General features: G+C 36.0%; 1 protein-coding gene and 2 long non-coding RNA genes across 5 annotated transcripts; 2 read left to right on the top strand and 1 right to left on the bottom strand.

Moving 5' to 3' along the window:
* Positions 1-26,084: 26,084 nt before the first annotated feature.
* On the bottom strand, positions 26,085-65,910 carry SLITRK6 (SLIT and NTRK like family member 6). 3 transcript variants are annotated; one of them, XM_039366799.1, is made up of 2 exons: positions 65,795-65,910; positions 26,085-30,018 (listed from the first exon to the last, which is right to left on the bottom strand). In XM_039366799.1, exon 2 carries the CDS (start codon positions 30,000-30,002, stop codon positions 27,477-27,479), a length of 2,526 nt encoding a protein of 841 aa, XP_039222733.1. In that variant the 5' UTR covers positions 30,003-30,018; positions 65,795-65,910; the 3' UTR covers positions 26,085-27,476. The 3 variants fall into 3 exon arrangements, with proteins under 3 accessions (XP_039222733.1, XP_039222732.1, XP_039222731.1); XM_039366798.1 differs by lacking the exon at positions 65,795-65,910 and adding an exon at positions 40,065-40,805; XM_039366797.1 differs by lacking the exon at positions 65,795-65,910 and adding an exon at positions 39,693-39,885.
* LOC120318755 lies at positions 39,784-48,217 on the top strand. The gene is made up of 3 exons (XR_005559579.1): positions 39,784-39,911; positions 44,106-44,155; positions 46,874-48,217. It is a non-coding gene; the product is annotated as an uncharacterized LOC120318755 (long non-coding RNA).
* Positions 64,189-66,427, top strand: LOC120318756. The gene is made up of 2 exons (XR_005559580.1): positions 64,189-65,094; positions 65,805-66,427. It is a non-coding gene; the product is annotated as an uncharacterized LOC120318756 (long non-coding RNA).
* The last annotated feature ends 5,662 nt before the right edge of the window (positions 66,428-72,089 follow it).

Genomic DNA, 72,089 nt, shown 5'->3' with positions numbered 1-72,089 from the left:
GGTGTCCAACTGATGGCCCCCAGGCTGGTTTCATCATACCGGAGCTGCGCCTACCCCATTGCCGGCAATAGCGAAAAAGCTCTGATATGTTGTGCAACGTCACGTGACGTCACGAGTTTGACATGTCTGCATTACACAGTGCTGATTACATGTAAAGCTGATGTTGGTCAGGTAATCCTACAATATTGTCTTAGATCTGAAATAAATAAGGCTATTACTTCGATCCTATAGGGTTAAGGTTCCCCCTATCCCAGACATGTCAAACTCGCAACCTCACATGACATCACACAACGTATCGGGAGAGTTTTTCCTTTGCTGGCAATGGGGTGGGTGCGGCTTTCACATGATGCATCCGGCCCGTGGGCCAGCAGTTTGACACCCCTGCCCTATCCAGTTGTGTCCAACACTAGGTGGCAGTGTTCATCTGTTTCTTAGTCGAAGGAGCCAACATTGTCAGAAGACACTTATGTGGTCATGTGGCCAGCATGACTATACATCAAAGTGCACAAAATGCTGTTAGCTTCCCACTGAAGTGGTACCTATTTATCTACTCACATTTGCATGCTTTTGAACTGCTATTTCCTACATGATAAGAGGTGAGCTCCTTTACCCTTCCTTTGAGTTTAATAGTAATTTTACTCGCTATGAAAGAAACAGCAAAGAACATTGTTTTCCCAAGGAATAAAGAATGTTCTGACTAAACCCAATGTCATTAAGCTTGGAAACCACAAGGCATGTGCTAATTGCTTCAAATCAATACATGAAAAGCAAAACTTTCCCTGCAAAGCTATTCCATACAGTTGCTTCAGGAGAGCAAAGTGGGTCAACAAATCTGATGAGGGAAGCGAGCATTTTGGTACACATTAAATACTTGTAAAGCTAAGCTAATTAACTTTTATCATGTTGTTCTCTTATTAGTGAAACTAGGATATATTGTCTGGCATCACATTACATAGCAGAGTAGGGCTAGGATAATTTGTGACTCAATAAGCTGTGGGAATTTGACCACTGGTTTAGCATGTGTTAAGCAGACTGCTAAATTAAGATATAAGCTTGCTTATTTGTTTTAGTTTAATATGAATAATATTTTTTTAAAAAAAGTATGTATGTAAGCTTATGTTTAGAGTTTCACATGTTATAGAAAAGAACATAGGATGCATACATATTCTGTAAGGCCAACCATGTTGTGACAACCAGGACATCAGTCTACAAATTGCCTTTAATTTGGTGGCAAGTAGCTGCATTCACCAGCTCATATTTATATTTGGAGACACCAAGCCCAAATCTTGCTAGGAAACCATTTTCTTGAATCCTGGATAGTTTGAAAAAGCAACAACCTTCAATCTATGTTGCCTACATGGAGTTTTCACATGAACCATTTAAGAACTTGCCTCCAAAATTACTGGATTACCCAATTTTTATTTTCTTTTGCAGTGAGTCCAAGTCCTTCCTATTCCAAGTACACCATATACTATAGATGAGATTTTGCCTCAATCCAATGTTTTGGTCCTTGGCAACTTGGCAACTTCTCTCTGTCCACATAGATGAAGAATGAATTGTTAGGCAGGATGACTAACAATTCTACAATAACTACTTCTGGCAGCAGATGCTAAAAGGCGGAAGCATCAGTCATTTCCTTCAATCATTTATCTTGAACTCTTCAGCAATTTCATCTCTTGTCTTCTCCATCACCCTGTGAATATTTCTGTAACATCACATGCCACTGTATTAATTTTATTCTCAAAAATGGCCCAATGCATTCTCAGTTTTAAGCTCTATTTTTTTTTTAACTTTCTCTTCCCATCTTAAGATTTCCTTAGAAGGTGGTTTGTAAAATGAAAGAAAGAGACAGCAATAAAGTGGGAACAAAAAAGAGGACAAGCCCCCTCTGGAAATGATTTTATCCAGACTTTTGCAATTAACTATTAGATTTTTTTTTCTGCCTCTCTATTTATCCATGGATAACTCATGTTTCCCTCTGGCTATACAGCAAAGTGGTGAAGAATGGTTCTTAAAACAATAATGTAACATTCAGTAAACCATTAGCCTTCACTGATGTATTTTCCTCAGCACAGGTGCCCCCATAATGTTTCTGACTATCTACACTTAATAGATTCTTCTACTGTTTGCTGCCATTACAGTATTTCTTTGTTTAATATAACAATTGATAAGCCCCATTTTTCAAAACTGAGAGTAAGGTGAACTTTCAAAAGCATTTGTTTTATATATATATATATATATATATATATATATATATATATATATATGTGTGTGTGTGTGTGTGTGTGTGTGTGTGTGTGTGTGTGTGTGTGTGTGTTTTCTGAGGTTTTCGCAGGTGTTTGTTTATATATGTAGGTCTTTGGTTATTCGGGTTTTCTCCCGTGTAAAATTGGAAGCTGAAAACACCAGCCTGAAGCTGAAAACACCAGCCTGAAGATGACGAATGGGACTTCGTCAAAACGTCGCCAAGACACTTCCAATTTTACGCGGGAGAAAACCCGAAAAACCAAAGAACTACATACAAACACCCGCGAAAACCTCAGAAAACAAACATACATACATACATGCATGCATACATACATACATACATACATACATACATACATACATACATACATACATATATATATATATATATATATATATATATATATATATATATATATTTACACTTGATCTTAACCAAAAGGCTGGTCTGAGAGTTCAGGGTAATCAAAACAAAAGTTGTGAATTTCTGCATTTTTTAAAATCACAATTAGAAAATGAATTTGGCATGAATGGCTTTGATCTCAACTCTACTTAATCCCCTCAATCTAACATCTGTCTATCTAACATCTGTCTATCTATCTATCTATCTATCTATCATCTCTTGTATATGTGTTCATACACATGCACACACTTATACCTAAATGCCAAGAAAAACTGAAAGTGATGTGAAACAGTACAAATAAATGATTAAGGGTGCTTGGGCAGGAGGTTGGACTAGATGACCTACAAGATTCCTTCCAACTCTGTTATTCTATTCTAATGTAATATGTTAGAATGTGTGTGTGTGTGTGTGTGTGTGTGTGTGTATCTTGAGTGTTTTTTTGATGCACTCTGTCAGCCCAAATATGGGAGGAAGAAATCTTTTTTTTTTTTTTTGTCATCAGAGTTGGAATAAAAGGAGATCTGGGACCCGATTTATGTAACCGCCTGCCTCTGCGCCCAGGCGGTTACAGAAATCGGCTCCCAGATCTCTTTTTATTCCAACTCTGATGACGTCAGCAGTTTGGCCGATGAAAGCTTAGTGACTTTTTATCTACAGGCTTGTTTGCATTAAACGGTCTGGTTATTTTATCCTGGTGTTCGCTTTTCTTTTAATTTGTATTATGATGCCCAGGATTTGCATTTTTAGTATTATTAAGCACACACACACACACACACACACACACACATATATATATATATATATATATATATATATATATATATATATATTCATTTACTAAGTATTCATTAACTGATGTACAGCAACCATTAATCATCCATCCAAGCTCTCTGCATGAAATATGCTTGGCTAAAAGAAACTTTTATAAATGTAATTTTTAATGAATACTTTAGGTTTAGCAAGTAAATTATTAAACAATGACCTTCCCCATATGATACCATTTTTCTCACTTTGGGAAGTTTTTGCTGATTGTACTTAAGTGCATGTATTAAATGGGCATATCTAACTGAAAGACCACAGAATACCAGCAATATCAACAAAGCTTCAGAAAAGTGTATTATAGAATGTGGAATATCAGAAAAACAGAATAACAGAGTTGGAAAGGACCTTGGAGGTCTTCTAGTCCAACTCCCTGTTCAGGCAGGAAACCCCATACCATTTCAGACAAATCGTTGTCCAATCTCTTCTTAAAAATTTCCAGTATTGGAGCATTCGCAGCTTCTGGAAGGAAGTTGTTCCACTAGTTAATTGTTCTAACTGTTAGGAAATTTCTCCTTAGTTCTAGGTTGCTTCTCTCCTTGATTAGTTTCCATCCATTGCTTCTTATCCTGCCTTCGGGTGCTTTGGAGAATAGGTTGATTTCCTCTTCTTTGTGGCAGTCCTTCAAGTATTGGAACACTGCTATCATGTCACCCCTAGTCCTTCTTTTCATTGCTAGACATGCCCAATTCCAGTAACCATTATATATATATATATATATATATATATATATATATATATATATATATATATATATATATTTGTTTTCTGAGGTTTTTGCGGGTGTTTGTATGTAGGTCTTTGGTTATTCGGGTTTTCTCCCGTGTCAAATTGGAAGTGTCTTAGCGACATTTCGACAAAGGATTGCTCCTAGAAGCATGAAGCCAAAAACACCAGCCTGAAGATGATGAATGAGACTTCATCAAAACATCGCCAAGACACTTCCAATTTGACGCGGGAGAAAACCCGAATAACCAAAGACCTCCATATATATATAATATTTTATTGTCTCATTTTACAACTGAGTATTTAAAAAGCAACATAATGACTGGGTTAATCAATAGCTCAATACATACATAAATCTTTAGTATAAACCTCATGTTACAACATCAGATATTTCCTCTCTCTTTCCCTTAATATCTACTTTCTCATATTAGGCTAATACAGTTCTTATTATTATCAAATAAATAAAAACATCTTTGTTACAATTATCAATAGTGTTTAGCTTATACATATCTTAATTGTGTTTGCATTTGATCCTTATATATAATCCAAATCCTGTTATTGCTTTTTTTTTCAAGCTTTAATTTCCCATCAATAGTCAAATTAACATTTGTTATTTATGATTTCCAAGTGTTTTATATTTAGGTGATCAACTTCTTCCTTTTTCTCTTTTCATAACAAAGTCTAATATTCTAAATATACATCTTATCTATTTGATTATAGTCTTGTTCTGTTTTCTAAAAGTTATCTATTTCCCCCCATGTTAAACCATCTAATTAATAATGCCATATCCCCTCTAATAAGTCAAAAACATTATATGTGTTATCTGGGTTAACTAATAATTCAGTAATATACATAAATATCTCATATTAGGCAAACAAAATTCTTATTTTCAATTAAGTAAAAACATTCTTGTTACATTTATCTATACATTTTAGCCTATACATAAACTTTAATTTCCCATCAATATTCAAAGAAAAGAAAAAAAAACCCATAGTTATTTATGATTTCCAAATATTTTTATGTTAGGTGATCAAAATTTCCCTTATCTCAACTTCTCCCTTTTTGCCTTTTCATACCAAAGCCTAATAGTCTTGTTACACATCTTAGCTATTCAATTATAATGTTCCAATAACCATTATTTACTGTTTTAGCCTCCAATTCCCTAATCATCTTTATTGCTCTTCTCTACATTCTTTCTAGAGTCTCAACATATTTTTTACATTGTGGCAGCCAAAGCTGGATGCAGTATTTCAAGTGTGGCCTTACCGAGGCATTATAAAATGATATTAATACTTCACATGATCTTGATTCTATCCTTTTGTTAATGCAGCCTAGCACTGTGTTGGCTTTTTTGGCAGCTGCAGCACACTGCTGGCTCATATCTAAATGATTGTCCACTAGGACTCCAAGATCCTTTTCACAATTACTACTATTGAGCCAGGTACCATCTTTACTATATATATTTTAATATGTGGACACATTTTCATAGGATAATTTTTAATATTGAAAAAATGTTTAATATCTGATAAAAGCAGGATGAAATGATGGAACATTTCAGTGTGCTCCACTCTGAAATTTTCATTTTTTTAAGGTGCTTCCTGGAATGACCACATATGACTTAAACATATTGTATATTTAACACCCACCCACCATGAGTGTTCACAGTTATTCTACAATGGGCTGTGATTTACATCAGATGTTATGATGCAAGAATATAATTTGTATGATGACACTATAAGTGTCTTGTCATTTTCATGACATTGCAGTTTGTTATAAACATTTGGTTCTCAGTATTCTGGGAATTTAGGAACAGAAAACAATAACAGGGCCACAAAAATAGTGCTTAAAAATAAATAAATGTATTTGTTTATTTGTTCATTTATTTATTACATTCCTGGGCAATGTAAGATTTAAGGTGTCCAAAAAAGATCATTTTGTCATCCTTGCCCCAAGTAAAATAGTGTATTTTCCACTTGAGCTTTCATTCTTTGGTTCCTTATAAATTATTTGCTATAATTTGAAGGTTTCAAATTCTTTTCCTTACTATTTTCATTTTGGGTCATAGCACATCATGGTCCTGCAATCACAGAGTCTATAAACAGAGCATCAAAACGCTTTAATGAATAATAATTAGAGTACAGTCTTGAAAGAGGGCACTACCAGCTTAGGATAGTGAGAGACATTTCTAATTTTAATATAAAACACATCAGCATCTCCAGAGACCTATTTCATGATTTAATATAACTGCAGGGTCTGTGCAATAAGTATATCTTTGCAACCTTAAGCAATCTCAGATTTGCTCATAATTTATTTTCTCCCAATAGAAATAACTATTGAATCAATTTTCCCACTTTTTATATATGGTAAATTAAATAGATAGATTTCTTCCACACTGCTATATTTGGATAAAATAACATTCTTATTGTTGTACAAAAGATTATATTTAGTTCAACACAGGTATTTCAGCAGTGAGCATGACAAAGAGAATTATAATAGCAGCATTGCAATAGTCTAATTTGTAAAATTATAGACATAAGGGAGTAGTTTTAACAATTAATACTGCAAGACCATACTTTTCTGCCTTTCCCCTTCTATATTAGATCCAAAGAATTACAGGCAGTGCTGAAATCAAGAGGATTTGCCACTCAAAAAATATCTCTACTATATTCCAGCTCTTGAATTTAATACAGTATCTTGTACAGTTTGCAGAGAAATACTAAGGCTGTGACTAAGGTTTAAAAATGACCACATTTCATGCACAAGTGTTTGCCTTTCGTGTAACAAGCCTTTAATAAGCGCCAATCCATACTTTTATTCAGCTAGGAAGAAGGGGGAAAAGTGTACTCTGTAAAATAATGCTTAAGTCTTTTCTGACACCACATTTCAAACTGGAGTTTATTTTAACTGGAAATTAAGGTCTTTAGGGTTCACTCAGTTGTAATCCTATTAGAATGGAGAGGATGTAAAGATGCTTAACTTTGTTAGGTTATTCTGTTTCTATGACAATTTGTATCTTGGGATGAATAAAAGATATGCTCCATTCCTTCATCAGGAAATACATTAATATTAAAAGACAACAAAATCCATGCCAGTTAAAGGAGTAAAGGTGCCCCAATGGCTTTGCTTCTTTTTTCTCCATGAGTCTATGATTTTCAAACTTTCACCCCAATCTAATCGAAGTTTTATTTGTAAATGGGAAGAAGAACCCTGGTGGTGCAGTGATTAAAATGCAGCATTGCAAGCAAAGTCTTCCCACAGCCTGGAGTTCAATCCCAGTAAATGAGAACCCAGAATGTTGGGGGTGCTATGCAAATAGTGCTTATTTTGTAAATCACTCAGAGAGTGCTGTAAGCTCTATGAGGCAGTATATAAGCCTAAATGCTATAACTATTGCTAAATGGAATCTATGGGAACTGTAATTTTCAGATTTATAATTAGAGGAGGTTGAAAAAGCAAAATGCATTCTATATCCAAAGAAGAAAGACCATGATAAAGTATGCTTCCTGGTGGGTGAAAGTGAGCTGGCTTTGTTGTATATCACTTTTCTTTGTGACAAATGTTCCCACAACCTGCTTTATTCAGTCTAGATTTTGCAATAATTTGTCTGGAAGTAAACCCTATTGATGGCCCTTAAAAAGCAAGGCTGGAAAAAAATCTACTTGTTTCAGCTTTGGTGTTGGAGAAGGCTTCTGCATATTCCTTGGACAGCCACGGTGATCAACAAGTAAGTACTGGAAGGAAAAAAAATCATGAAACTATGTCTCACTCATGTCATGTGGGGGAATTCATGGGAGAAAGAAATTAAGTTTGGAAGAACTAGGCTGTCAAAGAACATGATGGCTGGATAGCATCAAAGCTGATACCAATCAGAGCATCAAATAATTCAAAGAAGTAGTGCAAGATTGGAAGATGTTATGTGGCCCATAAAATTGGCAAGAGTCAAACACAACTGAATGGATAATATCATCATCATGATTATCATCATGATGATCATCAAATCCTATTGAAATAAGTGAATTTTTGATCTTGTGGAAATAAATTAGGATTATACTTATTTATGAGTTCCTTATGGAGTTTTTATGAAGTCGTCTCTAATATTTTGTTAGAGTATTGGTTGGGACCTTGGAGATCTTCTAGTCCAACTGCCTGCTCAAGCAGGAGACCCTATACCATTCCAGACAAGTGGCTATCCAGTCTCTTCTTAAAAGCCTCCAGTGATGGAGCACCTACAACTTTTGAAGGCAAGTTCTTCCCTTTTGTATGTTATTATTTCCCATGGCCTTTCATCATCTTAATCCAGAGAAAGGAGAAATTTATTTCCATCTCTTTTTAACTACATGGATGCGCCTTTTGTAGCAATTATGTTTGATAGCAATTGACTGTCCAAAAAAGATAATTAGAAATGTCAACTAAGTCCTTATTATCCTTTACCAATAAAGTAAGAATTAAACAGTGTTTTCTTTTTTAAAAAAGGAACTCTGTTGTTTGTTCTTTTAATGTAAATAAAAATTAGAGTAATATATTCCCCAAAGAAAAATGCTTTAGGAAAACATAAGGTTGCAAATAATTTTGATGTGTCTAGTTTTAAAATATTTTAGTCTGTCTATGTCTCTGTCTCTCTTTATCTCTCTCTGTCTCTGAGTGTGTTTGTATCTATCTGTCTCTGCTTCTCCTCTCTCTCCCCCCCTCTCTCTCAGTATCTAGAGAAAGAGAAATATAATTTAGTCATCCTTCTTTGACTATCTCTCTAATTAATAGCATGCAAGAAATTAATTAACAGAAGCAATAGTTAAAGTAAGGAACCTAAGCCTATCATTATTTTGCAGAACTTTCCTAATTTATTGAGGAATAGGTGAAATGTTACCAGATCTGAGATTCAAAAATCTGGATGACCAGATGCCAGTAGAGATACCCAAGAATGCTTTTTTTCAGCTTTGTGTTTGCTGAGTTTGCTTCATTTAATCTGGAACCTTTGATTCAATCTGGTTTACATTAAAGCAAGAAATAGGATAAACGTCACAGTCTGCTTCTGGGTTGCAGTTTGGATACTTGTCCACAATATTGTATGACTGAATGACAGTAATTTGGTATTCAGCTGAATCATCTGAACTCGTGTTGCAGACTGGTTTAATGAATACAGAACATTGCTGGCATAAGCCCAGAAAATCAGAAGCAAGACTGAAAACATTTCAGGGTGGGGTGTTTTGTTTTTTTTTTGTCACTCCATTTTCTCGGTAGCAAATTTATTACACACACCATATTCCATGAAATCATTAGGCAATAATTTAACTAAGGCCAGGGCTGGCCTAGACCTGGAGCGAGGATGTATGCCAGTTCCAGACATATCCCCGTTTCCCTCTTTCTAATATTGGAATTTAGTGATGGAAAAGAATTACTATGGAAATTTCTATGATGGCTCAGAAGAGTTATGAGAGATTTTAACCTCCACCTCTGCAGGAAGACATTTTTTTTTCTGTCTTCAGAAAAGATACAATAACTGCATGGCTTTGTGGATTTCTTTTTAAAGTGTGCAACTATACTAAGGGAATGAAATTATCCAGAGATGTTGAACCTGACTTTTTGATTTCCCATAAAGGGTATCCCTTCTAAGGGTAATATGTTGCACACACTGCAGATCATAATCAGTAAAAAAATATATGAACATGTAAATGAATGTGACATGGTTTAATGTGGATGAGCAACTTTTTAATTGAAAGTCACATTCCATTTATTGAAGAGAGCACCATATGTCCATGGGACCTCACACTTCATATAGAAAAGGATAGGGGCTTGTTTCATGATGATAAGATGCTGCTAATGTCAGTCTGATTCTCCTTGGATACCTACACATGTTGCTAACTGGAGGCTTCATTATAAACCAAGCTAAACTCAAATAAAGGGTTGGTGGTGCCAATGTCTTATCATATTTTCTGTCTATAGTCTCTCTCTCTCTCTCTCTCTCTCACACACACACACACACACACACACACACACACACACACACATTTTCAATGGAAAATAAAAGGTGTTACAAATGCTGCTTCATAAACAATATATTTATATTGTTTATATATATATATATATATATATATATATATATATATATATATATATATATATATATATATATATAATAGATGTGTCCTATTAATACACCCTATTACATTTGCAATGTTATCTGACATTCATAATGCATACTGGATTGTGCAATGTTTGTTTTGTTCCCCAAAATAGGTCAGTGGTAATTGCAGTTAGAGGAAAACTTAACATTTTCAGTTCAACATCTAGGCTTATCTTTACAAATAATAAAAAAGCTTTAATTGCCTTTCATTAAATCAGCACTAATTCATATCCATAATCTCTTCCCCCCAAATAAAGAAAATGATTGCTTTCTTTGTTACCAGCAATTCTAAGGATGCATCTTCCTTTAATCTCTATAGTTATTGATTGAGTGTAAAATGCAAAAGCTTCATTTGAAACTGCAGAAATATTTGGTAAGAAGATATTTGTTGCAGGGCTGAGCATGACAATATTATCAAGGCCATTGGCTTTACTTTATTATATTTTTTGTAAATTTGAAATGTTGACATTTGAAACTGGAAAGAACAGGTTACAGATAGATCACCAAGAAGAAAATCTATATGGTTGTTAGGAGTGAAAAACACCTACATGGCAAAATTAATCAATTTAAGTTACAATTTGCTTGCAATTTCAGAAGGCATAAAGAAAAAAAATATGGAACGTAGAATATCTGTAAAGAAAGTTACAATTCATATTGCTTTATGAATACGTGTTCTGCAACCTAACAAAATTGCTTGATGTTGTGCTCTTCTAAAAGCAACCTCCAGTGAAAGCTGAAGAAGTAAACTTCTAAAATTAAGAAACTGTTCTTGCTTGTTTGTGTTAAAATCACTTAGAAAGTATCCTCCCCCAGTTTATCTGCTTGATTCTTCCAGACAATATGTCAAAAAGATTTTGAAATATACGATGTATACAAACTGTTCCTGGCTAACCTCTTTCTTCTCCTATATTTAATGTGAGTTATGTCAAAGGGTTCAAATTTTGTCCAGATGCGTGTTGTGCATAGAAGTTGATACAGTATCACTTATGAGAATAATGCTGTAGACATCAACTGGCAGTGGAAAATGGTTAAATTCGGCAGCATTCCAAAGTTATAAACCTATAACTTTGAATCTTGCATTAAGTCTTCGTCTATCTGATTACCAACTTGCCCATCACAATAACCACATTCACCAACCACCTCTCTCTCGTGTCTTTATATTAGAGCATGCAGCTATGTTCCCCCATGACTTTCAGTATCTAGAATTAATAACCGGAGACAGTCGCTGACCAGCTCAGCAAAAAAAGGTTTTGCTGTCCCAAAGTATACTTATTCATCGTTCACCAGATTAAATATTAGTATTCAGTCTTATAAGGCAGGGGCCAGGCATTCCTCCCCCAAGGCCACCTTAAACGTTATTACCCAACTGTCAATGCTTAATGAGACAGAAAGGAAAGATTGTCAGATATATGGGTTCAATTATGTTGATTGTTAAATAGTTACATAAACAATCAATCAACATTAGTGTATGTCATGACCTCTCCCATTTCTTTCTTTTACTTACCATTTGGAGTGCAACTCCAAGCCTGTCACTCAAAGACAGCTAGAGGCAGTCCCAGTGATTAGGGAAAGTAAAAGGATGGTATGGGTAGCCCTGCAAATGTCTCTTCCTATGCTACTTCTTTCTTCTCTCCGTTAAAGACAGAGCTGGCTGATTCAGCTGCAGTTCTGTCACCTTGAACTGACAAGAGAGAAAGGAGGTTTCAAGTGAAGGTGAAAAGAGATGCAGCCCCCAAGGGACAATGGCAGGGATGTGACTGGACAGGTGACAGGGTAAGGAGGGGAGGGGGGGGAGAGAGAGAGAAAGAATATGAGACAAAGCAGAGAGTGATAGAAAGATGACATTGGAGGAACAGGAGTAGGATTTGGGGCTTTCTTTCTCCCCCCCCTTTCAGGTGATTTCTGTTTTCAGCTAGTAGATGTGTGTTAATACCTTTCAAAGTTCAACATCTTGGTTTTTTTTAGATGTCAATCCCAAAAATATTACTTTCTAAAATAAACAGAAAATCATGGCAGCACTACTCAGCAAGTTCCTACTATATGTCCAATAGACAAACAGAGAAAGATTCCAGAATATATGAGTTGTTTGAAATGACTGGTTTGTTCAGGCCATACATTTGTTTCTTCATTTGACAATTCCCCTAACCTTTAAAATTTTTGATAAGGAAGTCATGAAAGTGAACTTGGGAGATTTCTCCAGACAAATTAAAATTTCCCTTTGGTCAGGGATAGTGGAAATGATAACCTCCCCTTATTTATCCTTAGATAACCACTCCATGATACTTGGGAGAAGAGTGTGTTTAATAATTTATTTGTCTGTAGTATCTAATGAGACTGCCACAGCAATCTTGTAAAATGTGCAAGGGTTGGGTGCTCTTGTATCTTTAATTTACTTGCACAGAAACAGCCTAAGGGTAAGAACATGTGTTCTGTGTCAAAAATTATTTTATTAACAACTTCAGAGAGTTATTATTATGGCTTATGTTCAACAGCTAAAAAGAATTGCATGGAAACAAACAGTAGGCAATTTAATTCTTCATCAATTAACTACTAGTACAGCCATTTAACAAAACATGAATGAAAGGAACTCTTAAATAAAGCTAACTGAACACACACACAAAAAAAAAAAATAAAACAATCTTGAGACAAGAAAATGACTCAGTACCATTTGGGTATTTGCATACTTGTGTTCTCCTTCCATTAAATTGATAGGGACACTTGTCTAATCAGCTTTCCTGTGCAGTGATGGTTGCCCACATTTTTTTTATGATGCAGTGAATGAACAGCTTAGAGTGCATCATGGATGGTCACCATAGGAAAGCATCCACATGTGACTCTTTGAGTATCCTTAACTGCTTTCCCCTATCCAGTTCCACTATCTGAAAGAAGAGCAATTCTCTCCAGTTAAGCAGAGAAGAAAAAGAAAATGGTGGAAGATTAATAGCAAAGAACAGAATATGAAGAGATTTGACTTAGCAAGCAAGACACTTAGCAAACTATCTGTTTGATACAGTGTGCATACTATTCTTCAGTGATTCCAAAAAATATTGAAGCAGTTCGTACTTGTTTAAATGATGTTTTACAGTAAGAAATTACGGAAATGTAGAAACAATACAACCAGATTTAATAAACTATTTAGGAAAGGTGTGGGTAAAGAAACGGTTTTTCTAAGGGCAGGAATACTACATGAGAAATCCATCTAAACTTCATAGGGAATCCATTCCATTTTGGGAGATGGAGGAGCACAAAAGAGCATTTTTAGACTTCTATGGACCTGGACAACTTCTTCCCAAAGTCCCTAGGCTAATGGGTGAGATCTGATAAATTAATACTACCCAGTTATCATACCATGGATCATTGATACAATCAATAAACTGACCTGGCTTCAAACTCCAGGCAAGAAAAACTTCATTTGGATGAGAAGGTGCCAGAAAGATCTCTCTCTCTCTCTCTCTCTCTCTCTCTCTCTCTCTCTCTCTCTCTCTCTCTCTCTCTCTCTCTCTCTCTCTCTCTCTCTCTTCATGATCACACTGGGGGGGGGGGTTTCAACATTACCTCTTTTAAATTCAGTCATCCTCTGACCCAACTTTTATTTCCTTTTAATCAATCAGTACCCCACATTCATATCTTGGTATACCCATTCAGTTAGTGCAAGACCTTCAGTCCATATTCACGCAACACTTTAAACCCTTTTGATCAGACCAGGTTCACTGTCAGCCCTTCAAGGTCAGAAAACAAACATTATAAATCTGACCGGAATTATAGTTCATTAATATTAGGCTACAGTAACTGAATTTCACTCTTCTTCCTTATACTATAATGAGTTAGGAAGGTATAAATAGAAGTTTCTTTTCAAGATTTTACTACTTGCCAGTATTAAAGTATACTTTTTTGTTTATGTAACCATCATTGACTTTACCTAGCTTTCTCCGATGTCATTTCTGCAGCACTCTACATTCACAATTAACTAACTTAGATTTATTTTTTTAAAAAAAATTGATTTGATTCAATTTCAGTGCTGTCTGACTCCAGACAGTCGCTGACCAGCTCACAATATTAAAACAAAACAAAATAGAATAAGATAAATAGAAATAAAATAAAGGAAATAAATAAAATAGTAATTTGCAAACAATGTAATTAACGTCCAGTTCCATCTTTTCAATCCCAAGCATTAGGAGAACAGTCATATCTTGAAAGCCTTCCAGACTTCAAACCATCCAGACTTCAAGGGGAACATCATTCCACAGAACAGGTGCCTCAATAGAGAAGGCATGTTTTCTAGGTCCCAAATAATGACACTGTTGATTGAAAGGATTTGACCCTAATGACCAAATCTACATAGACATCTGCATACAAACTAGTAGTAGTTTGAGGTAGTAGTTAAAGCATCAGGCTAGAAACCAGGTAACTGTGAGTTCTAGTCCTGCCTAGACAACTGGGTGACTTGGGCCAGTCATTTTCTCTCAGCCTGGAAAGAAGGCAATGGCAAAACTACTTGTGAAATATTGTCAAGGAAAATTCAGGATGATGCCGAGGTGGCGCAGCAGTTAGAGTGCAGTACTGCAAGCCATTTTAGCTGACTGTGTTCAGCAGGTCAGCGGTTCAAATCTCACCGGCTCAAGGTTGACTCAGCCTTCCATCCTTCCAAGGTAGGTAAAATGAGGACCCAGATTGTTGGGGGCAATGTAAATATATATATACATTGCTTACTGGTGTACACTGCTTAGAGAGTGTTTGTACTTAAAGCGGTATATAAGTCTCATAAATAAATAAATAAATAAATAAATAAATAAATAAATAAATAAATAAATAAATGCCCAGGCAGTTGCCAGGAGTCAAGATTAATGCAAAGGCACATAAATCACCACCTGGAATATCATCCTAGATTAATGCTAAATTTCCTTCCCATTCTCACCTTCAGTTTAGATAATAATCCTGCCACTCTGATTATATCTTAAGTTCTTGAAATTATATGCACACATAGCGCATGCATACACAAGTGCAGACATAGAGACACATAGACATACAGACACACATACAGAAATACACACACTAAACAATAATGATTGTAGTGTGTGTCCTCTTTCTTTGTGTTGTCACCTTTGGAACTATTCCTCTGAACATAGACTCCTATTGGCAGCCTAGTATGACTGGATGGTGCTTCCTAATGGCACTGGAAGACAGCCCACTCACATAACTTCACTCTTTCTACCTTCTTTTCTGTTGAAAGTTGATTTGGGTGTATTATTCAGAAGGGAGAAAATTATAGTTTCCATTGAACATACAACTTTTAATCATAAAAGATAGTTGTGTGAAAAAATACTATTCATGCACATATGAAAGTCAGGGTCATCTGGCTAATTAGATCATTTTCACTAACAGAGCACTTGCATCTTAGGGGCTGATGGTATCTCTAAAGGAAGACTTGCCATAAAATAGAAGCTTATGTAGGGCGTCTTCTGAAAGGATGGTCTTGTGTTTGCATTCATGTTGGAAACAACTAAGGCGCTTCTGGGTTGAAAGAATTAGCTGGTGACATCACCATTGCCCAGGGTATGCCTGGTTGTAGGGCTCCTTTCATGTCCTCATTAGTGTGCCCATCAAAGTGGTACGTATATATCTACTTACAATTACATGCTTTTGAATTTCTAGCTCGGCAGGAGCAAGAGCAAATGACGGGAGCTCACCCTGCCACACAGCTTGCTGATCATCATCCCAGCATCCTAACCATGTGAGCCACCACACTCTTCAATGAATGGCCTATCCTTTCTTGTATTCAACATACTTCTTATATCCAAGACAGTCACTTTGGCTGTGTTTAGACACTTTTGAGCTTCAGAGCAATAGAAGGAGGAGGTGGTGGTGAATAGGAGAAGGATGAAGAGAAGGAGGAAAGTTGTTTTTGTAACCCATTCCATTTGTAAACTGTATATTGGTATACCAGCTGGCTTCTATACCCAACAGTGTCTGGCCTCAGTATGATTAATGTATATGCAGGCAAAGACTGCTAAGGTTTAATAGTTTTCTGGCCAGCATACCATAAACATCAGCAAGATTAATGCTTGAATGAATAGAGCCACATAGAGAGACATGGGGTCAAAAGTGATTCTTTACCTCAAACCCTCCTTTCCAGCTGTTCTGAATGTGGGGAAGTTTGGTTGCTCAATGGCAGTAAATATCCTGCTGTATTATAGCTTGACAGATTGTCAGTCAGAAACTAAAATGGGGGGGGAAGTCATTGAGTCACTGTATATACTTCTGTAAAACATGCTGTCAATCGGAAGTACTTCATTGGCATATCTACCCAGTTATGCATAATTTTAATTCAGAAATTTGATTCTAAAGGAACTCAATGAAATCCTCAGTCTGAATCAATCTGTTGCTTTGGAGCCATTGAAACTCTGAATTAAGCTGAAATGGATTAATTATTCAGTTGCCTTCACGCATCAAGGAAATCATGTTTTTTTTTTCCTGAACCAAAATGATACTCCTTTTTGAATTCACAGTGCTACGCAAACTGACGATTTACTGTAAATCAACATGTTATGATGAATTGGGAGAAAGTACTGAGACATTTCTATTCCTCAAAGCCCTTCTCCAAAAAAGACAACTTCAGACATGGACCTCATAATTTATAGACCCTTCTCATTATCAGATGAGTGCAATATAGTAAACCAATACGTAAACTCAAGTCTTTTCCCTTATCTTCTCTCTTCCTCATCTTGCTCTGCTTCTTAATGGTTTAGACTCTATCAACCTCTTCTTCACTTTCTTGTCCATGACTTCTTTGCTAATGTTGTCAGCAGTTATCTATTTGTCTCATCTCATCAGCAGATGAAAGCTGCTGATGTGCTGCTGACAAAGGCTTTTGCCACACTATATGCACAAAGAGAATTTGAGAGGCTGCAGCCAGTTCTTTTTAGCTAGATTCCATTATTAATAGAAATCTAGATTTTCAGTGTTGTGTCCTTAATGTCAGTTTCTAATAAAATAGTGTAATGCTATTACTACTGTAATGCCATATAGCAATGTAATAACTATGTAACAATAATTATGTAACAATAATTAAAAAAGATAGCATGCAAATAATAAAATATTACATTTCTCTCTCTCTGCACACCTACACTATACACATAGAAAGGGACTTCCGGTGGCGACGGCCACACCGATGGTGGCTTTTTTTAGCTGTCTGCCCTGGGATATGTCAAAGCCTGCTGAGACAGCGAGCAACAGCTGTCTCGCGGCTCGGAACCTCTCTCCCCAGGAGAAGGGGAGGAAGTGATCTTTCCTCAGATAGTGGTAGAGCTCCCCGAGACCCCAAAGCTTTTTTTTTTTTGGTGGTCGGAGGGTGAGAGCTCCCACGGAATCTGAGGTGTTCTCTACATTCCAGGATGCTTTTGCCCTGATTTTTCTTCAGGGCAAAGCTAGACACTGCTTTCACATCTGCGCTTAAAATGAATTTGTGAGTAAAATTTAAAGCAGACGGAACTGACCAGGAGAGATTAAAATGGTGATTATTTTGAGACTTTAACTCTGGAAAAGAATTTAGCTTCTCCTTTTTTCAATTAAGAGTGGTGAAAATTGGTGCTGAGATGTTGATTCTTTGAGTGAAAGGACCGGAACTTCTATTTGGAACAATGTAACAAATTTTGTATTTATATAAAATGCAAGAATCTTCTTTTTCTCTTTTAAGGGGGCTTTTGTCTTTTTTCCTCCCCTCTTTTTTTCTTTTTGGTATTTGTTGATTTTATAAGATTTTAGCAGACTTTTTAATAAGTGGTTTTAAAAATAAAATGGCTTCAAAGCGACTCGGAGCTTCTGTTGTTTCCAAAGCCTCAATCTTCCTGGTAATGCAGACAGCTCAGCAAGCTAAGTTTAAGTTACCACCACCTTCTCCATTGTCATCAGCATGTACACTTAAAGATTTACAGGATGCCTTGGGAAATATGGCATGACAGATTAAAGAAGAGATGGAGGAATTTTTTTAAAATAAAATCAGGGAAATGAGAGAGGACATAGTGTTTGTGTTTCAAAAGTTTGTTGGTCATATAGAGCATCTGGATGATCGTATTGATGATGCTGTGGAAAATTTTCAAAAACTGGAAGATCGAATTGGCAAAGTAGAAAATAAGGTGGAAATAATACAAGATAAAATTACTATGTTACAATATAGAGACATGAAAATTGCTTTAAGAATAAGGGGAATGAAGGAAAACATGCAAGAGGATTTGAGACAAGTGGTGGTAAAAGATATAGCTTTCATTTTGGGGGCTGAGCCTGAAGAAATATTGAGAGAGACGGAAAAAGTTTTTAGGGTTAATTCAAGGGTTGCGAGGCAGAGGAATTTGCCACAAGACGTGGTTATTTATTTTTCTAAGAGATCACTTCGTAATGAAATTTTACAGGCTTTTTATAAGCAGAGATTTCAAATTGCAACTAAAGATGTTATAATTTTAAAAGAAATACCTTCAAAAATTCTTAGAAAAAGAAAGGATTTTGCTTTTTTGGCTGATGAGCTCAAAAAATGACAGGTCTGGTTCAGATGGGAGATACCGGCTGGAATAGTGGTGAATTATGCGGGGATATATTATAGACTTAATACAATTTCAAAGGCGAAGGATTTTTACACTTCTGTTTTGAAGGCGGGCTCGCCATCATCTTCATGACCTGAGATAATAGAAGAAAAGTTGGAAGAGCAGCTGGTTGAAGGTGCTATGTTACTGGATGTAGGAGACATACAGGCTGAACCTCTGCAGCAGTCTCTTGTGACAGAAGATTTTTTAAAGAAACCGAGAATGACTCGTGCAGCCTATAGATGTAAAGAAAAAGGACAACAGAAGGCAGATGTTGGAATAAAGAAAAGGAAATGATGAACTTTTGTAGTAGTTTTTTGAGATAGAAGATGTTTTAAAGGAATAGTGAATGATTTGTGTAATATGTAGATGTAAAGAAAAAGAACAATAAATGTTAGTTTAGCTGGTAGTTTGATTTAGTATGTTTTAAAGGAATAGTGAATGACTTGTGTAGTATGTAGATGTAAAGAAAAAGAATAACAGAAGGTGTTGATTTAGTGGAAAAGTTTAAATATTTGGGAGTATATATTATAAATTTTTAATTTAAAGTGTATAAAAATAAATATGAGATATCATGGGTAAAGGTGTAAAAGAATTTAAATTCTAATGATCTCTGTTGGTGAGAACTTTAGTGATTAAGATGAATGGTTTGCTAAAACTTCTTAAGTAGGAGGGTATTAATTAATTTACTTAGGGGTGGGGGGAAAAAAAGCAAAGAGCCAAGTTTACCGAATGTAAGTTTGTTGGTTGGGTTATATTGGAGGGAAAATTTTGTGTTTATTATGGATGAATGGTTGTTTAAAAGAAATATACACCTCGGCGTGGAGAAGATGGATAAATTACATGCAGAGTAAATATGGGATTTAATGGATAAATGATGATTAGAGTTGATATGGGATTAAAAAGTATTATTTAGATTATGAATAGTTTTTAGTTTTTAATTTGGAATTGCTTATATTGTTATCTTTGTTTTTTTTTAAATTTGCTTAAATTTGTTTTGTATTCAAGTTAAAACACATTATTGATTTTGTTATTTGTATAGTTGGATAAGTTTATTTAGAATTTGCTTGTTTATTTGTAACCCTGTAACCAGCTCTGGGAAGTGAGGGGGGGAGGGAGGGAGGGGCTTATTCTAGGGGGGAGGATATTGTTAAAAACTTGTATAAAACTTTTCAATAAAAAAAAGAAAAAAAAGAAACCTCATATGTATGTGTAAATTACCTAATGCACATATTCACCATGATTTTGGTGCTTTTTAAACACCAACCAAGCAATAAATAATAATTTACAATGTAAAGGTAAAGGTTTCCCCTGCCCAATTTTAGAGGGCAATGCTCATTTCCATTTCTTACTGAAGGAGCCAGCATTGTCTGAAGACACCATCGTGGTCATGTGGCCAGCCTGGCTAAATGCCCAAATTGCATGGAACATTGTTACCTTCCCAATGAAATGGTACCTATTTATCTACTTGCATTGCATGTTGTTGTATTGCTAGGTGGGCAGACGCGGGAGAAAGTAATGGGAGCTCACCCAGTCATGCAGCACTCGGATCTTGAATCTGGTCTGCCAGCTGACAAGCTCAGTGTCTTCAACCAATGAACAACTGCACCCCCAATTTACCTTATCCTTAATTTATTTCAAATAAAAAACTGGTAATACTTAAAATTTGATTTTTAAAAGAAGCCTGGAATAATATATGCCTATATTGTAATGAATACTGAGTTGTGATTGACATGCTTTTCTTGATGTTCAGGTTCTCATCTTGTGGATCATGTGGATTAAGGGAGAGAATAAAACATAACAGTTTCTCAGTAAATCTTTGATGTGGAAACATTCTTAACTTAAGCGCCACCTGAAAAGAAGATCTCCCTGTCTTACTTTGCTTGTCACAAAGAATGTGAAAGATATGGTCTCCTTGCTTCCCTGAAAATTAGTTTTGAGTTATATCTCACCTTGTATAATCAGTGAATAAGATGGTTTAACAAAAAACAAAATTGTTTGTAGAATCTGTTTAGCCCAATTATAAAATGAAAAAAAAATGCTTCAAGTGAAATATGCAAACACTGGATATATAAATCCTGGAGATATAACTGCAGTGGAATGGATTACATCAAATACTGAAGCAAGAATGGATGATATCCACTTCTATCAATATACTGGAAGAAAATTTGTCAGAGGGCAGCTATGGACAAGTTGAAAAAATTAGGTGGATACAGCAAATATCTTTATATAATTTTGATTGTCTCGGGTTGTTGCTTCCTGTCCTTTAAAATATTTATTTATTTATTAGCTGAATGGTCATAGAGATATCAAAATCTGCAAAAACTGCACAACAAAAAGAACAAAAGGACATGCAGGCAGCTGAGTTTTATAACTTGGCTGGAGACCAAATACGGTACTATGAGTCAAGAGACATTAGAACATTAGTAAATACAAAACAGAATCCTAGACTTAGGTCATTATAAACTCACTAGCTTCTGATACCCATTTTTATTGTTAAAAAAATTATGAATGTTTCAATACATAACGTGGTGTAGTAACTGATCGGCAATTGTGATAGGTGATTAAGCTTGTTAACAAGTTCAAGAAGCCAGGTGTAATATAATGAGGCGTTTCAGTATGCATGCACAGATTCAGCTTTGGTCTCTGAGCACATGAAGAAGTAATCCTTGTAGGGATGTCATTACATCTATCTGGTCTCAATTTGCATCAATGTGAATGTTGTTAACATTATTTAAAATATTAAAAAGTAAAACTTGTGAAAGAGAAAAGAGTAATTGACACAAGGAAAGGATTATGATATTTGTAAGAATCTTGACTGTACTGAGTATAACCATAGAATATTTTCAATTTGATTTCAAAATGATGTTTAGAACATAAATATGCAGATATAGCGCCTGTGTGCAGTTCTTTAAAACTCTTCTGGGACCATGCAGCAACTGCTTAGGGCAGTAATATGTTTTTGAGAAAGTTGTGGGACAATAGAGTTACAAAAGAACTGTTTTACTTACATTTCCATGTCCTCTAGAACACTTTTTTTTTTTGGAAATCTCAAGTATTGTACTGTTCTAAAGCAGAAGTGGGTCATTTTCTGCTAAACATTCTCCAACTTCTCTTCAGATTTTTTCATGCATTTCATCCAAGCAGGAACACCAATATATATTTCTATCTTTTATTGTTCCATGTGTTATTTTGTTTGGAATAGAAAACTATTGCAAAATCTAAGCCATCTTTGCCATTTGGTTAATTTGATTGTTCAATACATAAGCACTTCTAAATTACAGCCGTATCTGCTGCTTATCTAGAAAATGAAAGATTCAGGTCTCAACAAAACCATGGCAGAAGAGATTAAAATCTGCATCATAACATTTTCCACTTTCATGGAGAAATTTAACATTTGAAAAGAGATGGATGAGATTTTTTTTTCCTTTTCTTAAAAGCACACTTATAAAACTTTGTCAATTATTGAGGCTAAAATAGTGATTGTTTGACTGGCAGGAGGGTTAAACTCACCATTCAACCACAATGTTAATAATAATAATAATAATAATAATAATAATAATAATAATAATAATAATAATAATAATAGTAAAGTTGGAAGGGATCTTGGAGGTCATCTAGTTCAGCCCCCTGCTCAGGTAGGAAACCCTATACCATTTCGGACAAATGGCTGTCCAGTCTTTTCTTAAAAACTTCCAGTGTTGGAGCCGTTTCTGGAGGCATGTTATTCCACTGGTTAATTGTTCTAACTGTCAGGAAGTTTCTTCTTAGTTCTAGGTTGTTTCTCTCCTTGATTAGTTTCTACCCGTTGCTTCTTGTCCTGCCTTCAGGCGCTTTGGAAAATGTTCTCTGAGTGAATTAATTTAAGATATGTTGCAGGGTATTGCTCGATCTGTTCACACTTCTGTTTTTAAAATTTGAAATACATTGTGCATTCTGGCCAATCCTCCTTTCCCTTCCAGTGCAACTTTAAAGGTGTAAATTGTTGCAGGCATTTATGCATAGACCACGAACACCTAAAATAGCAAGATCTATACAAATGAAGCTCATATAAAAGCTTTGGTGCCTTAAACATTTGCACTATAAGTTTCTGGAAGGTGTTGAGGCCTTTCACTCCTCTAATTGTGTTCAAATTTAATTGGATGCAATACCCAAAGTTACATACATGAAGTGGCCATACATATAAATTGATCAATCAATCAGTACAGTGCAGGAAAAAAAACCTTCATTTTGATGTTTCTCATTCCACAGAAGGAATCATATTTTCAGCATGCCCAAAAAATAAATAAAATTAAAATGAACTCCTCAAAGAAGGGTAGAAGGACTTATTTCAGATATCAAGAACGAGAGTGACTATTTTATCTAATTCTGCTATCATTTCACCACCAGACCCTTGGGATATAATAGAAAAATGAAAATCTCTGATATCACATTTTTCTATTATTTCTCAAGAGAACAACTGGGATAGAATGCTTCTATGTGGCCTTTTCATATCCAGAAGCAGAAGCAATCAGGGAGAAAAGATACATAACAAGAAAAGGAACAACTTAATCCCCAAATTCTGCCACCTGTGAACAATAAATAAAATTTTAATAAATACAAATAAATGATTTTGAAGCCCTCCAAGAATGAGGTAAAAAAGATACATCTCTTCTGAAGGGAGTAGAATTTCAAGGAACAGGAGAACATATTTTCACATGTTACTAACCCAAGCATATTTTGCAAAGCTTAGGGATTTATGCAACTTTTAGTTTATATGAATTTGTTTTCCTTCCTTTTGTGTACTGTAATTAAGGATGGGAGAATTTGGCATATTTCTAATTTAAGGTATTAAGGTCAAGTGATCAAGTCTCACTTTGCAAGTGAAAATTAGAAGAACAGCAGCCCCAAAATATTTCTGAATTTAGTGTATTTTCTTTACAAGCCCTCAGAAGAAATTTTGAGTATCATCAGTTCTGATCTATCTTTTCTTTGGTTTTAAATTCCATAAAAATGCAGCTGATTTGTTTGTTAGCCAGTTAATTTAACCGGAAAATTAGAATTCACAATTACATTTTGGTAAAATCGGGTGGTGGAGGGTGAGAAGATAGATACTATACTTTGAAGATCACTTAACGATGTCTGCTGAATCATCATTAATAAGGTTAACCATGAATCATAGTTAAACAAAGCTCTTGACTACCCACCTAAAACGATTAGGGGCTTAGTGATCATGTTTCTACATCTATGGCATACAAATTTAATTTATTGAGACACAGTATAGTGACGTCTCCTATTAAGAGTTCTCTCACTCTCTCTCTCTCTCTCTCTCTATATATATATATATATATATATATATGTAGGTCTTTGGTTGTTCGGGTTTTCTCCCACGTAAAATTGGAAGTGTCTTGGCGACGTTTCGACGAAGTCCCATTCGTCATCTTCAGGCTGGTGCTTTCAGCTTCGTGTGTGTGTGTGTATGTGTGTGTGTGTGTATGTGTGTGTGATGGTTCAGGGGTTAAAAATGTTGAGCTTACAGCTAGAAAACTGACAGCCCACATTTGAGACCTGAGCTTCGGGCAACCGGGTGAGCACCTGTTCCTTGTCCCACCTTCTGCCCATATATCAGTTTGAAAGCATGCAAATGCAAATAGATTAATAGGTATCACTTTGGTGGGAAAATAACAGAATTATGTGCCCCTTTGGCATATAGTCATGCTGGCTACATGGCTATGGAATTTGTCTTTGGACAATGCTGGCTCCCTCAGCCAAGAAACAGAAATGAGAACCACACCCTACAGTCAGACATCATTGACAGGAAAACTTTTACCTTTTATATAGAGCTCAACCCAGACGCTGGTACTTCATTCAGGTAGAAATGGAGACAGAGATATAATCTCTGTATTCATTCAGTCTATTAAGATTCTAAGTAAAGTACACAATCCTTTAACCATAGCAAAGCTTCAGAGCAATATGCTTCATCTCAATAAAGGGATGGTTCTTACACTGTTTCATGTCTCTATATTCATTGTTTGGAGTCTAATACTTTGACCAGCTTTTGCTCACATATAATTCTGAGAGTTGTTCAACATTCTTGGAGGTATCCGTGGGAGAATATTGATTTGGAATATATTAACAAAAATTCAGTGCAGACATAAATAAGTAGTCAAGCAGATGTGAAGATATAGTTTGCTTTCTGTAGTACTGCATCAGATAAATGAATGAAATATTTGGTGTTAATGTCTTTCTTCTTTACTTTCCAGTCATGAACTTTCTCTACAAAAATCAATACTTTATATTTAAGCCAAAGTTACTATGTAAGCAATCAGGAGGGACACTATTGAAATTATTTATTTATGGTAGATACAATTAACAAGTCTGACTGTCGTCACATATATAGACATTTCCCAGTTAGTATTTATTGGGATCTTTAAGAGAAGATGCTACTAGGCTCCTTCTGATTTTTCAGCACACAAGTGTGTAAGGAGATTTTTATCAAAGGGTAACTGGTTTACAAAAGAGTAACTTAATCAGGAGGGGGAAATGCAGGTCAGATTACCATTTTGGCACTTTTTCAATCATACACTGGTATTTAACTGCCGTCTTAACCCCAGAACAAGAAACTTTTGTATGCATGGCAATGGAGAGAAGCCTCCAATTTGATTTCAGAATGGATCTGAACTCATGCACACAGAGCTTACTTTAAAAAAGAGAGAGAAAATTAAAAAGGGAGTCTTAATACAAAGAAGCATTTTTTTAAAAAAAATCCCTTTATTGTCAGTTTTATTTATCATGATTAAGTTCTTTGATTTGCTTGAAAGGCACCCAAGAATAATAATTGTAACTTCAAACGTAAAAGATACAAAATGTACAGAATAAATAATACAAATAATTCTAACTAAACTTTATAGTAAAATAAATTTGTCCTGCTTCTTGTCTCCTTAATTCTAAGCATAATTTTAGTGCTATGTTCTATTGATTTCAACAGATTTGCTGTGCTGCTTACACTTTGTTCTCTCTCTCTCTCTCTCTCTCTCTCTCTCTCTCTCTCCCTCCCTCTCTCCCCCTCCCTCCCTCCCTCCCTCTCTCTCTCTCTCTCTCTCTCTCTCTCTCTCTCATACACACACACAAATCCAAATTGTGAGTGCAGCAAATCTGTGTTTGGAAACACAGTGACAGACTTGTGAAATAGTCAGAATTAGATTGAACAATTTTCTTTTTTCTCAGAAGCAAAGTTAGGATTGTAGATTAGATCACATTATATGTGAGCTGTGTTTACATGTGAGATCAAATATGACAAAGAACACCATTGCATTTAAACTTGACCACAATTCTATACACACACCAAGCTGTGGAGATCTAAGGGACTTGCTAACCTTTACATGGTTAGCCACTGACATCTATGTATGCAAAATTAGCATACCTACACAAATGTCGCAAAAGCACATACCATATCTCTGATATATGCTAAGGATGTATCCATAAGATTTCAATAACTAATTTTCAATGCACCTTCCCAGGTTTATGACTTTTCTTTATTTTACATGCCTACCTTGTTTAAACCAGACCTGTTTGGGGCAGGGGGGGGAAGGGCTGAGAAATGACTTTTTGCCATGTCATTATGGCAAAGACAGTGTGTTTACATCCAGAAACAAGTTCTGATGGCTTATTTCTTGTCTGACTTGCAGTCTGAAATTTACTGGCCACAGCAAAGTGATGTTATCAAAAATTATCATAGGAGCCAATCATATAAATACAATAAAAATAAAAATTGGGTGCATCAATATACTAATATATTTACATTAAATTCTCAGTAGTGTTTCAAACTTCCCAAGTACAAGTGTCAATCCAATGTTGCACAGGAGTCTATAGCAGCATTATATTGAAGATTGTCCGAAAATGTGATTAAAAATGCCATAGAGGGAAAGTAACAAAAGGTTTCCATTATACCTTTTAAATGTCTGCCTAATATACCACTTTCCCTTTCCATCCTCCTTTTTTAATATATAAACAACATTCCAAATTAAAGGTACCTAAATACTGCAGTCCTTGGAAGCTCACAAATGATTTTTTTTTCCTTTTAAAACAAAAACATATAGTTCCCTTTATAATTATTATGTATTATTGCCATGTGCAATTTGTTCATATACATGGACTCATCCATAACTAATGTTCCCTACTTTTTAGTAGCTGGCTAAGTAGATCCTTGTAGGTTTTTATTTAAATATTGCATACATGGGAAAAATAAGAAGGGAACTGAGAAAAACAAATGCTTTAAATGTCTGTTTAGCAAAATCAACAATTAAAAAAGAAACTTTAGGGACTGCAGTACACACCTAGAGGAATATGGCCAAGTAAACTGAATTTTTTCACAGAATCCAGTTGTACAGAGTTCACATTTAATATGGGGGTAAGAGATACATAGTCTGAAAACTTTCCCATGGCTTCACACAGTTATCCCTGAGAGATTCTTTTCACTCAGATTACTGCTGTGCTTAAAGTTCTGATTGGTGACACATTATTATAAGGCACTTTTATTTACAAAGTTCCAAATGTAAGACAAACCTAAGAGTTTCTGATTCAAAGCCTTCAAAGGTGGTGTTTTGTTTCATGTGTGCTGTTCCAAAACCTCCAAGTAGTCAGGTTCAGCATGCAAGTTGGCCTTGAGCTCAAAATATTCATTTTTAGTCTGTTCTAGTAAAACCTTTCTCGGCCGGGACAGCATAAGTGTCTCCATCAGCTTTAGTTCTTCGTGAGCTCTTGGATAATGTACTTCCATCTCAGGATGTAGCTGAGCAATGCTTTTCCGAAGATATTCCGTTATCCCCAATTGTTGGAGTTCTCGCTCCTTCTCTAGTATATTCCTATACAACGAGCTTGCATCCTGGAAGGAGAGAAAATCAGCTGATTGGTCTGTAGCCTTGTACTTGACATTTGGACCACCAGTGAGAGGAGAGGAGTGCTCCCTTTCTAAGAGACTTCGCCGAAGGTGTTTGGAATCATTCCCCTCCTTATCATTCCTTTCATCTCGATGATCTGCAAATTTGGAGTTGAAAGGTGGGCTTTGATAAACTTGGACTATGGGACTGACCATGCGCTGTTCATACAAAATTGAAGCTGGCCGTTCAGTGGTATGGTGTGTGGTTTTATGACCATACATGCTGTATTGAAGCTGAACTGGATTGTTGTCCCGTACCTGCTCTTCCATTTGTTTCTTTTTGTGCCGCCTCCGCCGATGTAGAACAAGAACAACAATGCCAGCTGCACAAAAAATCATTGTTATAAACACAACCAAGAGCCCCAGGATTAAAACAGAGAGAGGGATAACATCGGTGAGCGATTTCAGAATAGTATCTGCTGTACTGGTGGTAGTTGGTGATGTTGTGATGATTAGGAAGCTAGGATGAGTTGGGATAGCTGGACTGTTCATTAAAGTGGGACATAACATATCACTGTTCAGAGATTTCAGTTCCTTTTTAGCTAGATGTCTTGGAGAAGTACAGATAATTTCTCCCATCATTGTATTCCTATTCAGTTTTTGTATCCATTGTTGTAGCCCAACAGAATCACAAGTACAATCCCAGGGGTTGTCTTCCAATTCAATTTGTACTAGTAGATCTAGATCATCTAAGACATTTTTTATGGGCAATTGGGCAAACTGGTTGGTTTTCAAATTCAGCCTGGCTAGTGGAACTCCAGAAAAGATATGAGATGGCAAAGTTTGGAGGAGATTATTATTTAGGTATAGGACCTTAAGTTTTGGCATTGGACTAAAAGTACCAGGTAAAATCTCCTTGATGGCATTATATTCAAGGTACAAATACTCAAGGCGTTGCAGGCCTAAAAACAAATTTCGACTTAGTTTAGTGAGATGGTTGCCATTGAGATATAATTTTTGCAATTCAGTGAGATTTATAAAGGATCCTGCTTCTAATATTTCAATACGATTGTTTCCCAAATGAAGCATTTCTAGACTGTCATAACCCACAAGATCTGATTTCAGTAATGTTTGGATTATATTTCCTGCAAGAATCAACTTTATAGGATTGGGAGGGGGAGAACCTAAATCTGACAAGCTTTCAATATTTTGTTCCTGACACTGCATCAATATCCCTGAAAGGATATTGCTTGTGCACTGACAAGGTATAGGACAATATACTCCAGGAAGCAGAGTAGCTGGTTTTGTAACATGAGGTGTTAAACTGGATTCCTTTGTGGGAGTTTTAAAAATAGGTATCACTTTGGCTGAGGAATGACTATCGCTTATTGATGTTGTAATCACCAAAGGCAATGACCCTGATGGAGAATCAAGGTCATTTGGGGGTGGAGTTGGACAGAGCGATTCTGTTTTTAATCTGCTTAGTATGTTACCTTTCAAAATGGGAGGGTTGTGGCACACAACATCTCCTATTATGGACTGAGGAGGCATGTTTTCTAACCAACTCTTTAACTCCAGTAGGTCGCAATTACAGATCCATTTGTTGTCTTCTAGCTGGAGGTCTAGAATTCGGCCAATGTGTTCTAAAAAACCAACATAAGGTAATGTTTGCAGTTGGTTCCCTCGAAGATCCAGGTGAGTTAATGGAACAAAGCGAAAGACGTTGGGAGGAAGAAATTCAATGGCATTGTCATTTAAAATAAGCACCTTAAGCCTGTTGAGCTTGCTGAAGGCACTTGGTTCAATTATTGTGATGAAATTGTTGTCTGCTTGAAGGAATTCCAGGCTTTCTAGCCCATGAAAAGTGTCTTCCTTAAGTATTTCTAAATAATTGTGGTTGATATGGAGTTGTTTAAGGTGACTTAGCCCATTAAATGCCCCTGGTTCAATATCCACAATATAGTTAAATCCAAGATGCAATGTGACAGCATTGATAAAGCTGGCAAAATCATTGACCTGTAGCATAGTCAAACTGTTGTTTAAAAGACTAAGTTGGAAAGGCCGGGATGGTGGAACATGTACTCGAGATATCTCTTTGATGCCTCTTTCTTCACAGTTTATGATTAAGATGCTGTCTTTTTCTTCACAAAAACATAAGTTTTCACAAGAGCCAATAGTTGAAGAGGATGCTAGTTCAGAATATAGCACATCACAAGCAACCCCCATTAAACTTAATGCGATTATCCAGACCTTCATGGTAATCCAACAGCGTCTGCAAAGTATAATAAATTAAACACATTTTAGTGTTTCCTTCAACTTTGGTGAGAAAAAAAAACTATTAGTATGTTTTAATATACATAAACCAGCTACTAAAAAGTCACTCTAATCTACTGAAATATTACAGTAACTGTCTAGTCTAAAAACCGAAAACTATTAGGTCATGCACTGCTTCTAATTTCCAAGATAATTTAGTTTATCCTTGAAAGAGAGAAAGGTTGTGCTAGAACTGTGGCTTACTCCACATTGGGGAAGTCATTTTCTTCTCTTGAACTGGGGTAATTGCTTTTCACCCAATCTTGTGTGAGGGGCTTGGAGGTTAAATACTTTTCAGTACAAAAGGCTGGACCCACACCCACACTCCAAATAAAATCTCAAGTCTAACTTCCTCTGAAATAACAATCCAGAACCTAGCAACAATATCTAAGATGACATAGGCCTGATGCATGTCAAAATAACATATTTGTTTTATGTCTTTGAAAAATAGTATGATAATTTATAGGAAAGAAATGGTCAGCCAATTTATACATTCCCACTTATGTACACACATTATTTTAAGAAATAAAAAGAAAAACAAATTCCGCTGTATTCCCATAATCATGATGGTGTGATGATTTTTATTGGGAAAGTAATCTTGAGGCTGTCTTCAGGTGTTTTTGTTTTAATTTTCTGAAAGCAGAGGAGACAAAAAATGGCAGTGATCAGATCCATATTTTATTCATCTCCATCACTGGTATGGCCTACCCTTTTGTATTTTTCCATCACTGCAATGGGTGACATAATCTACTACCCACTTCCAGCTCACTGTAAAGGTTTCTCTTATCTGTGTTTTGAAGTGCTGCTTCAAAGGGCCTGCTTTCCATCATTGGGCTATGTTAAATTCTTCCAAGTGATTGGTTTCCTATGCTTCATTCCAGATTAAAGTCCTCTCCAGCTCGAATTAGACCCAGCACATGACATATCTGCTCCCATGGTTGTTGGTGACTACCATGTATGGCATTTCATTGAGGCTACTAGGATGCTATGTTCACAGCTGGTTAGTTTTTGCTTTTCCTAGTTGATCTAATAATAGTTTAAAGGAGTCATAGAATCCAGTCAAGTCTCCTGAGTACCATGTATTCCCTCTCTCTTTTACTAGTATGCATCTGTTTGCCCAGGATTCACCTTTTCAATTTCTACCTGCCTGAATGAATCATACTAACCTAAGGATCAGCATACAAACAAAAGAATGAAGCTACAAAGTCCACATTTTATGAAGTTAACCATCACTTTTTTGCTTCCACAATGTTTTTATAGACCATAGTAGAACAAATGAGTAAGGGGCTATGTTCCCTTTATTTTAATCAATATAGCATCAAGGTAACATAGTACAATACAACATAGTGGTAGGGAGCCAGGATGTTCATTAGTGTCAAGTGAGAGAATGTGAGAAGGGGGCATAAAGGTATCCAGCTGTGCAGACATCTGGAGAAAGAAAAGAAATTACCTCTAAAAGGAATAAGCAGGAGATGGTCAATGTGCAGTGGTGGTGGGGTGCAGCCAGTGAGATTTGCCTTCCCCAGGACATTCAGAAGGGAAGAAACTGAATGACCAGTCAAAGACAGTGGTGATTATAGCCTGGATTGAATACCAAGCACGCCTCACTGTAATATCACTACACTCAGGACCAGGGTCAGATACAAGAACAGCTGGAGCAACATGGAACATAAGCAATTGAGATTGCCATGCAGAATTATTTCAGCAACAGATCTGAAATGCCTGGATTTCATAGAGAGAATGAGGGATGGCTTGGATTTTACTGAATTAATTAATTTTCCCATCTTCATTATTTTTTTACAAATAATTCAAGATGAAGAATATACCTAATAGTCCTTCCTTCTCCTATTTTCCCCTTAACAACAACTAGCTCAAAGTTACCCAGTTGTCTTTCATGTCTAAGAAGAGATTAAAACTCATAGTCCCCTGGTTTCTAGGTCAGCACCTTAACCATTATACCAAACTGGTTGTAATGTGATTTTTAGAGGTGCTTCAGGGATTCACAAAAATGAAGTTAGAGAACCTAGTGTGACTTTTGGGTGGCAGATTGCTCATCTGTGATTTAAATAACTTTAAATTTGAGGTTACACGTACTCAGAGTAAAGAATAACTATGGGGAAGAAAGAATTCAAAGATGATGATGATGATGTTGATGTTGATAATAATAATAATAATAATAATAATAATAATAATAATAATAATAATAATAATAATAAAGCTGGTAGGGACATTGGAGGTAATCTAGTCCAACCCCCTCTCAGGCAGGAAACCCTATACCACTTCAGACAAATGGCTATCCAGTCTCTTCTTAAAAACTTCCAGAGTTGGAGCATTCACAGCTTCTGGAGGCAGGCTGTTCCACTGATTAATTGTTCTAACTGTCAGAAAATTTCTCTTTAGTTCTAGGTTGCTTCTCTCTTTAGTTAGTTTCCATCCATTGCTTCTTGCCCTGCCTTCAGGTGCTTTGGAGAATAGCTTGACTCCCTCTTCTTTGTGGCAACCTCTGAGATATTGGAACACTGCTATCATGTCACCCCTCATCCTTTTTCTTCATTAAACTGGACATACCCAATTCCAGCAATCTTTCCTTGTATGTTTTAGCCTCCAGTCCCCTAATCATCCTTGTTGCTCTTCTCTGTATTCTTTCTAGAGTCTCAACATCTTTTTTACATTGTGGTGACCAAAATTGGATGCAGTATTCCAAGTGTGGCCTTACCAAGGCATTGTAAAGTGGTATTAACACTTCACGTGATCTTGATTCTATCCCTCTGTTAGTGCAGCCTAGCACAGTGTTGGCCTTTTTGGCAGCTGCTGCACACTGCTGGCTCATATTTAAGTGATTTTCCACTAGGACTCCAATCACTTTCACAATTGTTACTATGGAGCAAGGTACCACCTATACTATACCTATGCATTTAGTTTTTCTTGACTAAATGTAGAACCTTACTTTTTTCACCATTGAATTTCATTTTGTTACACTTCTAAATGCCTTTTTTAAAAACCCTTCCTTAATATTGTGAGCATATTCTAAGCCACTAGGACAGACATGTCAAACTCGCGATGTCACATGATGTCACACAACATATCGGGACAGTTTTGCCATTGCCAGCAATGGGGTGGGTGCAGCTTCCATGTGACGCATCCAGCCTGCAGGCGGGAAGTTTGACACTCCTGCACTAGAAGATCAAGCTAAGAAACCCTTCACCTTTGTGGAATAAAAGAAAGTTATTCTCACCATTAAGAAACAATAACAGGGGGTGCTACTTATAAAATGCTAAGTTACATACTCAAGGTTAGGGTATTGGTATAAATAGGAAGGATAAGAACACTGTTCCAAAGAATATCATCCATGAAAATGATTATATAAAATTTAGCAATGGTATACAATCAAAGGTGTAGTAGAAAAGCTGAGGCAAAGAAGAAACAACAACCAAATAAAACAAAAACTGGAGAGAAAAGTACTTATTAAGGAGAATATTAGTAGCTCAGAGTTTAAATGATGGAGCCATGGTGCTCTCTGAGCTTGGTTGTTTTCTTGCAGATGTTTCATTACTCAACCTACGTTACCTAGTTTGGGTAATGAAATGTCTTCAAGTGAAGTTCAGAGAGCACCAAGGATTGCTCAGAAAAATACTTCTAAATAAAATGTTGATTTTGTCCTCCTTCAAAGAAACATTTTTACTGTTACTATTCTTTCAGGCATCTTTTTGGCATAACATGCAAAGGAAGGAAGGAAGGAAGGAAGGAAGGAAGGAAGGAAGGAAGGAAGGAAGGAAGGATCTAGGGCAGTGGTTCTCAACCTTTTTAATGCTGCGACCCCCAACTGGTCGTATGTCGAGGACTACTCAACCGGTCGTAAGTCGAGAACTATTCAACTGGTGCAGCACCGTTTGCAGAATGGGACTTTTGGTGGGCTCAGCAGGGCAGAGACAGCCTGGACAATTCCTATTGGCTTTTGAAAGCCAATAGAATTAGACTCTATTCAAGAGAGTCTATTCTACTGGCTTTCAAAAGCCAATAGAATAAAAGGGAGTAGCACAGCTAAGGAAAAGGGGGAAAAAATGGCGGATTGCGTTGTTTGGCGACCCTCGTGAAATGGTCGTTCGACCCCAAATGGGGTCCCGACCCACAGGTTGAGAACCACTGATCTAGGGGCAAGAAAATTCCACTTGATTGTTTACTAGCATAGCCTCATATTTCTATGAGCAGTATTGGAAGAAAATCTATTTATTGCTTTTCTGGTAAAAAAAAAAAATGTGTTATCCATTACATGTTGAGTAGAAATATGGTCTATCTAGATTTCCTGCTACAGATGATTGAAGAAAACAAAGACATGAGTTAGTTAACTTAATTTGAAGAACTAGTTATATGTACATGGCATCATTTAGTCATTGTGCTTCATTCTGCAACTATAGGAAGTGTTTACTCTATAGCAAGCAATGCTAATTAGAGCTCCTTGCTAGTATTATCATGGTTATTTAAAACCAGGACCTCCAAAGGCAAAAAGGTGCAAACATCAATATATTCCATAGCACTATTTTGTAGGCCTATACATCTCAAATTCAATGGAATATATTTCTTGGTAAGCCTAAACTGAATTACATTTTTTTTTTCATCCAAGGTATATCATTTGCAGAGTTCAGGACTGAGAATAAATTCTTATGTAATGAAGTTGCTACCAAGAATAGGGGGTGGGGGGAAACCCACTGGTTATAGAAGCATAAGAAAACCTCTATGTGAAAGATAACCTAAGGGCTAAATGCATGTTCTATGTATGTGGGGATAATAGCTCAAGAAGGACAGGACATGCTTAGTATTGATAGATTGTTGAGTATATTGACAACCAAATCGAAGGGAAAAGAAAGATGAACCTGCCAAATTGACTGTGAAATGGCTCCTAATGAGAAAAGTATGATCAAAGCAGTCCCAGCTCCAAATGCCACTGAACAAAGGTTGCCAATTGTAAAAAGATAGAGAAGGAAAGCAGAGGATAAGGCACCTATACTAAAATTAAAGAGAAATGCCTGGGTAAGGGACATGCTTTGTGATTAAAAACAAACGACCATCAGGTCACTAAGAAACTGTTTGTTTTTTAAAAAAATGATCTGGGATAGCAAAGAGAACTATCCATGGAAATCAATGGAGAAACCAATGATTGTAATGTAGATGGTGTTGTGGGCTCCCCAGTATGTCCAATCTTTTGGCGGAATCTCCAGCTAGATTGGAGGGAGGAGTTGACAGGTCAATTTTAGAGTTTTTGCACTGCAGAAAGCAGCACTAATCTGAGCTCCCCCAGAATCTTTGAACCCTTATCTGATCATTCACAAGAAAATATAATCAGTCTGGCAGAGTTTTTGTAACACAGATCACTCAAGCTTCTGTTTGAGACTTTTTACAAGTGGTTCCTCTTTGCTTTCACCTGACACAGACCATCATATTCTCCCTGAACACCAAAAATTGGCTTGTGTACCTTTGGGTACCCTTATTTAATGGGAAACATATTTCAAATAGCTCTCTTGAATTAAGTTCAATAAGAAATGATTTTTTTCTTAATAATTCATATTAGAAGGAAATGGTTATAGCAACCTTGCAGTGTAGTTCAAAATGCATGCTACATATCAGTCTCTCAGTTGGTTATCTTAAACTCTAGACCAGGGTTTTGGGCACCAGGGACCAGTGCCATGGAGAAAGTTTTTTTTTGTGGACCAGAGGGGTTGTGGTTTTGAATACTGCCTGCATCCCAAGGATGGAGCTTTGCTTGTTTGTGCGGCCCACTTGCAAACAAGTGTCGGTCCAGAGACCGGGAGTTGACACAAGACTCAGTTTGGTGTAGTGGTTAAGCCATCAGGCTAGAAACCGGAGACCCTGAGTTCTAGTCCCTCCTTAAGCACAAAGACATCTGGGTTAACCTTGGGCCATCCCTCTTTCTCAGCCCTAATAATCAAGTAATGGCAAATAAATCTTCTCAAGAAAACTGCAGGATCTTATCCAGGGGGCTCACCAGGAGTCAACACCTACCCAGAGACTCAAATACTTTTTCTAGACATATTTCATCTCCTTCTTAGGTTGGAGGATAGATTGACATGTTTTTTTTTTAAATACTATCTACTTTTTTTTTCTATTTTGATGCTGGAGGTTGGTCTTCAAGCAAGTATTACAAAATGGTAATACAGGGTTTTTTGTTTGTTTGTTTTATCCCAAATACAAAGAGACAGTGAAGTAACAGAGAGAGAGAAACAGATGGAGAGAGAATAACTAATAGTTGTACAACACAGCCCACTGTTAATTTTGCAATTCAGCCGCAGAACTGAATTGCTTTGAATTCCCAGTCATAAATCCATCATGCACCTTAGGTTGCATCAATTTATTTAACTAGTCCCCATCATAAGTCAGTGAACTACTGTATGCATACTACTGACTTGCAGGATGCCCTTGTAAAACTTTGAAAGTAATATTAAAAAACAAAAAAATATCTCTATGTCTACTATGACCAAAAATCTAAAGGAAGTAATAAAGAGTGAAAAATAGAAAATAGACAGAAAAGAAACAGCCCTCTCTTAATAGAGGGAGAGGGATAAAACATCATCTATCCCCAGTCTACACCACAATCCTTTCAGCAGTTCCAAGAAGGCTCCACACCCATTTGCACCACTCAGGTGACCTTGATGAGACTGATAAATCTCCAAGTGGCCTCAGTGACTCTCTAAAAGAATGCAAATAACCAGCTGTCTGCAAGGAATATAAATCCTTTCATTCCCTACCAACCAATCAGAGTTAAAGAAACTTCTTGGATAAGAAGCTAAACGTCTTCAAAGAAAAACAAAGTCCAATTGCCTCTTGAAAAAGCATCTTTGGGACAATCATGACTTGGATGACTGAGAATCTCCACAGACAAAAAAGAAACGTGCAAAGGGACACGTGAAGCATTGCCAACAGTGTCATTAACTTCAATCTACTGTGTACATGGGATGAAACTGCTGTGGTATTTTGGCTAATCTTATTTATAAGACCCTAGTTTCAGCAATGAAAATTAGTAAAAGATGCATCTTCTTAAATTTACACTTTTAAATGTGCAGAATAATTCAAGGTTGCAAACATTGGTTTTCTTTTATCCAATGTGTTTGCTGAGCATCTCCCATTGTTTTGTAGCAGCAATTTATTAAGGCAAATTTTCAAAGGGAAAAATTGCTAAGTTAGAAAAAAAGATTAATTTGGACATGTTTATTTAGTTATTTATTTTGAGGCAAGGGGAGGTCAATTCTTTACTACAAAGCAAGCAAAAAAAGCTACTCTACTACAATAGTAAACAGTGTGCTTAAGACACTCTTTCTTGGAATAGTTTCCAATGAATTCAGTGTGGATAACTACCAGGTTGTGACCATCTTCTGTTTGGAAAGTTGCTGTTGAAGTCAAGGAATTTAGTTTATTAGAAGCAACTAAGAATGACTGTTTTAACATAGTCCATCTCACTTAAGAAAATGATTTGGCATGTAACTAGTTGGAAAGGAATGTTATGTGAAAATGTAATTGTTCATCTTTCAGTTCACCAGAAGCACGTGCCTGATCTCATAGGCTCACACATTTAGAAAATGCGTCTTCTATGTAAACATCACAAAATCTTTTGCAGTACATTGAGTTTACTCAATCAAGATGATTTGCAGCAAATGTTTCATCCAGCTGCAGTGAAGGTTATGGAAAGCCACACAACTAAACAGTGGTGGAGAAAGAGCAAATTAGCTTTAGGACTTTGGGGGCTTTCCAGAGGCATTTGGTTTGTTAGTTGTGACAGGAGACAACGTTCTAGATTAGATACATCCTAGTTCAACTAAGATACCCTTAGTGTATATTGGCTGTAGTCTTCACACATTTACTTCGAGTATGTTGTGTGAAATCTAGTAGGTCTTCTGAATAAGCACCTATCATTAGACTGCTCATCTGAAGTAACTTTGAAAGTTTGTTTTAAATTTAAATTTTCTTCCTGAGGATATACGGATAATTTAGCAAAACTAAACAGGTCTGAATTAAATTGTTTCTCCAGTTATCAATGGCCCTCTCTGGGGCAATTTAAACATCTGGAATCCTTGGTGCCCTCTGAGCTCAGTTGTTTGCTTGCAGAAGTTTCATTACTCAACTACATAACATCAACAGTATTAATGATAATGTTTCTTAGTTGGGTGATGGAACATCTGCAGGCAAACAACCAAGCACAGAGAAAACCAAGGACTCCACTGTTCCACATACTGTATATTCCTTTCTATTGGAATATTTTACAGGCATATTGATGGCTAAGCAGTACAAGTCTCAAGGAGATTAACAGAGCTTACCCCTAGGTAAATATCTACAGTATTATAATTTCAGTCTTTCTAAATATATTTCTTAGTTTTCTAATCTTTTTTTATCTATTTTTGTTCACACAAGAATTCACATACATACAAATATATGATACTTTGTGAGACAAAGGAATATCTTGGTTTAATATCTCTAGACTATAAATAGTTCTGCTTGAGTCCCTTCCACCAACCCCACCATCTCAGATGATGAGCAAGACACAGCATGCAAATCCAGGCATTCAAAGTACCTTGCTTCCTACCACTCCTAGAAACAAAGTATTGACTTGCAGCACCCAAGATTTGTATTTGACACCCTAATTTGACCAATACTCTTATCTGCATCAAAATATTTGGCTCATTTCTTCATGTATTATTTATCTCCTCTTCTAACAGGGAAAGAGAACATCATAAGCATGGTATGATATCCTTGGGTAGAATTAAGATAAGTAAATCAGTTTGGGTTGCATGTTGCACTGAAGATCGCTTTGCATATGTATTTTGGAGGATGAAAGTTTTCTGTCCTCGTTTTTTCCTCAAATGGAAAGCATTCCCATGTTAACTATTGCCAGGTTTTTTTTAGCATTCTGCAAATCCATCAGTCTTTTTATTCATATAGTTTGTTTCTCTGCAGAAAAAGGCTTAGAGCTTATGAAAAGCATTACTCAGTTTTTTTTTTTAAAAAAAAAAATAATCTTTCTACTCTTTGAGTTCACCCCAGTCTTCCAGAGCCACTGTACATGATACAACTGTACATGAAATAAGTGTGTGGCATGCAATTGTTTCTTTTTAATACTTTTCCCCTCACCAACCATAGATCTTTGTAACCATCACAGTAGCTAACTCATATTATAAATGTACCGAGCAGAAGGCATGCCAAGTGACATCAATTAATTTAATTAACGTTTCAGGTTACAGAAATGTGACTCATAACTGGCTGATTTGTATTTTAATTGAAGCAATACTTCCCCAAATTGCCTGAAATAAGCGGTTCCATTTCAAGCATGAAAGGAGAGGAAACCCAGTTTGAGGGAAATCTAGCGATCAGGAGGAGTTTCCCCGACCTGGAGTCGATTTTGCACAAATGTTGCACCTACAGCAACATTCCTCTTCACGTGAAGGGCTAATAAACCCATCTGTTCCAAACAACGAGAAAACAAAACCTTCACAAGACCATCAAATTAGCTCCAAAGCCAGATTCTCCTCTAGATTCCCTTAGAGGGAGGTCATTATTAACAATCTAGCTAGCAGATCCCCCCCCCCCCGGAGCCCAAAGTTTCGCCTAACGAACGGTTGTTGAATCTACCTCGCAAGTCCCGCGTTCATCTGCCCAGCTCTACAGTTAACCGTAGCCGGCTGTAGCATTTCTTTTCAAACTCTCCCTTTTCCACCAGCGTCATCTCCAACGCTTGTCTTCCAAGGTTAGGCTTCCTTTCTACTTTAAATGCTCCGGCACTTCTTCATCCATGCAGGACACCACCACTCCCTTCCAAACGAGGGACCCCGAAGACCTCGCTCTGCAAAGGTTGGTTCTGCTCTTAGTTACCGGCCAGGAATAAGCTTGGGCTGGGGCGGGGGGGGGGGAAGAACAGGGATCCGTCCCTAAGGTGATCGCAACCCCCCCCCCCAAGAAACGTGGTTTCCTTAGTGAATCGCTGGAGAGCGAAGGCGTCCTTACCTGCACAGCAGCTACACCCACTGACAAAGTCGGTTATGGCACAGGATCAGCCGTTCCGACAGAAATCCCTTCCCCTTCTCCAGAAAGGCGGACTTTGCTTTCCCTTCCCTTTGCTTCCTAAGCGTAGTAGCTCTGGTCCCGGGAAGTGAAAATCCTCGGTCCAAAGGCGGCAACGCCAACCATCCCAGCGAGAGGCACTGGGGGGGAGGAAGGGCAGCCACTAGACCATCCTGTAAACAGTTATCCCTTCGCCTCAATTAACATGCACAGCAGACTTCCCAGCTCGGCTGACTTTCTGCATGCCAGTTAACCGTTTGCGGGCTTTCGGGGTGCAGAAAATGCTAACAGGCTCTCAGCAGGACCTAGAAGCTGAGCGCGGGGGCTTTTTTTCCTGCCTTTTTTTTCCTCTTTTTTTAAATGATCCAAGCGGCCCCAAGCGATGACCGCCTTCCTCTTCCCCTCTGGTCTTTCTCGTTAGCTGGGTTTGTTGTTAGTCAGCTTGCCAGAGGCCAGGGGATAGACGCCAATAAGAAAGACTTCTTGCCTTTTGACTCAGCCTTTAAGCCCTTCCCCATCACAGGGTTTTAATCTGCCAGGGATAGTTCATACAAGCTGCAGCTCCACCTTAGGAAAACTCAACCCCTCCTCCTCTTCCTCCTTCCAATTATTTCTCCTCCTCATTTGCTTACCCCTGCCCTCTTTCCCAACCAAAACACAACCCAACGGAACACCTTGAAGCTCCTTTTTTTTTTTTTAATCTAAGTCTGATTCACAAAGCAAGGGAGGACGAAGGAAAGGAAACGGGTTATTTGTGTAGCCTGGTTGCTGCTCCATGTTGAAATCTTGCTCCTAAGTTAGTTGCCAATGATCAAAGCAGGCCCACCCACCACCCAGAGATGCTTATCCAGTCATTAATTACCTGTCAATTGTTTTGTCACAATGTGTCAGGGAGGTCCGTGAGATGTGGTTCCCGGTTCCCTCCTTCAGACTGTTTAATTAGCCAGTTGTTTATTGAAAACATGGACATGCATATTAGTGGCATCAGATTTTGGATGGAAATACTGCTAGATTTTATGAAGGACTAGATGGCCTGGGTCAGTGTTGAGTCATCATTTCAGTGGTATCCCTGAATCCAAACAAATAAACAGAAGGGACCAAGGCAGAAAGTGGGGGGGGGGCAGGAGTTATTTATCCATTGAGTTTCCTTGTGGAAAACTGATAGGGAGCATTGGAAACTTTCCCTCCCTTTCCTTCCCAGTTCCTTGCCAGTAGGCAGGTAAGTGGCACTGAACAGTGAAAGTGAAGATCATATGACCACAGCAGCAATACAGCAGAAGCCAGTAGCACTGAATCATCCACGCTATCAAATTTCATTCCCTGGGGACTCATGGATCTTAGATTCTGGATGCATTCTTCCAGTTAAAACATTCAGGGTACCTGGGTTCAAAAATGTTTGCCTTTTGATACACGGTTTCACCCAGCTGGAAGTCATGACATTGAGAGTTTTAGTAGTAAATAGATGTGTGCAATTTTTTTTTTTTTTTACTTTTGGAAACTCCAGTACTGAGTACTGGAGAGATCATCAAATTGATTTCTAACTCACTGCTTTTCAAATGTTTGCTAAATCTGTTTTAAAGTCCATGTCAGAAACTGGAATATCAAGGAGATTCCCCCCCCCTCCTTGAAAAAAAACCTAAAGAAGAATTGCTTCTTTAACATTCCTTTTATCTCTGATATGGGTGCTTGTGGTAGGTTTTTAAGTAGTATCAAGAATGTGCCTTTCTTACAGGAAAAAAAATATACAACCTTTAAACCATTTTCCAAGTCACACATTCAACCTCATCTCCCCACCTTGCATAACTGTAGACTTATAATTAAGCTACTGTATTCTGTGCTCACAGGTCCAGAGTGCATGACACAAATTATCAGCCCAAGCACTCACACATACCCACACATTCTGATTAAAGTGGGTTCCAATTATGCTAAAATTTATACAACACAAATATATTGGCAAAGAGTCTCCCTGCACTGAGGGGCAACAATACTAATTGAGATTCTTTCTGTCTTAGGAGAATGCCCAAGCAAACCGACTGAATCCAGTTGTGTTGTGAATTGGCAAACTACTTGTCTTAGAAAAAAAAAATAGACTCAAGAAATTCAAAGCAAAAGATAACTGTGAAGTCGAAAAACAGATTGAGACATACTTGGGAGCAGTACAAAGGTACTTGGAAATTGCCTTTGTACAGCAGCAAATCCCCTTAAGGAGCATACCTCTTTAGCTTTATTTAGGAACCAAGGAATATACACACTGAACACCCTATTAGATTTGTCACTTTGGTGAGTCCTGCAATTATTAAGGCTCCATGAGGACTATGTCTTGGTTTGTTTCTTGTTAATATCTTTGGTCATTACTTACTAGAATTTAAATAGAATGGGATTTTCTATTTGTAGAGAAATGGCGTAATACTAATAAAGAAGTGAACATTCATTAACATTCTTATAACATGGGAACCTGCACTGGATAATTGTCTAAAGGTACAGGAGTATTATTAGTGGTGAGATTTCATTCATGCATTAACAGGTTTATCAAAGTAGCTTTGTCATTCAGCTTTTTGCAAGGTTCTTCCTAAGTAAGTCCCACAGCAAAAAATTGTTACAGAAATTCAAAATGCAGGCATATAGTCAGATTCATGAATCAGAGTTATTAATCATTATAGTAATCTCAATCTCAAGCATTACTCCCCTTGATTAAAAACTGGGAATGTGTTCTGCTACAGATTTAGATCTTTGGCAGATCTTTGCAAACAAAACAAAACAACAACAAAAAACCCAACAAAATCACCCTGTTTTTTCCCCTCAGACAGAGGAATTATTGATATATAATTGTTTATCTAGGAGGAATAAAAATTATTCAGCAGCTACAGATAATGGATTTTCTTTTCCTTTCCAAGGGTAATCACAGAAATTATTGTCACTCTATCTTCAAGATATGAATTTGGTGCCCTAAACATTTATGACTTTTCTGATGTCTTGTATGCCAAAAGAGAAATTGATACTTTCAATCGGGCTTTAAACTGTGTATATTATGAATTTTCCTGATGAATGCATGTCATAGATGTTTAAATCAATCTCTTAATATGATTTCTCCTTCTCTTTAGCTATCATTGCTCCACAGGAACAGTTTATAAGTACTGCCTGAAACCAAAGCTTTAATTTTTAGTGGGTGGGAAGGAAGGAAGGAAGGAAGGAAGGAAGGAAGGAAGGAAGGAAGGAAGGAAGGAAGGAAGGAAGGAAGGAAGAAAAGAAGGAAGGAAGGAAGGAAGGAAGGAAGGAAGGAAGGAAGGAAGGAAGGAAGGAAGGAAGGAAGGAAGGAAGGAAGGAAGGAAGGAAGGAAAGGTCTATTATGACATTTTAAGCTGCAGAAATTCATATTATTGATAGATGGCCTCTAAGAAATATCTAAAGCTCGGGATTTTTTCCACCAGCTAGTGGTTATATGAGTTTTTGCAACCCAGATATATTAGCACTATCTTGTCTAGATTGTTTTCCAGGAAATAATCCTGATTATTGATTTATGATTTTTTTTTTGCCTTTTGATTAATTAAATATATAAACATATGGGTAAAATCACTTTGTTGTATATAATTTACAGTGAAAATTTTTGAGAGAAGCCCTTTAGATAAATTCATCCCAGTGGCTTCCATGAAAATGTGCACTCACTTCTCCAATATTGCATTTATTTCTCCCACCCTCATATTCACTATATCTCCAACTGAGTGGGAGGTTACTGTTCATTCAGGTTACTGTTCATTCAATAGGAGGAACAAGAATTCTTAACTTCTTAACATCTAGCTGAGGTAGCAGCCTTACCAAGTGTCCAACAGGTATGATTCTTGAGGCCATGTCTGGCAATCTCTCTTCAAACTCTTTCAGATATTCAACAACTGAAAGTGTCTCAATATGGTGGAACTATAGAATTCTAGATAGTTGCTTTTCATGTAGATACATGCTGAATAGATTTTTTTTTCATTATCATTCTAGCACTTCTTCAATTTGATGAAAGAGACTATTGGAAAACTTTTCATAGGTTGGTGAGTATTTTTGTTTTCACTATAATTGTGAAGTGGGCAAGATGCTGTGTCTTCCTTGAAGAAATTTCCCTCCATTGGTCTGCAGATTTTTTGTTTCCTACCCTTCTGTTAAATCACAAAGAAAGGCTTGACTTTTTCAATAGCTGTGCTACTATCACTGCTAAGTGGGAATCCTGCTTTTGAGAAATTGTTGGATAATTTCCCTAGAATTATTTTTTCGTTAGAAATAGTATTAGAATAGGGGTCTTCAAACCTGGCCCTTTTATGACTTGTGGACTTCAACTCCCAGAATTCCTCAGCCAGGCACACTGGCTGAGGAATTCTGGGAGTTGAAGTCCACAAGTCATAAAAGGGCCAAGTTTGAAGATCCCTGTATTAGAATAACAATTAGTCCTTTAAAAAGATATAAAAGGTAATAAAAATAAAATAAAAGAGTTTTTGCAGTTTGAGATAAAATGAAAGATGGTTAGATTGCCATCAAATTGCAGGATTGGAAGGAACTTTAGAAGTCATCTAATATAGCCTCCTGCTCAATGCAAGTTCTATCAGTTCATTTCTGACAAACATTAAGATTCTGTTTGAAGTCTGAAGTTCTCCAGCAAAAGAAAACTCACAGATTTGTATGGCACCCTGTTCTATTGGCTGATAGCCATTCAATAAGGAAGAGTTTCCCAACAGCTATACTAAACCTAGTTCTTATAGTTTGAACCCATTAGTTCTTGAGAGGCAGTAAAAGGTATATCCATTCTTTCTTATATGTGATCATTTCTCCATTTTAAACTTCATACTATGCATTTTAGCTCAATCCTATCAAGATATAAAAAGCCATCAAACTGCACTCATTTGGACCAATGTACTGACAATGTTATCTACTTTGGTAATAAAAAGCATGTAAGAAGGAAAGCAATCTCACCTAATATCAAGATCTCAACATTTCCGTTCTGAACTACATACATTCTCTACTATTTTTAATAATTTGTTCAATGACCTTGCCCATTAGACATGCCAAGCTAGCAGATCTGTTGTTTCCTGGATTCTCCTTTTGCTCCTTACTAACAATGGGGAGGATCCTTAGTATCCTTCAGTAATCTGGAGTCATACAATCTTTCAGGACTTCTCAAAGAGTATTGAAAGTGATTCTGCAATTACCACTTCCCCAAGTTTCTTTATATTTTTTGATGCGATGGCTCATTGTGGAGATTCAAATTCCTTTAGATTAGCTAAATTCTTCCCTACCCTCTCCTCATTTCTTGCAAGCTAAGTCTCCATCTTTCTCTCATTGATGTAAGGATGACCAGCTAGAACTCCATTTCCCTCTAAGGCGAAAAGAGATGCAAGAGAAGTTTACAAATTCTGTTTCTCTTCGTCAGCCATTAGCATCACTTTCTTCTTATTATTATTATTATTTTTTTGGCTTTCCTGTTTAAAACATGATTATCTCAAAAAAGAAGGCCTTTAAAAAGCTAGACTTTTTTTGCTGTTTTTGATATCTCATAAGCCTCAGCTTTTTTGAGCATTGGTCTTTTTGATACAGTTCCTATGAGTTAATTACCTTATATTATTTGTTTATGTATCTCTTCCCCCATTTTCCATCTATATCCTTTTTTACACGCAGCATTTTAGATTGCTCAGATGTTAATTTTCATGTGCTATTTAAGAAAACTATGAGCAAGTTTCAGGATCCGATATGGATCATGTCAAACCAATGAATTCTCTTCTATGCCTCATCACCTGCATTGTTAATTCTGTTCAAGAGAGCATCCATTGCCCATTATTGGTAATAGGATAACATCATTCATCACACCTGAGAAGAATGGTGGAGATTTTATGAGAATAACTAGGTGTTTAGTAGGGCTGCCTCTCAGTATTAGAATATTTTACTCATTGTTCCAATGATAGGACCAGTTATGGACAGTCAGGAAAAAAACCATATAATTTAATGGCAAAGCAAATCAAGACAGATATTCCTATCCTATTCACAATGGGAATGGTGAATGGTATAATGGTGAATGGTATAATGGTGGGAGAGCTCTATCACTCTTTACTTTTCTGTCTTGTATTCTATCTTGAACACAATTTCTTGTCAGGAACTCTGGTTTCAGTTTAGCCAAATGGTTCATTGAATCTTTTCTTCATTTTTATTGCCAGTGGCATTGTTTACAAAACTGTATTGAAAAAAAAATGCACTAACTTGCTGATACTGCTATAAACAGAACTGGACTATGAGTCCTGAGAGAATATTCTGAATGAATGTCAACACTTATCCAAAGCAAATGCTCTCGTGGGCTCCAAAACTGACAATGGCTAACTTGCCAACAGAGTTAAAGGAAGAAAAAGGGGGAGGAAAATTTTGTGCCCTGAATCATTTTGACAAAGTCTTTATAAATATCTCAAGCCAATTTGGAGCACACTTTCCATATTAGGTGGTAGATATATTTGCTTGGATTTCATCAATTCCCTTAGAAAGGTTCTGCAAACAGAGGGAGGGGGAAATTTTAAAAAAAGGGGGGTAACCCATCAGTATCATTGATTGAAAAAATCTATGCGGTCAGTAACAATCAGCACCAACTTGATACATAATCAATTTCTTTTTTTTAAAGTATCTTATAGGTTAGGCCTTAACCATTTTTTCAATTCAAGAAGAAAAGAGAGAACCATATAGCTATGAATATGGGGCTAGCATTTTAATTTGTTTTCCTAAATCTTGTTCCAAACCAGGTCCAAACCAGAATGGATCATCTTTGGACTGACTTGAGGCTATATTGGTTGTTACCTATCCATGAAATCCAATCCTTGCAGCAAGACAGGTGATCTATTCACAGACTTAACATATGTACTGTAACACTTTCTTGTTACTCATGGAAACCAAGAATAATGCCTGGGGAGAAACAAGGACACGGGCTTTAAATAAAATGTCACATGTGTATTTTCCAGTAAAAGTTGTCTAACAAGAAAGAGAATCTTCATAATCCCTTCAGTGGAGCTGCTCAAGCAGTTATTACTATTCTCTGCAAGCTAAGGTTAACAGAGGTCTTTTCCAGTGCTGGAATTTAAGATTCATTATTTTATTCCCTCAAGATGAAAATTCAGTTAAAAGAAAACATTATAAAATGCCAGAATCAGTTTCAAATTAATTAGGTGTTCCACCCTCACTCTGCAGGGAAGCCTTTTTGCCAACACGCAAAGGGAAGGAATTGTAAGAAGAAAGAAAGGAAGTGCTTTCAAAAGAAACCAAAGTTTCAAGATACACAAAAAGGACAGATTTAAGTTGCTTCATTTCTATGAAAAGCATGTTAGACCTTCCCTGCCACACCCTGTATTACCTTTTAAAAACTCTACTGTGGGGAGAAGATAATTTTGTTTCTGCTCTTCTTGTTTCATTTTTTTTAACCACAATAACAAAAAGGCAACTTTCTTCCAGAGTGAGCAGACTTGCTAAAGTAATTCCGATTAAATGTCAGTGATTTGGTCTGAGTCAAATACAATGAGGTGTTTGTTATTTTACATGTCTGATGTAGCTTCAAAACTTGGTGATAAGGAGGAGTCCTGAAGACAATTGGGCAAGGTGGTGACAACTCTCTTTTCAGGAACATCTGAAGCAGGGCTGTCAAACTGCCGGTCTGCGGGCCGGATGCATCATGCCAAAACCGTGCCCACCCCATTGCCAGCAATGGAAAAAAAATCACAATATGTTGCAACATGTCACGTGACATTGCGAGTTTGATACCCCTGATCTGAAGGCTTCAGGGAAAGTCTTCCACTTCATATATCTTCAGAGTCATATATTCCCTTTAATATTATGCCCTTGGCTGAAGAGTCATCCTCAAACTAGGAGGAGGATTGAGATGGAGCAATCAGAGAATCAGACACAGCTCCACCCTACCAAAAGTAGTGTGATGGTATCGGGACCCGATATCATTTGGCTATAGTGATTCAGACCCTACCCTGGAGGCTCTTCTTCTAGCACATGTGAAGACAGAGCCACAGAAATGCTAAGCTGCAGAAACACATAGCGTAAGCTACCCAAGAACTTCCTGGTTGATCACTGCTAACTATTTTCAGAAGATGAGAGTTTCCTGTAGGTAATTTACTACTGTGGGTTATTCAGGGGGAGGGAAATATTTATGAGACATTGTTCCTCTAAGACAAAGCCTTGGCCTTTCTGAATAATGGATAAAATAGTCTGATTTGGTCAGTCAATTTCATACTTAGGAGAGACATTGATTTGTTTGCAGAGCTCCAGAGAAATGTTCTTAAAATACCTAAATTTCTGTTATAACAATTTAGGCAGTTATGATGAGACATTCTTCACTTCTTCAGCACTGTCCTGTTGTGGCTTTGTTTGCAATTCCAAAGATTTTTTTTTATTAGATATAGGTTTTGTGGTTATTTGCGTCTGTTGTTTTGCCATGTTTCACTTGGCAATCCAAAGAGAAAGAATTGGCAGTTATCTAGCCTTTTTTGATCAGTGACTAAAGCCAGAATTGAATATAAATGAAAACACCTTCATATAATAAGGACTATATAATTCCTAGGTCCATGTATGATGGATTCAGATTTCCCTTGCCACTTTCTAGATAAACTATAAGACATGCCTGGCCAGACCCTAATCGAATTGTCAATTCAGGCTGATTTTCCTAAGATCCAGTCTTATTCTAAACTGATATTGTAGGAATCTCCTGAAATATTGCTGATCAAGTCACCCAGTGCATTGATAGGTCATTTTAATTTTTTTGTCTTTGGTAGCTATCTTTCCCACATTAAAAAAAAAAAAAAACTCCTTTCTTTGGGTGAATTTAATTGTTATTCCATAGGTATTGGAACATCTGTATATAACTGCATATGAATAATAACTATATACAAACCTTTGTAAAAAGATGTTTAAGTGTGTGTACCATGTATAGGAGGTGTCAGCTTCTGTTTACTTAGTGCTTCATTGAAATATTCAATTCAACCAGGTGTGCCTACATTTTGCATACAACTATTTTTTTTTCTTAAATTATTTCAGGCAACATAAGTTGCTTGTAGATGTGCCAAGTTTCAATTGCTCTTGAAAAGAAGACTAACCTAGATTATTCTTGGGGATGAACTCAGCATTACTTTCCCACAATTCATGTCAACAATCATTCTGGTTTCAAAAGTGTTTCACCAATAATATCTGGAGATGTCAATCTTACTTATTATTCAAAAATCCCAGCTGTTTTATCACATTGCTCTTCACATCCATCATAAAGACATTGTATTTTAGCTCATAACAAATTTTACCTTTGTGGTTTTCTTTTTCTTCCTACCATGAACTATTCATGCCACAATGGCTAAAGAAGTGGTATACTCTTTTATCTATACACACTGATAAGTAGAGATCAGGATGCAAGAACAGATTACTTAAATTAGGATAATGCTTTAATAAAGGATGATTTTAATCATGTAAAGTGAAGTTTGCAATCCCAGTCTTTGTTTGCCTTGCTTTGAATGAGGCAGTTATTTCTAATTGCATAAATTAGCACATTGTACATTATTCATTGAATACTGTGCTGGATAGGCAATTAGAACAGGTAGAAGACAAACATAATAACTTTTATTTCCCAGAGGTTTTGATTTTCTACAAAGACAAAAATTTGATAGCTTTAGTTATAAACTGGTAAACTAGAATTAGAGACCCAGAATGAGAAGTTAAGGCATTAGGCTAGAAACGGAAAGTCACCCAACTGGGTGACTTTGAATCAGTCATTCTTTCTCAGTCCCAGGAAGAAACCAATGGCAAACAACTTCAAAATCTTGCCAAGAAGACTGCATGGACTTGTCCAGGCAGTCACCAGTAGTCAACACTGACTCAAACACACAAAAACAAGAACCATTCCTAGAATTAATTTTGACCCTAAAGCACTAAAGATGTATCTAGGTAGAACTGATTTTCAAGCAAAGGTGTTTGAGGTTTAAGGTCTGCCTCAAGATTTTCTTTGCAGAGCCACTTGCTGATCCTGACATTAGATGAGAATGTTCCCCAGCATCATTTTTCCCCCCTTCAGTGTGTCTCATATATTTGAACAACTTCACAACTTTTACACTCCCATTTTACTATTGGAGTTTTGTATATGGATCATTAAACTAAACATCTTGCCTAATTTGTCAAATGTAAGTATGTTTAAAAGGTTCCTTCATTCTCATGAAAATATGCATAATTTCTACTTCCTAACCAAGACAAAAAACTTGTAAAATACAATTGTGACCTGACATTCAGACTGCAATTTTCTTCTTCTTTTTATTGTTGTTTTTCTGGAATTTGAAATGCAGATTACACACCCACTCACATACACAAGAAAGAAGTGGATTAGACTAATTGGGACAATGAATGAGTTTGGAATGGTTTCTACAAAAGAAGCAACCCCCCAAAAAACTCATGGATTCTTTTTCTATTTTTAGTAAGAACATTGTAGATTAAAAAACTGGTTGGACAATAATCCCCAGGAATTATTAGGATTTGAGATTCAGTTCTAAAGTCTACAAGAGGAGATTGAGAAGGAGAAGAAGAAACAATACATCATCTTAAAAGTTCCACCATGTTTCTTAAAAATAAAAATAAAACCATTCAGGGATGTTTGTATGACTAAGCATAAAGATGGACTTGGAGAAGACTTTCTGTTTCATTGTTCCAATACATCTATGTCTATATATTTATATTTATATCTATATATTAAGAACATGCTTCATAAGCAAAGGTATTCTTGCTACCAATGAAAGGTTTCTGGTTAAATATGCTTGGCTATCCATTTTGATTCTAATTAAACCTTAATAACAAAATAGTGCCATGGTCAGATAAAACTTGGAAGAAATTTAAATGTGCCAATCCAAAACACTAACATAATTTGCAATAATGGCAAATATCTGTAGTGTAGGATGAGGGTGAAGGTCTGTTCTCCGAGCTTGTGGGTTGATTTCCAAATGTTTTGTTACCAGGCTAGGCTAGGTAACATTTTCAGCAAAGTTTAGGGGATGTCAGTGTTCTTTTGTTTATAAGGGTGTGTCAAGTCTTGTGATGGGTCAGGTGTGAGTCATCAGTGAGAGGCTTGTGATGGGGAGGTTACATCAGGACAGGGGCATTGGGAGGTGAACCTGGGGGGGGAAGGGGCTTGTGTGGGTTGGCTGAAGGTCAGTGCTGTGACAGCACAGCCGACCAGAGATAGCACCAACCCTCAACCAACCTATGCAAGACCCCTCCCCCCACCAGCAGTTCACCTCCCAATGACCCTGAGCTGATGTAACCTCTCCATCACAAGCCCCATCACAAGACCCTCACTTGACACACTCATACCTGAAGCCCTTATAAACAGAAAAGCACTGACACTGACATCCCCTAAACTCTGCTGAAGATGTTACCTAGCCTGGTAATGAAACATTTGGAAACCAACCCAAAAGCTTAGAGAACGAACCTTCATCCTCAACTAACATAATTTTCAATTCATAATATGATTCAGTCTGGAAAGTTTCCAACATCAACTCAAATTGAGAAGTGACAAATATATTTTATATAAATAATCTATAAATTTGCAGATAAGAAGGGGTTCTCTTGAAAATGATTATGCCTGATTTCTCACAGAGGAACCGTATTTGTTTTTTTTCTTAGCCTAGCTATTTGATTCAACAAAGGGAGAATCAAGGAACTTGTGCAATACTGCTATTCATGTCCTAATCAGTTTATTGACTCTTTTGCTAAGGGTCAAAATCACTATGTTCTTTAACTGAAATTCAAAACTGCTTGTGAAACAAGTCTTTGGTTATTTTATTTTTTTCAAAAGGATGGGCATTCTGCTAAGTGGCACCAAGATCCACCCAGTTTTTAATAGAAACATAGGATTGGGAGGGACCATTATAGCCACAGTTTTTTTTTTGTGTGTGTGTGTGAATCCGTGTTAAAGGAAAAAGAAGTTGTATGTATGCTTGAAGATGCACTGAACAGAATCCCACTGTCTCACTATGGAATTGGTTCAAGGCTTTTATTTGAATTCTTCCTAATAGAATAGAATAACAGAGTTGGAAGGGACCAATCCCCTGCTCAGACAGGAAACCCTACACCATTTCAGTAAAATGGTTGTCCAATCTCTTGTTAAAAACTTCCAGTGTTGGAGCATTCACAACTTCTGGAGACAGGTTGTTCCACTGATTAATTGTTCTAACTGTCAGGAAATTTCTCCTTAGTTCTGGGTTGCTTCTCTCTTTGATTATCCATTGCCTCTTGTCCTGCCTTCAGATGCTTTGGAGAATAGCTTGACTCCCTCTTCTTTGTGGCAACCCCTGAGATATTTGAACACTGCTATCATGTCACCCCTAGTCCTTCTCTTCATTAATGCTTCATCATCTTACTTATTACTGTTCTCTTTGTCTCTCAAGCTGAGTCCATATTTACAAAGCTTAGCTTTGTTCTTTTGCTCCCACCATCTTGCAGTTTGGAATGTCACTGTAATTTGATAGTACCTGTGAAACAGAGTATTTGTTTCATTAAGGTTGTTCACTGATACTAGGAGCTTGATCAGAAAGGGACAAAGAGTGGATCCCCAGTTCATGTTGGTAAGGACCTTAAGGAAGCCATGAATTTTGATTGATTCCCCTCCCAATCAATAAAAAAAACTTTATTTCATACTAGGAGTAGAGATGTGAGATTGAACATATTAAATTGCTTGTCTTCCATTGGACAAAATGAGAATCTTAGACACTGCATTGAAGTTTTCCAAGGGCTTGACCCAGACACCTAAGCATTACTTAATGTCCCTTCCTGACTTCCGTGTCCTAATTTCCTTGCTTCCTTCCATTGGTTCAATTTTCTTTCAAATTAAAATTGCTTAATAATTTGATGTCTTGCATGAAGCAAACCAGGAGAGAAATCCTTTTAACAATTTACATCTTCAGAGCACTTCCATTCTCATAGTAAATATATTCCCAAAGACCCAGAGCTCTGAGGACAAGGGCTTCCATCTCTACAGGAATTAATTTTGAAAACATCAGAATGAATACCATTTTTTCTTTTACCTTTCAAAGCCTAGCCATGAGGCTGGTGGAAAACCTTCAGGGAAATCACTGCATATAGAAAGGTAATGCCCTTTGGGGAGAACATTAATATAACAGAGGACTGATTGTGATATTAAGTCTACCTTAAATGAAGAGCTATATAATTATTTAACTAAAATATCTAAACACTGCTGGTGTTTTCTTGTAAAAAAAATCATTTAGTGAAATGACCCAGACCAATCATTTTCAATTCAAACATTTTGTCTGAATATATATATAGGTTGCTAAGAAAGAATAAAAAGAGAACTGGTATAGCTATTTCGAGTTCCGTTAACTCTCTTCAGCCAGACTTACTCTTCTGAGATTCAAACCTGGGCTTATCTGCATGTTAGGCAGTTGTTATAACCTCTAAGCCACAGGCTCTCTCTCACTCTGTTAGCTATCAGGAGAGAGACAGGGGGAGGAGGAAAAAAAAAAGATTTCTTTCTCCCATATTTGGGCTGACAGGGTGTACATTCAAGGTAAATATATATATATATATATATATATATATATATATATATATATATATATATATATATATTCTTCTGTGTTTTCTCCTTTTTAAAGGATCAATTGTTCAACACCCTCTACTTTGTGAGGAAAAAAAAACAAGAGGAAAAGAAGGAAAATAATTCACAATAATAGCTGTTTTTTTTTTTCAATTAAGAGGTATAATTGCTCCTAAAGTGCATTTACAGTCTCCAAGGAAGCATAATAGACTTTCCCATTATCCACAGCTCAGTGACATCTATAAATATGTTAAGGACCATTTGTTGAAAAAAAAAACCCTGCTCTTAAAGTTGTGTGTTTGGGATAGTTAAAAGGGATAAAATATAGGCATCAAAAAAAAAAAAAAAAGAAAGAAAGAAAAGAAAAGAACTCAAGGAAAGGAAGATGAGGATTTTTTTCCCCAATGGTGCAAAGTCTTGCTCAGGGTTGGAGGCAAAGAGGAGTATCTAGTAGCCATAATGTAACATCTTTGTGAAGTGTTAGGAAAACAAATGTGAGATTAGATAAGCTATCATTACTCCAGTTATTAAATTCTACATACAAATATTGGGACTACTTCAAAGAGTTATTGGGCTAGAATGGACTTTAAGGAGAACATGGTTGGTGGATAGGTAGAGACTATAAATTTGCATTGAATGTGTGAATCATTTTCTGAATATGCTTCTCTCTCTCTCTCCTTTACTAATAATCTTTTCCTATGCCTTCTTTTTGCATGATTTTATTGTGTCATTTTTAGGCCATTGTGGGTGACCCTTCTCAGAAGACAATGTCCTTATACTGTTTTTATCAGCTCCTCAGGCAGCCTGTCCTCATTGCCTGAATTGCAAAGGTCATATCATGATTTAATTTAAAAAACAACAACAACAACAATGGCTATATATAACCAATGGCTATTTTTTTTTTCATTCCTTTCAAATGTTATGTTCTTAATCTGTATTGAAAGGCCCTATTCTGAAAAAAAAAAATAACTTGAAAGCTTTATCAGAGGGATAATGGCAACATTTGGGCTATATTTCTCTTGCAGCTTGTAGACTGTGATCACAGAAATACATCATTTGTATATGTAATGGATGCAATCATCACAAAGCATATAGCCAGTAATGAACACCGCTGGTGAAGCACAGATCAAAAGGATGATGGATATGCCAAAGTGTGAAGTGTGAATAGAACCAACTGTCTTAGATAAAGTAAAAGCATTCCTAGATTTGAACTGAACTTCTGAAAACTTCATGAATATCAAGCAGTAAATGTAGGGATGTTTTTCATTTTCTATGCCTTAATAATGCAGAGAACCATGGTAGATGTTGCAGTATTTTGTGAGCCAACTAGACAATTCTCTTGATACAAATAAATACAAACATAAGAAGAGCTTTGGTATAAGACCCTTCTGTGTTCAGTGGCAAACAGATGCTTATGTATACAAGAGAGCCATGAATCCTCACTAACTGATACACACTGCTTCTGATGTTGCAGGTGAAATACTATTATCACAGCTACTAGCCATTGATAGCTTTATTATCCATGAATTTGTCTAATGCAGCTATATAACTTGTTTTTTCGTAATTAGTTATAGGCACAGAGCAGATGGGGAAGATGCAGAACATAAAGAAAGAAGGGTTACCTATTCCCTTCACAGCATGAAAAGAATATGTTCATACACAGTAAGGCAGGGGTAGGTGACCTTGGCTCTTTTATGATTCGTGGACTTCAACTCCCAGAATTCCTGAGCCAGCCATTCTGGGAGTTGAAGTCCACGAGTCATAAAAGAGCCAAGGTTGCCTACCCCTGCCATCAGGCTAGAAAGTTAAACTACTTTGTTTCAGTTTATGTCATTTTGGACCTGATATTTCAGCCAGGCCATGTTTCCCCAGTGACCTCTACTTGTCCTATTAGATCAGGCATGCACAGGATCCCATCTACAAAAGTGTGTCATCTGGCAGGGCCCAGGAAGAGAATCTTTTCTACCATGGCACCTGCCCTCTGGGTCATCATTGCTTGTTCTGATTCTGTTGGCCTTTGTTGAAGCATGGAAAATTTGGGTTTGCCATCAATTCAGGTGTCCTGATAGTATGAATGAGCTATTTTTTGGTCATGGTGATGTTAAGTGAGTATTCTCAGCCTCTATTTGTTTCATGTTACTTTTATTGTTTTTAATTTTGGATGGTTTTGACTCTGTATTTTAATTTGGTATATATAGTCTAGTGAAAAGAAGGACTAGGGGGAGACAAGATAGCAATGTTCCAATATTTGAGGGGCTGTCATAAAGAAGAGGAAGTCAATTTATTTTCCAAACAACCAGAAGGCAAGACAAGAAACAATGGATGGAAACTAATCAAGAAGAGAAGCAACCTAGAACTAAGGATAAATTTCCTAACAGTGAGAACAATTAACCAGGGGAATGGCTTGCCTTCAGAAGTTGTGGGTGTTCCATCAATGGAGGCATTTAAGAAGAGACTGGACAGCCAGTTGTCTGGAATGATATAGATATATAACCCCCTTGAGCAACAGAGCAACAGAATAACAGAATTGGAAGGGACCTTGCAGGTCTTCTAGTTCAACCCCCTGCTCAGGCAGGAATCATTTCAGACAAATTGCTGTCCAATCTCTTCTTAAAAACTTCCAGTGTTGGAGTATTCACAACTTCTCGAGGCAAGTTGTTCCACTGATTAATTGTTTTAACTGTCAGGAAATTTCTCCTTAGTTTTAGATTGCTTCATTCCTTGATTAGTTTCCATCTATTGCTTCTTGCTCTTTCTTCAGGTGCTTTGTAGACTAGGTTGACTCCCTCTTCTTTGTAACAACCCCAGAGATATTTGAACACTGCTATCATGTCACCCCTAGTCCTTCTTTTCATTAAACTAGAGTATTCTGTTAATTTTGATTTCACCTGTTGGCCAACAGTTGAAAACAAAATTAACAGAATACTCTAGTTTAATGACAAGAATTCAGGCATGAAAAAGAGGAAATATTCAGCGAAATTGAAAAAATATTTATAGTTAATTCTGTGGTGGCAAAGCAAAGAAATTTACCAAGAGATGTGGTAATTTATTTTGGGAAAAGATCCCTGCGCAAGCTTTTTACAATAAGAGGTTTCAGATTGCTTCACAAGATGTTATAATTTTAAAGGAGATCCCATCTAAAATTTTAAGAAGAAGAAAGGAGTTTGCTTTTTTAGCAGATGAACTTAAAAAGAGGCAAATGTTGTTCAGATGGGATGTCCCGACTGAAATGGTGGTGAATTATGCGCGGACACGTTATAGACTTAATACTGTTTTCAAAGCAAAAGAGTTTTATACTTCGGTCCTGGGGGTATGTTCATCGCCACCTATCATGTTTAAAGTTTTGGAAGAGAAGAAGGCAGAATTGCAGTCTGAAGAGCCTATATTGATGAAAATTGGGAAATTTCAGACTGAGGGGCCTCAACAAGTTGAGATGAAGGAGCAGAGGATAACTCGTGTAACACATAAACGCAAAGAAAAGGAGCAACAGAAGAAGGAGGTTAAGGAAGCTTCACAAGTATTTGTTTCTGAGTCTGTGAGAGAAGCAAGATCTATCAACTTTTGGGAGCAAACTTCAAGGGCAGATTTCCAAGCACTTCTCTCGAGGTTTTTGGATAAGAGAGATCGATAAAGAATGTATAGATTGTTTTCAGGTTATTGACAGATTACAGTTCATTGTGGATGGAATTGGTTATTGGTAAAGAGGAGAGAAGATTATGGAGATCAAATGAAAATTTTAGATAAGAAGTTTAAGTTTAGTAATTTAAGGAGTATTCAAAAGAATATTTTGTTTTAATGGTATAACTAATGTTTATATGTTTATTTTTGTGTTTGATGATAAAGAAAGAGGGATAGATTAGATCTTATATAATATAAGTATGATATTATGGAGATTGAATGAAAATTTTAGATAGGTAGTGCATGTTTAGATATTTAAGGAGCATTTAAAGGAATATTTTGTTTTAAATATGTATAAGTGAATTTCAATGATACAAGTAATGTTTATATGTCTGTTTTTGAGGGTGTTTATAAAGAAAGTTGGATAAACTTTAAATAATATAAGTATGACATTAGAAAATGTTTAGTTTTTTGAATAATATACACTTAAAGCTTATAAAATTTTAAGGGTGGTTTAATTTTCTTATTAAATTTTTTTGGGGTTTTTCTTTTCTTTTTTCTTTTTTCTTCTTTTAATTTTTATTTTTTATTTTTTTTAGTCTAATATTGGTGTTAGAGTATTTTATAATTTGTCTAATGATTGTAATCATAATTTTTTCTGCTTTTTATATATTGGTCTTAAAGTATTTTATAATTTGTTTAATTATTGTAATTAATTGTTTATGGTTTACATGTGTTTAAAATTTTTTCTTTTAAGTTTTAACTAAGCCTGTATTCAGCTCTGGGAAGGTTGGGGGAGGGTTGGGGTGGGTTGGGAGGGTTTGGGGAGGGGAATCTTTTTTTTTTGTAAAATTTAAAAATTTTCAATAAAAAAAAAGAATTCAGGCATATGAGGTCTGTGGTTGTAAAAATAAAGTAAAATAAAAATATAATAAAAATAATAAAATAAAAGTATAACTTATAAGAATAAAATAAAATAAAATACAGTATAAAATTAAATATTGATATCACTTGGTATTTGATTAAGCTGGAAGAAAGAAAAGAATATCTTCCTACCCTGTCCTTCTAGTAAGATTTGTTCTCCACTGTTTAAATAAAAAAAAAAATGTAGCTGCTTACTAGTGTTCAAGGAAATGTGTTAATCCGATTCAGTGATCCTAGTTGTTCCACCCTTTATTTAGTAAAATTGCTGACACACTTTATTCATATTGTTAATTATGTTCTTCAAAAAATTACAGTATGCAAATTTTTCCCCACCCCTCCTTCCCTCCCTCTATCACTCCTCCCCTCCTTCATGCTCCTACTTCCAAGCTGTCTTGTTGAACATTTAATCATTTTAAAACCACACAACATTATATGTTCTTCTATCTAGAATTATGTTTAATTCATTCATTACTTCCTTTCACCTTGAGGCAAATTCAACCTCAAACCAGTTATATATACACTCCAATATAATAAACAATTACAACAACAGCATAGTAATAGTAACAACAACAACAACAATAATAATAATAATAGGCCCCTTGGGTGCATTCCCAAAACAATTGGAGCACCACTTGAACACCATTGGCATTGACAAATTCGCCATTAGTCAATTGCAAAAGGCGGCCTTACAGGAACTGCTTCTATCCTGCGACAATATCTGTAATACCATCAAACATCCACATCTGCCTACCCCAGGTCCTTGGTAAGGACTCAATAGGTAGACAAAATGCCAAATCCAGTCTGAACATCTGGCTGCCTGTGCGATGATCAACAACAACAACAACAACAACAACAACAACAATAATAATAATAAAATGCATCATGTGCTACATTGAAAAACAACATAGATCATTTGTATTTACCAAGAAAAAATAGTGGTCGTGGCTTGTTGCAAATGAAGCAGAGTGGAAGATTTAGTCAAAGTGGAAATGATTACATAAAAGCAAGCAAAGTGAGGGTATTCATAAATGCCTGCTAGGAAAACATTTTTGGATGTGACAGAATCAAAAGCAACATGCAACACTGAAGACTTACATTGGCAAATGTGTGGCTTTGGTTTCCAAGTTAAATAAGTTCAGTGTAGAGTGGTTTTTTTGAATATGTGGGAGTAATGATGACAGAAATTACCATAATAGAGGAGCTATAGTTTATTAGCTATAGTAAAATCTTTAAAGTATAATAATGATTATTTAAGATGCAGACATAACTTAGCAGCTCTGCATTCATGTTGCCAAGCATTCAGATGGATGTAAGGAATTCTAAGTTGGGCTTCTCATTCAATGTATATTGAATTATAGAATTGTAGGGCTGAAGAAAACAATTCACAATTGTCATGCATCCTGATAATAACCATTCCCAACTGTTCTAAACATGAGAACCCTTGAGAATAATTGAATTGGTCCAACTCTCAATATGGATTATAAAATTTGTAGATCCATTTCAAAATTCATCTCAGCACAACCATTTGGTGAAAAATATTAGAATCTGAAAAGGCAGTTTGATTCACTTTACAAAGAGAAGTTGGGTGGATCAATTCTTAAGAATTATAAGTTCTTGTTGCTGTCATGGGAGTGTTAACCAAAAGTAGAATCTGTAATTCAAGAAGAAGATAGAGGGCTCCAGTGCTTTTTTTTGTAAAAAAAAAAAAAAAAAAGGTGCCGGAACTCACACACATCATACAACCCACCTTGCCTACAAGGTTCCATCCAAAAAAGGTGCCGGAACTCCGTTCTGGGTGTTCTATGACAAAAAAAAGCCCTGGAGGGCTCTATCATGGTTTGATTCAGAATGTTGATAGAGAAAATAGGTTCTGATAAGATCCTTTGCCTTCTGCAGGCATAATCCAGATCAAATTAATGTTCAAGAATTATTATAGCAGATAAATGTAGTGGGGAAAAAGGAAACAGTAATGGTCTCTTAATTTGACTCTGCTCTGGAGAGTTGTAATTTAATTTGAATTAAGTATCCTTCACATTCCAGTTAGGAAATGATATCAGCATGCTTTTGAACTATACATCCAAGATGGGCTAAAACCCCAAACCTGCTTTTAAAAGGGATCATTGCAGTGGAAGTCTCATTTGGGCATCAGTAACTTGTGCAAAAATTATATCTCTGGATAAGCCCATTAAAATGGGACAAGCTCCAAGCCATACTACAAATAAATAAATGAAACTTACTTTTTTTTTAATTTTCATAAGTTAATAGCTTTAGTTATTTAAATTCATTTAATGAATTTAATGACTTCATAGATTTAATATTTATAATTTTATGCTTTATTCATTTCAAATTTCTATGATATTTTATCTTGTGTGACAGGTACTGATTGAATTAAAGTAATTCCCTCTCCTGTTGATATTATGCCTATGGTACTAGTTTCTGAATATATTTATGAGGTTAAGATAGATATTTGCAAAAAGAAAGTCCTACATCCAATAGTGTTCTTAACTTAACCAATTAACTTAACCACTTGGAATACTGCATCCAGTTTTGGTCACCATGATGTAAAAAAGATGTTGAGACTCTAGAAAGAGTACAGAGAAGAGCAACAAAGATGATTAGGGTGGAGGCTAAAACTTATAAGGAACGGTTGCTGGAATTGGATATGTCTGGTTTAATGAAGAGAAGGACGAGGGGGAACATGATAGCAGTGTTCCAATATCTCAGGGGCTGCCACAAAGAAGAGGGAGTCAAGGAACCAGAAGACAAGACAAGAAACAATTGATGGAAACTAAGAACTTAGAACTAAGGAGAAACTTCCTGACAGTTAGAACAATTAACCAGTGGAACGACCTGCCTCCAGAAGCGGTGAATGCTCCAACACTGGAAGTTTTTAAGAAGAGAATGGATAGACATTTGTCAGAAATGGTATAGGGTTTCCTGCCTGAGCAGGGGGTTGGACTAGATGACCTCCAAGGTCCCTTCCAACTTTATTATTATTATTATTATTATTATTATTATTATTGTTGTTGTTGTTGTTGTTGTTGTTAGTAAACTACCAAGTCTGATCATTCTTGCAATACCTAATCACATAACTGAATCAAAAATCATTCATTGGGGAAACACAAAGTCCACACATACTTCCTTTAGGAAGTGCTTAGTAACCCATAAATCCTTCAGTCAGGAGAAGACTAACAAGCCATAACTAATCCCTTGTTCAATAATAATGGATATGATTTGATCACTGGAGTAAATCAGTATTTGGGAAGCATATTTTGTGCTGGTAGACTTTGGAGTGAGTTACGCCAAGGCTGGAGCTGGCCTTGATATCTTATCCTGTTTGGAGAACATTGACATTTGGATGGCATAAAATAGATTAACATTGAACCCAAGCAAAACAGAACTGCTGTTTGTATATTAAATCATAATCCTCTTGAGAGAGGTTTGCTTTTTAAGCTGCTGTTTCTCCCCAGTCCTTTTTTTCCAGAATATTAGGTATGCAAAACAGGCCAACTAGCTAGATTAGGTATTTTCATAATACAACTAACTGTGTTACTTAGTTTAACCCCTGTACATCCTTGAATCCTTTTAAGATGAATTCAGTTACCTGAATGCTTGCTAACTGACTGGATCAACTGACTGTTTTGGTTTTCCCATACCATATTATCCCTTGACTTACCCAAATACATTTAAAAATGCAAACTAATAAATAGCATAAAAGTTAAAGATACAAATCATGGGTGAAGGGAGATTAAAAACATTTATCCCAACAATGGATACCTCTAAGAAAATCTCTGATTGCCTGGGAATCCTAGGCCTGATAACACAGCCAAGTCTTGAGGGCTTTTTGGAATATCAAACAGGAAAGAGCTGATCTAATTTTGGGTGGAAGAATGTTCTGTGAAGTATGTACCATGGCAGAGAAGGCACATTTTCTGAGACCCACCAAATGTAGGTCCCTATCTGAGGGTATCTGCAGTTTGCCTATTCTGCCAATTTTCTAACAGTGGGAGCAATCAAACTATGAAATAAGCTCACCTTCAGAAATTGTAGGTGCTCCATTACTGGAGGCTTTCAAAAAGGGACTGGACAACCATTTGTCTGAAATAGCATAGGGTCTCCTGCTTGAGCAGGAGGTTGGACTAAAAGACTTCCAAGGTCTCTTCCAACTACTCTATTCTATTCTATTCTATTCTATTCTATTCTATTCTATTCTATTCTATTCTACTCTACTCTACTCTACTCTACTCTATTCTATTCCATTCCATTCCATTCCTTTCCTTTTCATTCCATTCTAGAAGGCTGATATAACCATATATTTAATTACTAATATTTAGACACACATCATATCATTTTCTAATAATTTCTGCCTAAATTCCTTGTTGGAGCTGTTCAAGTTGATGTTGCTATTTTAGCATATGTGTGTTCAAACATGCTTCGGATAAACAAATGTCCATCATCATACAAAAAATAAAAATAAATAAAATACAAAAATAATAATTTAAAACAATAATAAATAAATTAAAAACAAACAGACTCAAAGGGAGACTCGATGGACTACTAGGTCTTTTTCTGCCATCATTTTCCTATGTTTCTATGTGATGATTATCCACCTATTAGAAGAGGATGAGAAGCAGATAACAGCAGAGGTCAGATTGCTGTAATTGAATGTACATCTACAAAATATAAGCTACTAATCTGATATTTCTCTGAAACCTTGTTTTATTTTTAACCACATTGAAAAGACTTGCAGAGAGAAGTTGTTCTATCCTGCCAGTCTCTTAATTCTTTGGGAGAAATGCAGAGCCATCAAACAGGATCGGAAATATTCATTAATAAAACTTTATGAAAAACATAGTTTTTATTCAAAGTTAGTTTCTTCTGGGGTCTTGCTGGCAGGGGAAATTAATGGAGATCTGTCATTGGCAGCACTGAGTACAAAATCCAAACAAGAATCATGTACAATTCAAGTGACAAGCTTTACTGAATAATTTCCATATATCTGCTAAGAAATGTTAGCTGGAAAAAAAACAACCGAGTAACATGGCATGCATTATTTAAATTGCAATGTAAAACAGTTCTTCTTCTTTCTTTTTTTTTGTCCTGTTGGGTTTTTTTAATTATTATTTTTGCTCAGTAAATTGTATGTCATTTTTTTCCCACCATGAATAATGCAAGTATGATTCAAATAGGATTATTTTCTTTCTACTGACTACACATAAGCGGTTAATTCAGAATGAGGGTGGGATGAGCATGAGGATGAGGAGGATAATGATGATGAGTGAAATTTTATTGCTGCTGCACAAGATCCAGATTACATTTCATTACACAATGCAAATACCTTCAACAGCCTAAGGTGGAAATTATATTGCCATTGTTATAATCCAGGACATGTTTTCATTTTGCTGAGGCTTGTTATATTGCATGGCTCAAAACTATATATATAGTTTTGATTATTTGGAATATATATATATATATATATATATATATATATATATATATATATATATATTCCAAATAACCAAAAACACATGAGCACCAGGAATATTATAAAACTATAAAAGTTTAATACAATAAATCACCTAGCTTTTGTTGGCAGCTGCCGACATCGTCCGGGTACAATGTTAGTCAATGGGAGAGTTTATTTATAGGTGAAGCGCTGCTTGCACCCGGCTTCTAGATCTCGTTACCGGTCCCAATTGGCCAAGCCATGCTCTAGCCGTAACTTCCGTATCAATGACTGTGCTTTTCTTGCATCTTCTGCCTGCGTGTGTATTATTATGCATTCTCCCCTCATTTGGTCCTAAGTTGGGGGAGTTTCCCCCCCCTTTTTTTGGTTAGTCAGGAGTTCCGCATCCCTCAGCTGCCCTCTTTTCTCGCACTATCCTGCCTTTTTTGCCTATATACAACTCAAGGCAATGAACATACCTAATACTCCTTCACCCTCCCATTTTTCCCACAACAAATAAACTTTTACTGACTTTCAGAGCTATACTTGGGGAATTGCTTTCCTATTTCCCTGCATGAGAAGCATATGTTATTACATGAGATGATGGAACACCTTGGATTATAAACTCTTACTTGATAAACAATTTCTACAACAAACCATCTTTTGAGATAAGTTGGACTGAGTGAGAATGACTGACCCAAGGTCACCCAATCTGTTTTTCATTGCTAAGGAGGGACTAGAACTCACAGTCTCCTGTTTTTAGGTCAGCCCTTAACCACTACAGTAAATGTTAGGAAAAAAGAAAAAAGAAACCTGCTGAATTAATTAAACACTTTGATCCACAAATGCTTACATTTTCACATTGCTAAAAAGAATAAAACCATTTTTAAAAAGTGTAGGGGTGGCGCTTAGTGTCCATGTAAAGTTTTATTGTAAACTGCCCAGAGTCTGACAGACTGACAGAAAATTGAAACAAGAAACGTGGGTATTTTTTCTTTTAATTAAAGAAGGTCATCGTAAAAATGTGGCTCACACAGCAATTTGAATTTATTTATTTGTTTTCTTTTTATTAACATTTCTTCCTTTTTCTTTTCTTTTTTTTTTAATGTTGCACTTTTCAACTGGGAAGGCTTTGAAAGCTATAGGGTTTGTGTCCTCAGATTTAGGTTATTAAAATGTTCAATACAAAAGAAAAAGGGGGTGGAACTGAAACAAGAAAATCCAGTTTCAAGTTTAATTGTTTATATAATTGTTCATCCTGGCAAGTATTAATAGAATTGAGATCTGCATGTCACGCTACTAAAATACCTGATTCTCAAGCTTGACCTCAAATAGGAATAACAATTCTTTGTTTATTTACATTTAAGGTATAATGTGTTCAGTAGATCTACTTCTAGGTAAGTAATTCTTTAAAAGAAAAAAAAAAGTTCTGCCTCGTATAGTTCTCTTTCTCTGCCTTTTCCAATCACTTTTTTTAAAGTCACCCTAATTCTATATAACGAAATATTTTTGAAAACTGTTTTAAAATAAGGCTGTTTTCCAGAATTCAGATTGCTGGACATTTTGTACATTTTGTACAAATATTGCCCCCATTTTGTGACATAGATCAGCATAGATATTCAAGAAGGAAAGAACATGCAAATTAGAATATAGATAGCACTCAAATAAAGGTTGGTTTCCAAATATAGCCATATTTATAAAATAGAACTGCAAAATGCAATGGGAATTGTGTTAGTCATACCTCGCATTTTCAGTGATTCTAAGCCACACGCAAATGCTGGATTGATCTGAAACCATGCTCTTTGCAGACATATTCAAGTTCCATCAGTTTAATATAGCTGAGCTAGCTTTTTCTTTTCTTTTTCTTTTTTTTTTTCAAAAAAAAATGTGATTATTGTTTATTTTTAATTTTTAAAGTTTTTTTTTTTTTTAATTTAGAATGCCCTTTTATCTAAGCACAGTACAAGGCCTATTTCTCCCTTCAACTCTGAGGTAGACTGAATTGACAGAGAAAGACTGGTGCAAAACTTTTAAGTTTAATTTAAGGGGTAAAAGAAGCTACTTTCCTAGTCCAGTGCTTTAATCAATACTCCATACCTGTTTTCAGCTCAGCTGCTGCTCCAGATGACGTTCTCAAGCTTAGATGCGACATCTTCCCTGGAGTGGCAAAATGGATGGCTTCCCCTTATTTGTCCTGCGTTGGTTCCTCAGATTCATTCCCCTCTCTCTGGACATCAAGGCACCTTTGTACTTGAAGGACATTTCTCTATCTTTCCAGACAGTCCAGTGGATGGCTGCTGCTTCTTCATCCAGTGACTTTCCTATTTGCCCATTTCACTCACTGCAAAATAAGCAGAAAAGGGCTCCACTAATTGTAGGGACAATGGAGACTTAAGTTTGGTACTCCCTATTGGGCAGCTGGGAAAAGCACTGGCCAATTCTTGAGGATCCATAGCAACCAGAAAAGACAACCCTTGAATGAGTTCCTCTGTGAAGGCAGGGTAATGAAAATGGTGGCTCTACACAAATGACCTGGATCGGGAGCCAATTTATAAAATCTTCCAAATGGAAATAGGCTGTGTATATGTTCTTAAAGTATAGAAGGGCTGCCTCTCTGATCCATTTGCTTTTCCTTGAAGTAATATTATTTTAGGATTTGTTTGCATATATTCCTCCAACGTTGATTTGCTGTTGTCAAATTAATGTTTGCAATAAATAGTAAAAATGAAATGATCTGAGAACCAGTCATAATTGAATAATTAAAGCTTCAAAAATGAAAATGTAGTGTTTAAAAACACAAGGGTCTATGAATGTTTATATATCCATGTATGTGTATGTAAAATATGTATGAGTGATTAAATATAAGTATGCATGTGTCTGCATATATGTACGTGTGTGTGTGTGCTTGTGTATGTGTGCTTGTGTGTGTTTTCTTCATTTTTCCCATAGTGAGAAGAACTCTGTGAAGTAGCTTGAGCTGATGGGAGAACTGAATTTGTGTCTTTCTTCTAGTCCAACCCTTTAACTCCTCTACCATATTCGCTCTCTCTTTTATAGCTCAATTAAATTATCTAAGACACAATGGCTACTACACTGCATCTGCTTCCACTGTTCATACTATATATTTTGCAAAAGGATTTTTTTAAATGTTGTAGTGGTGCAACATTGGTTTAACATTTCAGCTACATTTTGTTGTTGTTACTGAACTTTAATATATACAGAAAGCCATATTGAAACACTCATGAGTGCCTGTTGTATTTAATTCCAGTTTATTAAGTCTATAACTACAGGGCGTTAAATAAGACTTAAACTGTGGAAAATAAGAAACAATCAGCTTAGTTTTTAGTAAAACAAAGTATTTACATTAAGTGGGGAATATCCTTCAGGTTCTAGGCCCGTAAATTTAAGCTACCATAGCAAAAAGAGCTACATACTAGGCAAATCACAGCAGCCTAATCATATAATTACAGTTAGAAAATAAAAATACCATTTGATTATCAGAATTTTGCTGTTGGCATTTAGTATCTTAAAGATACTAAGTATAAGTAACTATGAGACTGGCTGAAACTTGATGCTAGTGGGATTTGATGCAATCTGTCATGAATCACTCTCACTATTATATTTTGAAATGTTTGGGCTATGAAAATCTGGCATATTTTTATAGAGAAAGCTCTAATGGTGTGAAAGGTGGGGGAAAGAGGAGAAGACAATGGCCAGCAGCAAGGTGGATGGACTCATTGGAAGACCTGAAGGACCAAGTTAGGGACATATCATATGAAGAAAATCTTTGTGGTTGCCAGAAGTTGAAAATTACTTAATGTCACATAATCATTCAATCAATCTATCTTCTGAAGAAGATCTCAGAAACTATGATGATTTCAGGGTCATTATCAGGATGTTGCAAGTATGTCAAAAAATAATCAAGACGTCATCCTTGATCCATCTCAACCTCTTTGTTATTTGTGTTGCACATGGAACTCATGTAAAAAGATGCTACCATCTTGACTTTTTAAACAACCTCTTCCCTTACAGATTCCCTTGATTGGCTCACCTGTCAACTCTAAAATAATCTTCCTAAACCCAGTCTCTTTATTTTCCAGAATAATATATTCTATTGTAATTTATTCTCTCAAGTAGGATAGAGGGTGATGGGACAATGTGTATGGAATAAGTCACTGAGTATAAATTTCCACTGGTTATCTATAAATGTGTTTATATACGGTATATACCATGGAGAGCTAGTGATAATATATATTTCTTGTACACATTTTCATATGGATTTCCATGGATTTCAGTGTGTTGTACAGGATGCTAGAGACACATAGACACAAGACCAATACTTAATTAAAGGTATGATTAAATTCATGAGCGTAAGAACAGAAGCTCTGTTGAAAGCTCCTGGACCTAGGCCTTCAACAATTAATATTTGAGAAATGAAAGTAACACTTTCATGGCAGCACCCTTCAGATTACACAATTAGCCCAAAGATAGAGATGGGACATTTACAGAAGGAATGACAGATTTTTTTAAAGGTAAGTAAAAGAAGACACAGAGAAAATTGAGTTCCTCTGACCTCTGACATTCTTGAGAATGTATAGATAGCTTGGATGCACTGATCATTTTGATTATGATCAATTTGGAAGGGAAGTCTTTTGCTTTCTGTTGTGATTATTGTAATTTTTACTTTTTTCCTTCTCTGATCTATGATTGGTTTAACTATTTTTTTATGGCTTTGCTTCCATTTTTTCCCAGCAATAGTTTCCCTTTATCATTTAAAACCTTGATATTAAATGAATATTTGGATTCAATATATCTCTTGATATGCTAAGGAGTAGACATTTTAACAGTGTTGTGTTTTCCTGTATAATCTGCTATCGTGTTTGTGCGTGTATGTGTGCAATGAGTTAGTTAATCCATCTAAGCAATAATATACATCTTCATTATTTCTGAGTTATTTATGATTGTGACCTTTGCATACTATAAATATACCTTCGTATGTTGATGAATTTTCAGTGGAAATCCAAATTATTTTCTCCCCACTAGAGAGATTGAATTTTTTGTTTTTCCTTAAATAAATAAATAAAACCTAGGAGTATATAAATCAGTTGTGTAGATGCTGAACTACAAATAAAAGATCCTTTAAAAATCCTTTATACTGTAAGCATGCAGTGACAGAGGGCCTCTGGAAATAACTTTTCTGAGATCTGAAAAGAAATGAGGAGCATGATTATTATATTTTTACAACACTGCAACTGTAATATGTGTGTTAGTAATAGAATGTATTTTTATCACTTAAATCCCATAATGCCAATGTTTTTACATTTTATATTCCTGGATAGTAATGACTGTCATAATTTTTTGACAGCATAACTGTTTATCTGGGGAAAAAATCAATAAAAAATTTCTTACAGCTTCCAATGTTTGTTTGTTGAATGGATGGATGGATTTTTATTTTATTTTTTAAACACTGAAGAATGAGAACTTTTTGTCATTTGTTTATGATAATACCTGTTTAATGGTTATGACTTATTCCACTAGATTCATATTTTTACAGTACAGATGAAAGTTCTTATTCTTGGAAACATATGTCAACATATCCCGTGGTATGAGCTGTATCTCAAAATGCTGGGTGATGGTTGTTGTTGGTAGGGTTTGTTTGTTTGTTTTGCTCTCTATGTAATACTTAATCCTGTTCCATTTTTTTTCTTTTAATATGCCATTTTAATACAGCATGCAGTAGCTATTTTATTTTATTTTATTATTTTATTTTATTTCCATTTCACTTATTGTTACAATGAAATTTTGTATATAGACTGCATTAGCCTTGCTGGATTAACATTTCAGCTGGGAATGTAGCTATTAAAATCTCTGTCTGTCTGTCTGTCTGTCTATCTATCATCTATCTATCTATCTATCTATCTATCTATCTATCTATCTATCTATCTATCCAGCTATCCAGCTATCCAGCTAGATAGCTAGATAGCTAGATAGCTATTATCTAGCTATCATCTAGCTGTCTATCTAGCTATCTAGTTATCACTTCATTTCTCTAGTGGACATTTAAATGTTTATTTTAAATGCATGAAGCTTTAACTCCCAATGAAAAGGAATTTGGATAGCAGGCTGGAAGAAAACCTAGAGGTGTCATAGAATATCTGGTCTGCAAAAATATGAATAGCCTTCAAATAGCAGCAGAAAGATACAGAAAACGTTAACTAGTGGTCATTAAGGTTTTTTTTTATTTGTTTCCTCTTGTAGCTCAGTTAAATGGCTTGTTTCAAATCTATTATCATTAAAACCCCACTGTAATTGTTGTTGTTATTACTATTATTGTTGTTGTTGTTGTTGTTGTTGTTATGGATCATCGCACAGTCAGCCAGATGTTCAGACTGGATTTGGCATTTTGTCTACCTATCGAGTCCTTACCAAGGACCTGGGATAGGCAGATGTGGATGTTTGATGGTATTACAGATATCGTTGCAGGATGGAAGCAGTTCCCAGTAAGGCCGCCTTTTGCAATTGACTAATAGCGATTATTATTATTATTATTATTATTATTATTATTATTATTATTATTATTATTATTATTATTATATAAGAAGAGTTCTGAGTGGCAATGAGTCAATCGTTGCAACTGTTAATTCCTGTGATGGGAATCTACAATGTTTGTAATTACTTTTTGAGATTTAGTGTGTCAGAGTGGACAAATGTAGATTTTAGAACTTTCTCGTTCAAACCTGTCTTATGTGAAGTAGATCTCTGGGTGGCCTTGAGCAGTTTAGTCCTAGCACATCTAACTGGATGAGAAAAAAAAGTTGATAAGAAGGTCTTTTTAATTGTACTGAAATGAAATTCAACATGCTAATATGTTTTAGGTGTGTTCTGAGCATTTCACACATACATTATGTTAGTAATATTTCTTCAACTCTTCAGATGAGGTTGGATAAAATTTAAGTCAATCTAATTCAGTCCAAAGATCTGGTTCTGAAGCCCAACCAATTGACTGAAAGCCAAGAACTGAGTCTACAGCAAAGTAGTGAAGCTGTAAAGTACTCCTGACATTGCTATAAACCATACACAAAATGTTTTAAGCACACTATATAAAATTATTAGAAAAGTATATTTATCATAACCAAGTTGTTAATAAAATATTATACACATCATGTTAAGCAGAGTCAAAGATACTGTACAGTCGCAGTAATCTTGGGGATGAAAAATATCTTTGAACATTTTGAATCGACTTAGATTTGTAAGAGAGAACAGTGTGATTAATGGAATTAATTCAGTCATGGATTTAATATTTGCCTTGGTTTCTCTGCATGCTCAATTTTTTATGGAACATTACAAGAATTATGCCTCAGTAAGAAAATGTAGTATAATCAGAAAAAAGTTATATGGATTTAGATATTTTGGAGGGGGTTTGGGGGAGTGTAATTTAAATTTTCATTTTCCAGGTCAAAATCTAAAAATGGTACTGTTGTAAAAAGAAATATTTGCAGAGCAGTAACTATTTATTTAAAAGAGGGGCACAAATTCATTACACTAAAAATGCTCCAAATATTCTTTGTTATTGTTGTTGCTGAAAAAAACACCAGAAAATCCCCAGGGTGGTTGGTTTTTAAATAAACAAATATATGGAAATTTTATTCTTCCTGATCATGTTTGTCAAGTTTCATTGGAAATGAGATATATATTATCTTTTGCTAAATTGTGCATCTAGAATATAAAACTTATGGCTAAGTCAATGCTTTGGATGGACTTAGTTTTCACTTTCCAAAAATATAAAAATGAAATTCATGACTGAAGGTAAATATGTGTGTTCCAGAATAATGTTGCAGGATCCAATCTGGATCCATCACCGGAAAACTCTGGACCCAGTGACCAATCCAGATTGAATTCTTTAGAAATGAAATTGTCTATGGTCAGAGATATACTGTCAATCTTACATGGTAAACCAGACTAGGAAACTCATGTCATATAGACCATATAGCACCATAGAGCAGTTTCCTCAAAAAAAAAAAAAAAAAAAAAGCCAGATCTACAATTAGTCTCCAGGAATAATAGATTGCCTATCATATAAGAGAAACATAATGGAATATTATCTTACCTGTTGTCATCCAGATTTATGGAGTTACCTCTTGCAGAATTTCTAGTCAGCATGGAGAAGGCTGGTCTGAACAATAATTATAATTTTAAATAATATATTTAGAAAATCTAAAGCAAGGTCTCTTTATAAGTATATAGTTGTTAGAAGATACTCTCAGGCAGCAATAAAGTAGATAGAAATACTTCAATCATGCAAGCAAGGTCAACCTCCTCTGGCTTTTCCTAACAATCCAATCAGCGCTTAGCCAACTTGGGAAACAATCAGACTTGTCTGCATAGTTGCAGT

This window comes from Crotalus tigris, unplaced genomic scaffold, assembly GCF_016545835.1.
Source record: "Crotalus tigris isolate CLP2741 ecotype Arizona unplaced genomic scaffold, ASM1654583v1 scf7180000020368.463427, whole genome shotgun sequence".
Lineage (NCBI taxonomy): Eukaryota > Metazoa > Chordata > Lepidosauria > Squamata > Viperidae > Crotalus > Crotalus tigris.
This window is presented reverse-complemented; position numbering and strand designations above follow the sequence as displayed.

Bases quoted from the DNA above. Each gene is read 5' to 3' on its own strand.
- SLITRK6 (XM_039366797.1), bottom strand. From the start codon at position 39,751: ATGCTACAGCCGGCTACGGTTAACTGTAGAGCTGGGCAGATGAACGCG. The intron at 30,019-39,692 runs GTAGATTCAACA...TATACTTTGCAG, and splicing joins ATGAACGCGGGACTTGCGAG to ACGCTGTTGGATTACCATGA.